Source organism: Mesoplodon densirostris, chromosome 1 (genome assembly GCF_025265405.1).
Source record: "Mesoplodon densirostris isolate mMesDen1 chromosome 1, mMesDen1 primary haplotype, whole genome shotgun sequence".
NCBI classification, from domain to species: Eukaryota; Metazoa; Chordata; class Mammalia; order Artiodactyla; family Ziphiidae; genus Mesoplodon; species Mesoplodon densirostris.
In genome coordinates, this window is record NC_082661.1 from 159242785 (window position 1) to 159314873 (window position 72089).

The following is a 72089-nucleotide window of genomic DNA, read 5'->3' on the forward strand; positions in this document are numbered from 1 at the left end:
TACTTTTGGTAGTGTATATAATACATGCCACGTGCTTACTTTGTCCCAGCTTACCCTTCACCCTGTGTCCTCAGGTCCATTATATAAAATAAAATAATTAAAATTAAAAAAAATATTATTAAAAATATAAATATAAAAAAGTAATAATAAAGGAAAGAAAGAGAGAGAAAAGAGCTATCAAACAAAAAACAAATCCACCAATGATAACAGGCACTAAAAACTATACTAAAAAAAACCAAAAACAGTTAGACAGAACTCTAGGAGAACTGGTAAAAGCAAAGTTATACAGACAAAATCACACAAAGAAGCATACACATATACACTAACAAAAAGAGAAAAAGGAAAAAAAGTATATATATCTAGATATAAAAAAAGGAAGAGAGCAACCAAATCTATAAAGAAATCTACCAATGATAATAAACTCTAAATACTAAACTAAGATAAACATAAAACCAGAAAAAAAATTAGATGCAGAAAGTAAACCCCAAAGCTACAGTTGCTCCCAAAGTCCACCACCTAAATTTTAGGATGATTCATTGTCTATTCAGGTATTCCACAGATGCAGTGTACATCAAGTTGACTGTGGAGATTTAATTCATTGCTTCTGAGGCTGCTGGTGGAAATTTCCCTTTTTTTTTTCTTTGTTCTCACAGCTCCTGAGGTTCAACTTTGGATTTGGCCCTGCCTCTGCACATAGGTCGCCTGAGGACGTCTGTTCTTCGCTCAGACAGCACGGGGTTAAATTAGCAGCTGATTGGGGGCTATGGCTCACTCAGGCCAGGGGGAGGGAGGGGTATGGAATGTGGGGCAAGCCTGCCATGGCAGAGGCCAGCATGATGTTGCAACAGCCTGAGGTGCACTATGCGTCCTCCCAGGGAAGTTTTCCCTGGATCACGGGACCCTGGTAGTGGCAGGCTGCACAGGCTCCCAGGAGGGGAGGTGTGGATAGTGATCTGTGCTTGCGCACAGTCTTCTTGGTGGCTGCAACAGCAGCTTTAGCATTTCATGCCTGTCTCTGGTGTCCGAGCAGGTAGCCGTGGCTCACGCCCATCTCTGGAGCTCATTTAGGCAGTGCTCTGAATCCCCACTCCTCGTGCACCCGAAACAATGGTCTCTTGCCTCTTAGACGGTTCCAGACTTTTTCCCAGACTCCCTCCCAGCTAGCTGTGGCGCACTAGCCCCCTTCAGGCTGTGTTCACGCAGCCAACCCCAGTCCTCTCCCTGGGATCTGAACTCTGAAGCCTGAGCTTCATCTCCCAGCCCCCACCTGCCCCAGTGGGTGAGCAGACAAGCCTCTCAGGCTGGTGAGTATTGGTTGGCACTGATCCTCTTTGTGGGAATCTCCCCGCTTTGCCCTCCATACCACTGTTGCTGTGCTCTCCTCCATGGCTCCAAAGCTTCCCCCCTCCGCCACCCACAGTCTCCGCCCACGAAGGGGCTTCCTAGTGTGTGGAAACTTTTCCTCCTTCACAGCTCCCTCCCAGAGGTGGAGGTCCTGTCCCTATTCTTTTGTCTCTGTTTTTTTCTTTTTTCTTTTGCCCTATCCAGGTAGATGGGGAGTTTCTTGCCTTTTGCGAAGTCTGAGGTCTTCTTCCAGCATTCAGTAGGTGTTCTGTAGGAGTTGTTCCACATGTAGATGTATTTCTGATGTATTTGTGGGGAGGAAGGTGATCTCCACGTCTTATTCCTCCACGATCTTGTAGGTCTCCCCCAATCTCCACTTTTAGACAACCAAGAATACATTCAGCAGTGAAATGAATTCAGAAATGTGAGTCAGCATCTTTCAAAATCCCAATGTAGTAAGCAAAAAAAAAAAAAAAAAAAGGAAAGAAAAAAATGCCTATAGTTTGAATAACACTATTGAGGTTTATATTTTGTCATTGGAGTTTAATATTTTCCCAGTGATTGTTAATCGAGAACATGTCCTTTTTTAACAGTGCATATAATGGTAAGGTTACTTATGTTTAAAATATGTATGGATTCATCTGTGGAACTAAATTAGAGGCAATCTATAATGTTGAACTACACTTGTCTGTAAACCCTGTTGGTGGATCCTTGCTCTGTTCCAAACATCTGTATAGAATAATCAAGAATAAAGTGGTTTTCTTGTATTTATCTTCTATTACCAGTTTAGATTATGTATTCTGTGACTAGAAATAGGAAAGTAATTTAGTAAAACGATACTTGCTTTAATATATATAAAAGATGTACTATGTCATACCAGAGGGAAATGTGATAAAGTCAAATAAAATTATTTTACGGTAAACCATACAATATGGAAGCAGAGAGCAGATAATGTGAAGAGGTCAATTAAAATCATCTTATGATAAGCCATACAATAGGAAAAGTTAAGGCTGTTATGCATGCTCCCATTTGGGGGATTTTTTTTTTTAATATATGCTTTTCTTCTGTTTCATTTCTTAATCCTTTATAATTTCTGTACATGATCAAACTCTAACAATTCTAAAGTTTATACATGTTTCCTTCTATCCACTGTAACTGTTCCCTTTCCTGCTTAGAAATATAATTAATACTTCCAGACACACCTCAAATATCACTTCTGTGGAGCATTCCTAAAATCTTCCTAATCTTCTTTCCATCTGTTGTAGCACTTTCATTATTCTCTTCCTTTTTATCCTTTATTCTTTTAGTAGAATCACTATACATTCAATTATTTGAAGATAAGGGCTATTCCTTAAAAATTTTTAGATCCCTACATAAAACATTGTATACATGAATTATTCAATTAATTTATGAATTAAATTGAATGAGATTTTATATAATTAATTGTTAACTCAGTTAATTGCATATAGGGATGAGGAAAAAATAAAGTGAATTCAAAGATGAATTTAAGAGAATAAGCAGTATTAAGATGTCATATCTATGAAATTATTTGGGGATGGAAAGAGATATAATTCAAGTGGGAAAATGTGGGTCATTAAGAAAGAGAAAAGGCATACATTCATATTATAACTTGATTTTTTATCTTGGTTCTTCCAATGTCAGTGCAAATGAAGTACCAGAGGGAAGCACTGAGATAGCTTCTCTGATTTAGATGAAATATCTCTTATAATCATAGCATTTTACAGATGTAAGACACTTCAATAATTATTTGGCCCTGTCAGAAACAAGTATATTTGATGTAATTTTCTCCAAGGAGAGGGACAACATTTTCCCCATTATTTTTTCCAATAATTAATGAAAGCATTCATTTCCACATGTTTTGTTGAAGCTACAGGAACTAACCATTCCCATTTTCCTCCTCCTCCTCATCTGTTCAACAATAAACTCACTGAAGTCATGACAATATTATTCTTCATCATTTTACTAACATTTTATACACAATATTCATCTTGATTTATATAAACTTAACTCATAAATTATGCTTATGACCCATCTTATACCAGAGATAATTATTCAGATTAACTAACGTTAATATATGACTTTTATTTTTGCCATGTGGACACTGCATATCATTTCAGTTCCAAATGATGTGTAATGTGGAATGTGATACCAGTGAATTGATTTTAAAGTATGACAGTACTCACAATTAGCAATTAATATATCTAAAGAATTACACCTTTGCTTTTCATTTGACTGAAATATTTTCTTCTTTTTATGGAAAAACTTAGTGGAAGTTTTACTGTAAATAATTTTTAAAATATTGTAGCCAAACTACACCTATGCTTTTCAAGTTAATGTGTACATGATTCATGTCCAACGTTTTCTTTTTTTTTTTTTTTTTTTTTGCAGTACGTGGGCCTCTCACTGTTGTGGCATCTCCCGTTGCGGAGCACAGGCTCCAGACGTGCAGGCTCAGCGGCCATGGCTGGCTCACAGGCCCAGCTGCCCCGGACTGGGGCACGAACTCGTGTCCCCTGCATCGGCAGTCGGACTCAACTACTGCGTCACGAGGGAAGCCCCATGTCCAACTTTTAATACTTCAGTAACATCACTCTTATATAAGAAGCCATAAGAAGTTTTTTGCCTGAGCTTTTCCAAGTAACACAACTTTGTACTCAGACTTGTAGTGATGGTAGAAGTGAAGTGGTGGGGGGAAACGATATGTGTTGACCTTTTTGCAGAAGCATCATATTTTGAAATTAATGGGTGTTTAATGGAAAATGACAAAGTTAATTATAATGTACAAATGAGTAGAAGCTTCTATTTGAAATGTAATCACCTGAGGTGATTTTCTTTTTATCTGCTTTCTGACTCCAAAGAACCAAGAAGGAATTCTTTTTCTATTTCGGTTAATTCTATTATCTTGAAAAAAAAAAAGTACACCTATTCTAAATTTTAGATCTGTCACCTACAAATTAAAGACATAATTATATACAGATAACAGGTTTCTATATGCAATGAAAATACTTATAAACTAGTAACTATGTTTAAGATATGTGGTAAAAAGTAAAATAAATAAAATTGTGTGTGAATACATGACGGCCTGAGTTTCTTTAGCTAGGGGTTTCAATATATTTCCTTCCTTGATATTTTGCCAAATATAGAAAACTATTATTAGTTAGATTGCATCATTTAAAATCCTTGATTACTCTCTTTTCTATGTAGACTTGACAGGTGAATGCAGCATGTGCCAGGCTCTGAAGTAACTGTTAGATGTATACTGATCCTTGCTCTCTTCAGGTATACAGTTAAAGTAGTGAAAAAAGGCACGGAATGATTGAAAAAAAAAACAAGTAGACATATACTTATAATTCGTAGCAAGTATCACAAGAAATACACAAGTTTATAAGAGACAATATGAGGTATATATATTTGAAATGGTTGGGGAAGGTCTTTTATAGAAAGCAACAAGATGGCACCTGTATTAAAGGAGATATCTAGGGGAGGGTAAAAGAGAAAGACTTGGTAAGGTGGTGTGTGAGTGTGCAGACTGCTTGCTTTCATGACAGAAATGGCAGCACGTGCAAAAGTCCTGAGGGAGTAAAGAAATTAATATATTGAAAAGACATAAAAAAAAGGCTTTAGTAGCTGAATCAAAACAATGGCATTAGATAAAGCTAGAGAAGTAAGCAGAGGATAATCACCCATGGCTTTTGAAAATACATGAAGAATACTGAAAGCTTTCAGTGAATTATAAACAAGGAATATTTTCAAAATTCCATCTGGTTGTTCTGTGTAGAACTGCTTGAAGAAATAGGAGTAGAAAAAATAGCTGGCGGTGGAATTGTGAAGAAATGACTGTAGTAGAGATTCTTTTTAGGTAGTACAAACAAATTAAGTTACTGATGAATAAATGTTGAGAGTGAATGAGCAGGAAAAGGCAAGAATGATTCTTGTATTTTGACTTTGGTAGAACTGACATTTATTGGTATGAGAAAGCTGAGAATGAAATAAATTTTGAGAGAAAATTGTTAAATTTGGGGAATTATAAATTAATATGCATGTCCAATTTCAAAGAGAAATAGTAAATAAGAAGTTGATATTAATTATGGAATTCAAGAAATAGTTCTATAATATCTATATAAATTTGGGAATGATCAGCATATAGCTGGCAGAAAACCAAGGAATGGATATGATCATCTAGAGAAAGAATATGGATGAAAGAGAAGAAGACTTACATTCAAGTTCTAAAGAGTTCCAGTATTTAGACGCCTGACAAAAGGAATGTTCAGCAGAAGTGCCTGTGAAGGAGTAGACATGCATGTCCTAGGAAATCAGAAGATAGTAGCGTTGCAGAAAGCAAGAGAAATATGCATTTCATGAAGGAGGCGATGCTTAACAGTAACAGCTCTAGAAATTTTACTTAGGAGAGCTTTAAAAAAAAAAAAGAGTTGGAGTCATGTGATTGGAGGTAGATAGAGGACCAGTGTTACTTAGATTATATATGTTCATTTACTGTGGCTTGAGGGGGAGGTGATGGAGGAAAAGAGAGGGGCTAAAATTTCCCCAAGATCTCCCTTGATATGTCAGGCTTTCTTAAATTGTGCAATGAGAATGACACAGTACATTGTCTAGAATCTAGGCCAGTTTCAGTGTAATGTTGGAGACATTAGCCAGAGTAGGGTAAGTTGAAAATGACATGGAGGTGAGAGGTAAAGAAAACAAGTATCAGTAATTTTTTACAGAAGTTTATTTCTATGGCCACCTATGAGGTCAATGGAAAGCTTTTTGTGTCTGTTTTTATAACATTCAGTTTTAAGTCATTTCTGTTTGGGTGAACCCTGTCATCTAGTTATAATTTATAAGCCATATCTACCTATATTTTATTTTATGCTTACAATAATTCCATAAACCATTACATTTTACCAAAGAGGCAAATAAGATTCAGAGAAATGAGATTATTTATCCAAAGTTTTGTAAAGCAAAACAAAAAGTAAGCAACTTGATTTTTGGTGTATGAGGTTTATTTGTAATTTATATCAGCCAAGATTTGTTTTCAGCTCACCACTACTATTATGAAGTAAAAGTCGCAGACTGTTTTAGACTTGCACTTGGCCAGACTAGTTTGGCCTGATTTGCTACTTTGATTCAGAATAATGAACACTAATAAACAAATGTAATTTTCCATAATTTTTATCAAAGAAAAATTGAAATTGGGATGCAAATGTATTCTGAATTCATAATTCTCTATTTCCTGTGTCTGTACTTTTCTAATGTGAGTTTGGTGGTTATGCTATATAATTAAACACACTGATTTTTACAATGAAAAATACATAGAATTACTGCATATTTCACACTATCCAGATATGAATTAGACTGAGGATGGTTAGTGAGAAAAAATTAATATAATTGATATCATGGCTATTGATATTGAAGGTCTGAACCATGGTAAGATCCTTAATTTTAATTCATAATTAAAGTTATATGAACATACATGTAGACAGTGAAGTTAGATAATGTTATTCTGAATTGTTTAGGAATGTAATGTACTGCTTAATAAACATGTCTTATATGTAATGCATAAAAATAACTCATAATTAAATAGAATGGCAAAAATATAGTAATTCATCATTATCTTGAGCAATGATCCATTTTGTAAAATTCAGGTTATAAGAATTCATGAATAGTATCAAACTAACACATCTTGGTTTTAGATGCATGACCTCTAGTGATTTTGAGGCTGTTTGTTTCTCTGATCCCTCTTCCTCAGAGTAAAGTTGTTTGTATTGTCTTTATACCTCTATAAATGTCTCCCAAACCTGTGTCTTCAGCTCCATACTTTCTTCTGAGTTCTAGGCTTTTTTTTTCTATGTGCATATGTTTCTTTTGAATATTCTGCTACCATTTTTAAACACAGCATTTAAAAGATATCAATATTTGACCACAGGACTTTTTCCCTGCCTTATTTCTTGTATATGCCAAAGAAACTACATTTCACGTGGTCAAGAGACTTAAAACCTTAGAGATGTATATATCTCTTCAGTGTTTTATTTCTCTACCAAGTTCTATTACTTTCCCTTTATAAAATTTCACATATTTGGCCATTTTGCTATATTTCCAAAATGCTACATTGATTGCAGTCATTTTTCATAACCATTGCATCTTCTGCTACCTGGTTTCATGCATACAAAACTCCCCTCTGCAAAATATTGTATGTTAGAATACTCTTCATAAATATGACTCTCCCTTCTCTTAAATAACATCTCATTCTCTTTAGAATAACATTCGAACTCTTTACTCTGACATGCAAGGCCATAAATGACCTGGCCAAAAGGAGATCCTTATACCATGCCATCACTCACTTATACAAATGTGTAACTCCAACTAAAATTGTAAATCATTTTTACCCCAAAGATGTTCCATCCGTTCTTCTCTCACTGTCATGTCTTTTATTAGGTGCCCTGCCTCTCCCTCTGCTTATTTAATCCTAGCCCTCATTTCAATGGCTGGCTTAGGGTCATAGGAAAGTCTCCTACCTTTGAATGTTTATGTTTGTTTCGCTATTATTTGCCACAATGACAACATACTTCACCCCCTCTAACTCCCTTCCCCACTGATAATATTTTGATATACTGTTATTTATATTAAGTATACTCTCAAAACCACAAGGAAACAAATAATAACATCACCTTACTGAGGACATTTACCTGTCCTAGGCTGTCTAACATATAACCCCATTTATGAATTTCCAGAATTTCCCAATATGTGTGTCTTGTTGGGAGAAGAGCCCACCTCCCACTAGAGGAGATGAAATGTTTATTCTAGCCTTTCAGAATGCCAAGGTACTGACACAATATCTAGACTTGGCCATCAATTTGTTAAGTCAAAAATATGGATTGGAAGCCAGGGACTTAAAGAAGCAGCATCAAAGGCAGTTAATCCAGTTTCAAAAGGCAGCAGTATAAACTATCAAATTGAGTGCCAGTATGGTGCTGGTAGGTGCAGGATATCAGCATTCAGTGGCAGCTGCAGTTGTGTTCCTTACTTAACTATTAAGTGGCCTGATACTGTCTCTGGTTCTGGCTTTCTAGAGTTTCTTATGCCTTCTAGCCCTGTGCATACTTTCCTGAAACTTACTGACAATTCCTTCAAGTACTCATTATCCTTTCAATAAATTCTCTCTCTGCTAATATTATTCAGAGTTATTTTTCAGTTCTGCAAATAATATAACAAATGCACTTGGCTATAGTAAGGTAAAATCTTTTTTAAATACCAGGGTTATTGGTTGAATTTTGTCTGCATCTCCCAACCATATGTTGAAGTCTTAACCACCAGCACTTCAGAGTGTGAACTTATTTAGAAATAAGGTCACTGCAGATACAGTTAAGATGAGGTCATACTGGAGTAGGTTGGACCTCTAATACAGTAGGACAGGTGTCCCTACAAAAAAGGGAAAATTGGAGACAGATACACACAAAGAGAATAGCATGTGAAGATTAAACAAAGATTGGGGTGATGCTTCCACATGTCAAGGAATGCCAAAGGTCACCAGCAAACTACCAGAAGCTAGAGGATAGGCACAGAATAGAATAGATACTTCTATAGAATAGAATAGATACTTCTTCATGGTCCTCAGAAAGATTAGCCCAACCGCCACCTTGATTTCATACTTCTAGCCTTCAGATGTGTGAGACAATAAATTTCTTTTGTTTAAGCCATTCAATTTGTGATACTTTGTTAATGGCAACCCTAGTTAACTAATACAACCAGTATATCATACATTCTCTTTCTTAAATGAAGGAAATTATCTAGTCAGTATAATCTGAGGTACCACACCATAATCATCATAGAATAGGATAATGCTTTTAAACTTTTTATGTACTAGACATGAAATAGGTAAAACTCCCACTTGGTAAGGGCTGGACATTTTGTCACATGGGGACATTTGTTACTCCAGGTGGTAAAGTTTAATAGAAGCTTAGAAATGGCATCTGTAAATTGAGACAAGAAATTACCCTGGAGGAAAGTTCTTTTGAGTGGGAAAGGCACACTTTCTCAGCTTCTAAGGGGTACATTGCATCTACATTGCTCTGCCCTCAACCATGTAAGTTATCATGATCTGAATAGTGGGAGGAAAGAGAAATGGAAGAAGAAGAGCAGATGGTAGATGTATTTTCAAATTGAGAGCATGGATCATTTAGGAAGAAAAAAATTTTAAAGGGAAGAGATGGGGCACGTGTGAAGTAGAATTTTGCTGAGGAAAAACTAGATGTAAAGCAAAAGCCAAAGCAGGGCAAGTTTATATTGAGTAGACAATTCAGGTGATGTCCTAGTTAATGAAAATGTGTTCCCTAGAGTGAGATGATTTGAGACCTATGAAGCTATTCTTGGTTCCAGCTCATTAGCATCTTGCCATACTAAGTGATTTCATTGCTTTAAACAAACCTATCATTTTGGGCTGGTCTACCTCAATGGAAACCTAGAACTTATTTAGCCAAATAAGCATCAACAAAAGGTAATTTTCACTCTGTGTGATTTTTTAGCTGTATTTTATAGCTGTATATTTGAATATTTTACAACTGTATATTTGAATCAAGAGTTAATGCTGGTCTTTGTATTAATCTTCAGTGTTTTAGGGAGGCAAACTCATGTGGCTCTAAGATGAACCTTTACATTAGAGCAAGAAGATCCAGATTTATCTGGCCTACAAGAGAAGTGGAAGCTTCCAGGGAGCTTGGGACATGATTTTCTATGTCAAAATATTAAATATTTTAAAATATTCAAAGTTTTCCACCCGCACTGAGGTCACTCTCAGATAGCCGTTCACGAACTATATTTAAGAAAACTTTGTACCAGTTTTGTGTGAGAACAAATAAAAACAGAAGTGACAGGAAAATAGAAGCATGATTGCTGAACAGTGAGTTTTTGATGCAGAAAACTTACATTTCCACTTGCAACTTTAAAAATAGAAATTGCAGGTATCAACAGTTTTTATGTGAGCCTTGTATGGTAAAGAGGTAAATCATGTCTATATGACAGCTATTTAAGAAGAGGCACCCAAAAACGTGGAATTTTAGTTTGAATAAAATATCTTGTAATTTATAGTTCACAATGTACTTTCATATGTAATCCTTCCTTTGATCCTGAGAGTAGTCCCATAACTCACACAAAGCAAAGATCTTTACCTGCTTTTTATAAAAAGAGAGAGACTCAGAAAGTAAACAGGTTGAGTAAAGCACTGTTGGTGTCAAAGGAAAGCAAAGGGTAGTATCTGAGCTCTTCTGCAGTTCGCTCTATGTGACACGAAAAGTTCAGTTTGAAAGGTCTGCCGCCCAGGACGTTTGAATGGGGTATCTTTCTTTCAAAATAAGTATATTTATTTTATGATTGTAAAATGAAACCAAAGAAATATGTGGTTGCAGTAAGTTCTATATGGTGCTCAGCACAATTACACAAGTAATTAAGCACACTTTATTGTTTTCAGGGGTCCAAAATGTGCTATAAAACTACGTATATCACTTCCACTAATGTTGGAAAAACTCAGGAAAATATACCAGAACGTGTGGATAATAGATGTTATTATGGTGGAATAATGAAGTAAAGATTGAAGAAGGGACATAGAGGTGAAGCTTGGGTTTATTTGTTTGCACAATTCAATGCACTATACTAAAAAGTATGCTCTGCAGGTTTTAATTTTTATTTATACTTGTTCATACATGAGAAATAATAAATGTTGGATGTGTCATATTTGAGAAACCAAGTTTATTTAGTAGAGAAAAATTCAATAGAGAAGAGCTCTAATTCATAACACCCTAAATGAATTTAAGTAGATCTTAGGAAGCTGGCTTTTTAAGAGATTTTATGGAATACATGATTTGTACACTTCATTTTATAAATGAGGAACCTGAAACTCAGGAATCTTTATGTTAAAAAATTACAGAACAAAGATTTAGTACAATATTCCTAGCTTTCTGCAGTTTCAACTCATCTTACTCATGGTATTTAATTATTTCTGAAAAAAGTATTTTAAGAGAGTAATATTGTTGCTTTGGTGTTTAAAAATATTTTCTTATTCACGTTTATTTTGAAAATTGACTATTTTGAGGAAAGATATAGAAAAACAAAACAAAACATATTTTTGGCTAATATTTCTAATGACCAGAACTGAAAGAAAATATAAGCATATCAATGGCTGAGTTGAGAACAATGGGAATATTCTAAAGTTTAATAAAGATTCATAATTTAAATGAGATTTCTTAACACTCAAGATTGAAAACATATGTATGACATAAAATTAAATTTATAAAAGTCCTTGAGGTTATTCAGTAAAGAAGTAAATCTATTAAATACAGTAATTAGTATTCTAAGCCCCTGAATATGCTAATAAAACATGCAAATTTAAAATGCAAACAGCATATATTCTCTTGTAGAAAAGTGTTTATAAGTTAAAAAAATACTTGAATAAAATTAATTAGAATAAGTGGGTTTGGCTCCAAAATGATTAGTTTCTTATTGTTTATAATATATGAAATAGGAAAATAATATAAATTAAAATGATTTTCTATTTTAAGAAATATGAAAAGAAATATATTCAGGTAGGGAGAAGTGCTTCAACATGAGCAAGGAAAAAAAAAAAGAATAATCTTGAGGATTAAACTTTAAAAAGATATTTTTTGGGGTCCAAACAAATAAAGACTCAAACTGCTACCTCTCTGTATCAGATAAAATAAATGAAAAATTTTTTAATCTTAAAGATTAGTAATTAAAAAAGACCTTCTTATGGCAAGATTGACTCTATAGTCCCAAGAAAGTATTTTGCTAAACTTCAAGCAAAATCAGTCTAGCTTCATGGTGATTCTGTGACAAGAAGCTTCTCCCTTATTTAAAACTTTAAAAAAATTCTTTATTTACAAAAATAATGCTATGTCATATTTTATAGTCATATAAAATTTCATGTTTTTAAAGTGAATTTTATTTAACCCTTGGAATATTTCATTTTCTTTATATTGTGTTCTCTAGTCTAGTGTTGACTGTTCTTAGATAATTCTGCCTGTGTTGCTTGAAGGTCTTGTAAGGAAACACTTATGGTCAAGTTAAAAAATCAACAGAGCTTACGTGGAGTCATTTCTGGCTAAATTTTTTTTTTTCTATTCACCTTTTATTCTGTCCTCCAGGAATGATCACAGGTGATAATCTTGCAAACATTTAAAACCATCCTTATAAGACAGGAACTGTTACGATTGATCAACAGCAAGTGGAGAAGAGCCATTTATAGGTAATAAATGCAATAGGAAGGAATTTTGCAATTTGCTAATGTCTTTCATACACATTATCACATTCAATTTTTGCAATATCCCTTGAGGTAAGCATTGTGATTCCTGCTTTATCAGGAAAGAAATTCAAGTCTCAAAAATTGTATGACTTGCCCAAGGTCACGTCAAATGTTAAGAAACAGCACTAGGAAATGACTTCAGGTTTTCTGGTTCTTAGTTTATGTTTCTAGAAACGAAGCAGTCGTGAAAACCTACTTTAATATTGTCAATAATTGATTTGGGTCCCCATGTGGCTTCTCTATTTTAGTTTTCACTTTTCTCTTGTCAAATAAAAAACAACTCTGGACTTAGGTAAGGAGAGACTTTATTTGAAAGCATTATTGCAAAAGGGAGGAAAGGGACTACTGCAATAGGGGAGATGGAAGGAAAAGGGGACTATTACAATAGGAAGAACCTAAAATCATCTCAGAGGTTAGGCCTACAGGACTTTATTTTTAAGAAGAAGTAACCAAGGCAAGACATACTGGGTATGGGGGAGTAGGATAAGCAAGGGTGGCAGGATTGAACAATACATGAATGCTTTACCCTGAGGTCAGTCTATTCTCCAAAGGGGATTTTAAGAAGAGGTTTTATGCTAGCTCAGGTTAAAGCTGGGTCAAAGTTCAGGGGTCCTGGGAAGGAGAGAATCATAACCAAAGTTTGGTTTACAAGCATTTTGGTTACAGTTGCTCAGTAGGGACAAACAATTCAGCTAATTATTCATGAAGCAAAGAATGGTAATTTGGAATGTCTGTCTCTGGCTTTGTCATAGGAGCATCTGTGAGTCTAATCTATGTTATATAGGGAAGGATGGTTTTTTGAAGGAAGTCAAAAGTTACAAACTTCCAGTCATAAAATAAATAGGTCATGGGAATGTAATGTACAGCATGGTAATTATAGTTAATAATACTGTATTGTGTATCTGAAAGTTGCTAAGAAAGTAGATATTAAAAGTCCTCATCACAGGAAAAAAAATTTAACTATGTGTGTTGATGGATGTTAAATAGATTTATTGAGGTGATTGTTTTACAATATATATAAATATCAAATCATTATGGTGTACATATGAAACTAATATAAAGTTATATGAGTTATACCTCAATACAAAATAGTTCTTAAAATAAAAAAAATCACTCTTCTCATTTAATAAACATTTTTCCAGAGAAGAAAATACATGGAAGCCCTGAGATCCATGACAGTCTTCTCATGACCTCTGGCCTCTATGAGAAATTCCTTTTATTTCCTGTATCACATGAAGTGGTATATCCACTCCTAAGGTCTTTTAATGCACATCAGGGTGGGGTTAGCATTTATAAAACACATTGAATCCAAGAAAGTTGAACAAATTTCAAACAGACATGAAGTTATTAAATCAAAGTATTTCAGGTTAATCTGAACTTCATTTTCTCTTTAAATTTCTAACCACATACATTACATTGTTTCTGTAGGTTTTTATTTTTCCTTTGGCAAAGGAAATTGCTCTCTATCTATGGATATTTAATATACACAATATGTTTGTTAAACCACTCAACATTTGTAAAATGTTATGCAAATATAAAATATCTTTACTAGAACTATTAAAATCGTCTAAGGAGCATTAACTTGATATGGCCCATGAGATCAAATACTTTGTCAGTCTGCACTATTTCAAGTTATATTCACATATTGGTCACATGTTATTAGAGCTGCTGCATGTCAGAATAAGGAAAATGTTGAATCTTCAAAACATGTTTCACTTCATTCCAAACCATTCCTGCACTATAATATAGGCAATAGCTCTTTGCCTTTTTTCACAAACATAGTTGTATTATTTTATTCATCACACAGTCTTGATGTTTATTTATTTACATATCTATCAATTTTCAATAAGCTCTTTGAGGAAGATATGAGGACAATAAGTCAAGAAGTAATACTTAGCTCTTAAAATTTAATTTATAAAGATCATATTAAATGGATTTTTATTATCCATTATCACTGCAGTGATTGGTACATACATAGTAAGTGTTAGATTATCTTGGCTTAGTGTCTGTTTCTTTATATGTCCCAAGCCATAAATAAGGATGATGATAAAAAAAAAATAATAATAATGAAAAAAGAAAAGTTGCACTGCACATTGTATAACTTGTCTCGTTTAATTATTACTAAATTTCTTTTAGGTAAGTACTGTTATTTATATCCCATTTACAGATTAGGGAACAGTCATAGAACAAGCAAAGTCACAAGGATAGCCATATAACTCGATAATTTGTGCGATTAGAATATACATCTAAGCTATATTACCAAATGAGAGCACTAACTTAGGCCAGATAAGGTAGAAGCAAAGTTACATTTTAATATTTCCCTAAAATTCTCATTACTTGGTCCTGATTCTCCTGGGAGGACAAAATTATATGCATAAGATTTAATTTTATTTTATCAGTTATTTTACTTTTAGCTTTATTTCTCATTTCCAATTTACTGTTTTTATGTTCAGTAGGTATTTTGTAATATAAATAAGGATAACAAAATAACTAATATTTATGCAATTACATACTGTGTGCCAGGTACTGTTCTAAGCGTTTATACCTACTGAAACCAAGCAGGACACTGTGAGGCTTTCCCAGGAGCAGAACCCTTGTGTCCCCTGCCTCTTGTTCATAGAAAAGCTTTAGCCTCCTAGGTCTTCCTCACATTCCAAAGAGCAAATTTAATCAGAGAAGTGAAAAAATGCAGAAACAAAGGAAAACAGTCAAGCAAGACAAAAATAATTGTTTAGCCACTTTGTTTTAACAAAGTAAAGAACTTTTAGTTCCTCCTCAAGGACTATAGATGATATCCTGAGCCATATCCTTGAGTTATTTTATGGATACTGAAACCTCCACCAGATGGGAGAAGTTAACTGCATGCTGACCACAGTCACATAGACCCCAGACCAGTTGGATCCAAAAGGTTGACGATGTTGACTCCCAAGTGACCACTGGTTACCTCACCACAAACCAATCAGAAGGATGTCCATGACCTGTTCACACACCCTGCGACACTCTCTCTCACCTTGTCTTTAAAAGCCCTTCTCATACACAGCACTAGAAATCAAGTATACTTCAATTAAAAAACAAACTCCAAAAACTGTTCCCTGAAAGCCATAAGGCAGTTTGGGTGTTTTGAGAGTTCTCCTTGCTTGGCCGCATGCTGGATGCCCTGCATGAAATGCTGTACTTTCCTTCACTACAACTCTGGATCAGGAGATTCATTCCACTATGAACTGGTGAGCAGACCCAAGTTTGGTTCAATAACAATACTAACTCATAATTCTTTCAACTCAAGCCACTTAACCCTTAATTCATGCACTTAAACATGACACAATACAGCCTCTCTTAATAAATAGTATGCAACTTTTTTGTTTTGTTTTGCAATAAGGGAAATTATAAATAAAATCAGCTACTACAAAACATTTTTTAATAAAATGGTAGACGTATACTGCCAATCTTAGTACACTTAGTACCCATCTATTTACATATCTTACATCAGTAAATAGGAAAATGGAAACACTAAAATTTATGATTTAATGCTGAAACTCATGAAAGACAGTATAAAATGTAATATTTCTTATTTTATTCAGCAAATATTTATTAAATAATTTCTATTAGTCAGGCACTGCCCTAGTTACTATGGATACCAAATAGACATAAAAGTACTTGCCTTCTTTTTTTTTTTTTTGCTGTACGCGGGCCTCTCACTGCTGTGGCCTCTCCCGTTGCGGAGCACAGGCTCCGGACACACAGGCTCCGTGGCCATGGCTCGCGGGCCCAGCCACTCTGCGGCATGTGGGATCTTCCGGGATCGGGGCACGAACCCGTGTCCCCTGCATCGGCAGGCGGACTCTCAACCACTGCGCCACCAGGGAAGCCCGTACTTGCCTTCTTAAGTGGAGAGGAGCAGAAGACAGAAAATTTAAAAAATCCTGTATTTCTAGCTTGTGATTTCATAGAATAATATAATGGTCCCTGATTGAGAAATTTCTGTTTAATGAGTAGAATTTTGTAGCTTGTGTGATTATATTATTCTTTATATGACTTCTTCATAAAGGCCCAAATTTTCTGGAAGTTTTACAGACCTGGAAAACAATAATCTATTGAATAATCTACACAAAGAATCAAATGATTCTGGGGAAAAGAAGGAAACAGTTCTGACTTATAGTTTGAGAGACTGAATGAGCATAGAATTAACACTGGAAAAACTTAACATATGCAAGGTTTAAGCAATAAAAAAATCACATGTAAATGGCAAAATGCTGAGGAGAGAGTAAAAATCAGAATACAGTAGAGCTTATGAGGAAAAATCTAGAATGTAAAGCTGTTTTATAGTAAAATTGAATGATATAAAATTACAGAAGGGGTGGGACCTTCAAGATGGCGGAGGAGTAAGATGTGGAGCTCAGCTTCCTCCCCACAATACATCAGAAATACATCTACATGTGGAACAACTCCTACAGAACACCTACTGAATGCTGGCAGAAGACCTCAGACTTCCCAAAGGCAAGAAACTTGCCACGTACCTAGGTAGGGCAAAAGAAAAAAGAAAAAAACAGAAACAAAAGAATAGAGACAGGACATGCACCTATGGAAGGGAGCTGTGAAGGAGGAAAAGTTTCCATACACGAGAAAGCCCCTTCACTGGTGGAGATAGGGGTGGGCGGGGGGGAAGCATCAGAGCCACGGAGGAGAACTCAGCAACAGGGATGCAGAGGACAAAGTGGAGAGATTCCCACACAGAGGATCGGTGCCGACCAGCACTCACCAGCCCTAGAGGCTTGTCTGTTCACCCACCGGGGCAGTGCAGGTTGGGAGCTGAGGATCAGGTTTCGGAGGTCAGATCCCAGGGAAAGGACTGGGGTTGGCTGCGTGAACACAGCCTGAAGGGGGTTAGTGAACCACAGCTAGCCAGGAGGGAGTCTGAGAAAAATTCTGGAACTGCCTAAGAGGCAAGAGACCATTGTTTTGGGGTGCACGAGGAGAGGGGATTCACAGTACTGCCTAAATGAGCTACAGAGATGGGTGTGAGCCGCGGCTATCAGCTCGGACAACAGAGATGGGCATGAAATGCTAAGGCTGCCACTGCAGCCACCAAGAAGCCTGTGGACAAGCACAGGTCACTATACACACCTCTCCTCCCAGGATACTGTGCAGCCCGCCACTGCCAGTGGCAGTGAAGACATTATAGTTGAAAACTTCCCTAATATGGGAAAGGAAATGATGAATCAAGTCCAGGAAGCACAGAGAGTCCCATACAGGATAAATCCAAGGAGAAACACACCAAGACACATAGTAATCAAACTATCAAAAATTAAATACAAAGACAAAATATTAAAAGCAGCAAGGGAAAAGCAACAAATAACATACAAGGGAATCCCCATAAGGTTAACAGCTGATCTTTCAGCAGAAACTCTACAAGAAAGAAGGGAGTGGCAGGACATATTTAAAGTGATGAAAGGGAAAAATCTACAACGAAGATTACTCTACCCAGCAAGGATCTCATTCAGATTTGATGGAGAAATTAAAATCTTTACAGACAAGCAAAAGCTAAGAGAGTCCAGCATCACCAAACCAGCTTTACCACAAATGCTAAAGGAACTTCTCTAGTCAGGAAATACAAGACAAGGAAAGGATCTACAATAACAAACCCAAAACAATTAAGAAAATGGGAATAGGAACATACATATTGATAACTACCTTAAATGTAAATGGATTAAATGACCCAAACAAAAGACACAGACAGGCTGACTGGATACAAAAACAAGACCCATATATATGCTGTCTACAAGAGCATAGGGACACAACAGACCTAGGGGCACAACCAGACATAGGGACACAAACAGACTGAAAGTGAGGTGAAGGAAAAAGATACTCCATGCAAATGAAAATCAAAAGAAAGCTGAGTAGCAATTCTCATATCAGAAAAAAATAGACTTTAAAATAAAGACTATTAAAAGAGACAAAGAAGGACACTACATAATGATCAAGAGATCAATCCAAGAAGAAGATATAACAATTGTAAATATTTATAAACACAGCATAGGAGCACCTCAATACATAAGGCAAATATTAACAGCCATAAAAGGGAAAATGGACAGTAACACAATCATAGTAGGGGACTTTAACACCCCACTTTCACTAATGGACAGATGATCCAAAATGAATATAAATAAGGAAACACAAGCTTTAAATGACATAATAAACAAGATGGACTTAATTGATATTTATAGGACATTCCATCCAAAAACAACAGAACATACTTTCCTCTCAAGTGCTCATGGAATATTCTCCAGGATAGATCATATCTTGGGGCACAAACCAAGCCTTGGTAAATTTAAGTATATTGAGATCGTATCAAGTATAATTTCCAACCACAACACAATGAGACTAGATATCAATTACAGGAAGAAATCTGTAAAAAAAATACTAACACATGGAGGCTAAATGATACACTACTAAATAACCAAGAGATCACTGAAGAAATCAAAGAGGAAATCAAAAAATCCCTAGAAGAAATTAACAATGAAAACAAGATGACTCAAAACCTATGGGAGGCAGCAAAAGCAGTTCTAACAGGGAAGTTTATAGCAATACATTCCTACTTCAAGAAACAAGAAACATCTCAAATAAATAACCTAACCTTACACCTAAAGCAATTAGAAAAATAATTAAAAAAACCCAAAGTTAGTAGAAGGAAAGAAATCATAAAGATCAAATCAGAAATAAATGAAAAAGAAATGAAGGAAACAATAGCAAACATCAATAAAACTAAAAGTTGGTTCTCTGAGATGATAAAGAAAATTGATAAACCCTTAGCCACACTCATCAAGAAAAAAAGGGAGAAGACTCAAATCAACAGAATTAGAAATGAAAAAGGAGAACTAACACTGATGCTGCAGAAATACAAAGGGTCATGAGAGATTACTACAAGCAACTATATGCCAATAAAATGGACAATCTGGAAGAAATGGACAAATTCTTAGAAAAGCACAACCTTCTGAGACTGAACCAGGCTGAAAGAGAAAATATAACAGACCAATCACAAGCACTAAAATTGAAACTGTGATGAAAAATCTTCCAACAAACAAAAGCCCAGGACCAGATGGCTTCACAGGCAAATTCTATCAAACATTTAGAGAAGAGCTAACACCTACCATTCTGAAACTCTTCCAAAATATAGCAGAGGGAGGAACATTCCCAAACTCATTCTATGAGGCCACCATCACCATGATACCAAAACCAGACAAAGATGTCACAAAAAAAGAGAACTACAGGCCAGTATCACTGATGAACATAGATGCAAAAATGCTAAACAAAATACTAGCCAACAGAATCCAACAGCACATTAAAAGGATCATACACCATGACCAAGTGGGGTTTATCCCAGGCATGCAAGGATTCTTTAATATATGCAAATCAATCAATATGACACTCTATGTTAACAAACTGAAGGATAAAAATCATATTATAATCACAATAGATGCAGAAAAAGCTTTTGACAAAATTCAACACCCATCTATAATAAAATAAAAAAAAAACCTCCAGAAAGTAGGCACAGAGGGAACTTACCTCAATACAATAAAGGCCATATATGACAAACCCACAGCCAACATTGTTCTCAATGGTGAAAAACTGAAACCATTTACTCTAAGATCAGGAACAAGACAAGGTTGCCCACTCTCTGCACTACTATTCAATATGCTTTCAGAAGTTTTAGCCACAGCAGTCAGAGAAGAAAAAGAAATAAAAGGAATCCAAATTGGAAAAGAAAAAGTAAAACTGTCACTGTTTGAAAATGACATGATACTGTACATAAAGAATCCTAAGGATGATACCAGAAAACTACTAGAGCTAATCAATGTATTTGTTAAAGTAGCTGGACACAAAATTAATGCACAGAAATCTATTTCATTTCTACACCCTAATGATGAAAAATCTGAAAGAGAAGTTAAGGAAACACTCCCATTTACCATTGCAAAAAAGGAATAAAATACCTAGGAATAAACCTATCTAAGGAGACAAAAGACCTCTATGCAGAAAACTATAACACACTGGTGAAAGAAATTAAAGATAATACAAACAGATGGAGAGATATACCATGTTGTTGGATTGGAAGAATCAACATTCTGAAAATGACTCTACTACCCTAAGGAATCTATAGATTCAACACAAACCTTATCAAACTACCAGTGCCATTTTTTCACAGAAGTAGAACAAAAAATTTCACAATTTGTATGGAAACACAAAAGACCCCATATAGCCAAAGCCATCTTGAGAAAGAAAAACGGAGCTGGAGGAATCAGGCTCCTGGACTTCAGACCATACTACAAAGGTACAGTAATCAAGACAGTATGGTACTGGCAGAAAAACAGAAATTTACATCAATGGAACAGGAGAGAAAGCCCAGAGATAAACCCATGCACATATGGTCACCTTATCTTTGATAAAGGAGGCAAGAATATACAGTGGAGAAAAGACAGCCTCTTCAATAATGGTGCTGGGAAAACTGGACAGCTACATGTTAAAGAATGAAATTACAGCACTCCCTAACACCATACACAAAAATAAACTCAAAATAGATTGAAGACCAAATGTAAGGCCAGACACTATAAAACTCTAGAGGAAAATGTAGGCAGAACACTCTGTGGCATAAATCACAGCAAGACCCTTTTTGACCCACCTCTTACAGAAATGGAAATAAAAACAAAAATAAACAAATGGGACCTAATGAAACTTAAAAGCTTTTGCACAGCAAAGGAAAACATAAACAAGATGAAAAGACAGCCCTCAGAATGGGAGAAAATATTTGCAAACAATGCAACTGGCAAAGGATCAATCTCCAAAATATACAAGCAGCTCATGCAGCTCAATATCAAAAATACAAACAACCCTATCCAAAAATGGGCAGAAGACCTAAATAGACATTTCTCCGAAGAAGATATACAGATTGCCAACAAACACATGAAAGGATGCTCAACATCACTAATCATTAGAGAAATGCAAATCAACACTACAATGTGGTATCACCTCAGTCAGAATGGCCATCATCAAAAAATCTATGAACAATAGATGCCGGAGAGGGTGTGGAGAAAAGGGAACCCTCTTGCACTGCTGGTGGGAATGTAAACTGATACAGCCACTATGGAGAACAGTATGGAGGTTCCTTAAAAATCTAAAAGTAGGGGCTTCCCTGGTGGCGCAGTGGTTGAGAGTCTGCCTGCCAATGCAGGACACACAGGTTCGAGCCCTGGTCTGGGAAGATCCCACATGCCACGGAGCAGCTGGCCCCGTGAGCCACAATTACTGAGCCTGCAGGTCTGGAGCCTGTGCTCCAGAACAAGAGAGGCCACGATAGTGAGAGGCCCGCGCACAGCGATGAGGAGTGGCCCCCACTTGCCACAACTAGAGAAAGCCCTCGCACAGAAACGAAGACCCAACACAGCCATAAATAAATAAGTAAAATTTAAAAAAAAAAGAAAAAATCTAAAAGTAGAACTATCATATCACCCAGCAATCCCACTACTGGGCATATACCCTGAGAAAACCATCATTCAAAAAGAGACATGTACCACAATGTTCTTTGCAGCTCTATTTACAATACCCAGGACATGGAAGTAACCTAAGTGTACATCGACAGATGAATGGACAAAGAAGATGTGGCACATATATACAATGGAATATTACTCAGCCATAAAAAGAAACAAAATTGAGTTATTTGTAGTGAGGTGGATGGATCTAGGGTCTGTCATACAGAGTGAGGTAAGTCAGAAAGGGAAAAACAAACACCATATGCTAACACATATATACAGTATCTAAAAAAAAAAAAAAAAAGTTGTGAAGAACCTAGGGGCAGGACCGGAATAAAGATGCAGACATAGAGAATGGACTTGAGGACACGGGGAGGGGAAAGGGTAAGCTGGGATGAAGTGAGATAGTGGCATGGACATATATACACTACCAAATGTAAAATAGATAGCTAGTGGGACATAGCCACATGGCACAGGGAGATCATCTCTGTGCTTTGTGTCCACCTAGAGGGGTGAGATAAGGAGGGTGGGAGGGAGATGCAAGAGTGTGGGGATATGGGGATATTGCATATGTATAGCTGATTCACTTTGTTATACAGCAGAAACTAACACACTGTTGTAAAGCAATTATACTCCAATAAAGATGATGAAAAAAAACCTAATAAGAATTAGAAAAAAAAAATTACAGAGGAGATAGGCGATTATGTAAGGAAAAGAAAGTGGCAAGAGCTCTGAGGCAGAAATTTAGTTTTTGAAGGATAAGAAGCTCTGCACTTTATTGGAAGTTTAAAAAAAAACTGATTTTTTTACATCTAGAATATAGCATATCTAGATTAAAATATATAAAATATTTAAATGTATTAAATGGGGGATTATTGCCTTACAGCTTTATTGTTTTCTCATTTCTACCTTCAGTAGTGACTTACTGACTCTTCCTCCTCTTGACTTGGCAAAATCTCAAGTAAATCTTTATGCATCCATTATTGATTTGATCACTGTGCTATTCTTGACATTTCCCATAATTTTAGCTCCTATCAGTTCCTTGAATATTTCTCCTCATTATCATGTGTTCTCCCTCAATTTCATCTTTTTAATTCCATTTTCTGGTCAGTTCCTCCTATCATTGTAGATCCCTCTTGTGTTCTTTGATCTCCTTTGAACTCCAGTCCATCAACTCCTCCACATTTTATATTTTCTCACATACATCATGTTGCAGGTCAAATGTAATGGTCAATGGTTACAACATGGACTATAGTATTATTTAGATCATTATTAGCCTTTCTTCCAGTTCTACCTTTACATTATTATAAGCTTTCAGGATTCAATTTAAATCAAGAGGGAAACATAGGGCCAGAGAGATGATTTCCCAGAGAGAAACATAGCAAGGCACTGAACAAAACAGCAAACCACCTGCATTTATGACTGCAAGAGTATTTCCGTTTTCTAGAAAAAAAGATTACAAGAGGATAGAGAGTGCTTATATTGCTTACATGCAGGGCACAATTATTATCTCTAATTGTGGCTTTTACTTGGGCTACTTGCATGTGTTTTTAAAATGATATATACTGTAACAATCCTGAACTTTTATTTAATGAAACAGCATATCCATCAATATTTACCACTGCCTAATTTGTGACATTTTTCATTGCACTAGAGAGATACATTGTTTTCAAATATCCAAAAGCAGCCTTAATATTGTGCAATTTTCAAAAACAAACTTGGAGGTCTGAAGTGAGAATGCTAACAGAAAACTGACTCTCTAGTTACAGGACCCACAAAATATCAAATACAGAGGTGACTCCTTCCTGTGCTCTGCTTACATTCCTAAGTGCTGGATACAAGTGCTCAGTTCTGGGACGAATGGAAGTTCATGCATCTATCTCACATAATTTTTCCTTTGTCTGACAGTGCTGCCAGCCAAGGAACCTATTAATGCCAATCATCATGGCAAACGTTAAACAGTAGAGTCCTGTCCAGTTAGAACTGGCCACAGCCAACCACCTCATTTCACCAATGTACAGAAGTTTTCAGTTTTCAGAGGATAATATGTTTTTACTAACATCTAAAGAAATAGTAATTATATTTTGGGATCAAAATGAAAAGTGAAAATTAATGTACTTATTAGCACTTGAATCCGGACCATAATTCTGCAGAACTAGATTTGTAATTTTTATTGTTTTTGACATTATTGAGGGGTGTTTTTTGTTACATACCTTAGGATTTCTGATGCTACAACGTATCATAAAAATTAATTAGTAATATCACTATCAGTTTAGAGATGAGAAGATTTTCCAGTTATATTCTAAGGGTTCAATCACAGATTTAATTCATCAAAGCTATATGAGTTGAACAAATGAATAAGGAACTCATAAACAAGAATAAACTGATGGACTTGGCACACAAGTCTGGCACCTGGGGTGATACTGTTATACTAATGTGAAAAGAGAGAGAACTTGATGCTGAGATCCATAACATGAAAAGCTGTATGTTTATATGGAAAGTTTGGCCAATAAATGCCTGAGTTCCTTAACAAAGGTGAAGGAGCCCTGTTACCAATACTTGACAATGATCTTGCATTAAGTTTTTGGAATCTCACTAAACTGACCTTTCATAACTTATTAAAATTACAGCACAATCTAAAATAGAACAATACAGAAGTATAGGAGTTCATAAGCTAGAGTTTAAATATTGTTCCCATACTAGCGCACATAGAGGATTTTTTAAAAAAGTGGAATGATATATCTGAACATTTATTAAATAGATTTTCTTTTGTAGACACTATTTTACAAACACCATTGGGTACAATTATTAAAGTAGTATAACCAATAGTTTGTAGATATTTTTTAAAAGACTTTGGGATGAAATACACACACTGAAAAAAAATTTTAAATATGCAAACACCATAGAGAAAAATATTGAAATACATAATCCCGTTGGCATTTGTCCTCGAAAATTTTTCTATGTATCCAGTCTTTATTTTTCAGTGAATAAGGATCTTGGTGACAATGAGACTTATGAAGCAGAATAGAACAGTCAGGAACCCAAGAATATAAATAACATTATGTGGTCATGGGAATGATTAAAATATTTAAAGAACAGTGAAACAAATAATTATACTAAAGGGGAAAAATACTATTGTACAATACACTAAAAAGTAATATGCAAGTATATTATAATACAAACTTAAAAATAAATGCTTTTAAAACTTTATATAAAATATATAATATTTTTATGTGATTGTAGTAAGAGTTCTTCAAACAATATCATGGCTGATATTTTAGAACTTTAAAAAATATTCTTGGTAAATTTAGCAATTCTTTTTTTATTTGAATTTGAATTTAATTTGAATTTCTTAGACTTTGGGTGAAATTAGCTGTACTGTTTGTGTCATGGGTTCTTCATCCTTGAATATTTATTTTAAATAAATTTTAGTTTTATAAAATATATGCAAGGGTTTTTTCTATATTTTATGTGCTATGTTTTTTAGCCTTTTGTCACAAATGTTTTATATTGCCTTTATAGATGACTGACAGTTTGACTAAAAATAGAATTACTTGATCACAACCATATCCCACAATGCTTTTCCATTAATATTGGATATCACCCTTCTTTGTTAATTTTCTTAAACTTGCTTATACCTTCATAATGAGTGTCTTTATTAAATTCTCAATTACACCTTTGTATTTGCCATTTATTTTCTGCCAAAACCTTATTAATCTTCCATACAGAAGAATGAAAGAAGTTAACAGGATCTGCCCTTTCAGAAGTCTTTATATCTCAGAATACTTGAATTGGAGTTTGTGCTCAGTTAGCTTTCTTCCGGAGAACTCTGGTAGTGTAACCTATCATATTGAAACACTGGTTTGAGTACTATTTGTTGTTTATTTCTGGTGCTCATTAATACTTCATGTTTATGGTCTGTTCCCTTCTTTTTCTGGGAATATATGGCTTATTTGAAATTTCCTGCTTGAAAAAATAGGCATTCATTTTATTAATTCACAGATGTATATATGATATAGCAAATCAATGCCCATATACGTCTAGAACAAAACACACAGATATATTTTACGAACAAGCATAAACTTAATAGAAAAATAGAACTCTACCTAATTTATCCATGTATCTATGTATTTATCTATCTATATATGTATGTATATATCTATCTAGATCACAAAATTTTTTAATCAGTTTATTCCTAGCTACTGTTTTGTTGTGACTGTTAATAAGATTGCTTGTCATTATGATTTTAACTGCTTATTACTAGAACTTAATAAAACTACCTTAAAAAATTAACATATACTTTACATTAGCTTCAGTGTATTTCACTTGATTGTCTTGGATTTTCCAAGTATCTTATTCTTACTTTGTTTTATTAGTATTTTATTCTAGTTGCTTTAGCAGTTTATTTTAACCTATCAATAAAACTATGAAGTAATTAATTTTTGAGATTTGTAACCTCACACATGTTCATCATTTTCTAGGTTATATGTGTTTTTAAAACATATTTGTATTTTTAAATGTAATAAATTATTGTAAAATTTGAAAAGCTGCACACTATTACATTAGATATAGTATATTATACAGCAGTATATTTTATATCACATATTTCATACTTTCACTTCATTTTCCTTTTCTTCAATGTCTTTGAAAGTATCTCAACTTTAGTTTCTACACTACTCTTCAATTCTGCTTTCTAGATATTTTTAGATTTGTTAATAAAATTTTATTTTCCTCCAAGTGCTTATTTATATGATGAGTTATCTTTTCTCCAATTATTTTTTCTCAATCTCTTAAATATATTTTTAAATTTATAAATGCTATATTTTTATACATTATATTTTACTATTGATTTGAAAACCTTTCTGAAAAATTTCTCTTAATCTCTATATAAAACATTTTTGTTAGGAGTTTTTACTCTATCTTTTGTAGTAAACTTATTCAATGGTCTACTTTCTCATGAAATAACATCCTCAGAGTTCTGAGGTAGGTAGGTAAATGTTGAGAGGAGGGAGGAGAGGCTTATGAGAATTTCCTGGTTAAAAAAAATAGTCTCCTCTCCCAACTCCACAAAGAGGGTCTTCCATGACCACTTATACTTAGCAATACTTGACTATGTTACTCAAATTGCTCAAAGGCCACTTTTCAACAGCTACCATAACCACATTTCTTACTGAAGCTTTTACTGCTCTGATTTTTCTGGTCCCACTTTACCATGTTATTAGTTATTTTTTTCCATAGCCTTTATTATCTTTTAACAATACATAATTCGTTTTGTTTATTGTCTAGAGTTCCACCTTACCTCCTGCTAGAATGTAGGCTCCATGAGGGCTCAGAACTGTTACACCTGTGGCTGGAACACATTTTATTTCATGTGATTAAAACTCTGAAGCTCACCCCAGTCTTACTAAAAAAACAAATTCTGGAATTCTGAAATTTTATAGCTTCTCCTCTGATTCTTATGCACAAAAAGTTGGAAATTACTGTACTCTAAAATTAGAGATATGGGTGGAGTGCAAGTATGTGTATTTTGAAAAGCTACCCAGGTAACCACATTAAACTCCTGATCTTCTTATGCCTACTGGCCTGGTGGATATTCAGCAAGTGCAGTCCTTTTGTACCCAAGCTGGGATCTACTCTTAAGGTCATGCTCGTTTTCTGAAACTTGAAAGTTTTTGCTTCCTGCTAATACTGTTATTAGTCACATTCAGATATACTAGGTCTAGTCCTGCCTCTATCTTTGCCTGGCTTACTTATCTTGGTCTGTGAGTAAGGTAGTATCCACCAACTTTGGGGACCCCACAAGCTTTCCTGCTCTGTTCTTTACTTATGGCTCTCTATATAAAAGGAAATAGTGCCCCCTGGAGGCAGCAAAGTGTCTTTTATCCATCTATATTTAGGTAAACTGGGCTGCTTTTAAGTGAAGTAAATTATAGATGATACATTTTTTCCCCAAATTGACTCTGTTCTTCTTATTTGTGAAATCTTCCAAGTAATTATATGATACCTTTAAATGTTTAAACTTTCAGCTTTCTTTTTTGTCTTCATGGGAATTTTAGTGAGAAGCTGGGAAAGACTACATGATAGACTACTATCAGATGCCATGTGAAACCAAACATTTCTCTTGATATAATTTGTTTTGATGTCTCACAAGGAAGTAAACTATTTGTTTTTATTACTGATATATTTCAAAACACTTCAGGATCAAGATAGGATACCACTATTGTTAAGAGATATGTAAGAGATATTTATGAGATAGACTAAAGGAAAAGACCAGAAAGTCAGGTGCAGTGCCAACAGAATTGATATCAGAGTAGACTCTGAGGATTGCTTTGTTTCAAAGTCAGTGTCTGTAAATTTGCTAATATTCTTGAGACTAACTGGCAGGGGAATAGTGAAAAACAGATGTACAGGAATTTTGGTGACTTATGTTTCACAATGTTTCTGATGTTTAATTAAGTTATACAACTACAGAGGTCTCATCAACTTAATATGTGAAAAGCTTAAGTATTTAGTCATTAAAACAAGTCAAATCAGTATTACTAAAAGAACTTCTACTATGAGCCAGATACTTGTGCCATGGACTGTAAACACTATGATAAATGAAACTTCAAGTAGATAGAAATCTAATATAAGTGACACACACAAGCAAATGTATGCACGGCAGTGTAGTGGGTACAATAAAGGCATATAAGCTCTTTAGGGGTGATGCAAAGGAAGGAGCTATCGATTCTGATTCAGTGCTTCAGGTAAAGGTTCAAAGAGGTGACTATTTAGGGCCAGGGAGCCTCAGAGAAATAGGTAAAATATCCAAGCACAGAATGCTATCTAGTGCCACAGTTGGAACTTGCACAGAAACAAAAGACTCCCAGAGTGTAAGACTCTCACTCTTACACAGTGAGAACACTATGTAAAACACAGCCCTTCATTGTTGTCTCCAGAATTTTTTTCTTTTCTTCTTAAACTTCAAATCTAATATATTTGAAAGATTATATTGAAATATAGGGAATAACAAATATTGGTTCCTTATTAAGTATATAAAAATGTAATAATCCTGTGGCAAACAATGTGTAAAATATTTAAACTGGTATCTATTCTAGAGCAGTTCTCCAGAGAGAATAATGGACACCCTCATCCAACACAGGCAACAGTAAAACAGCAAGAGAACACAGGCTGTTTGGCATGGTCACAATATATACACTACAAAATAATTTGGTAATAGAATCAAATATAATCAGAAGCCTTAAAACCTTCATTATTAGAATCATTTTCTATTTTTAGAACTTATGCATAGACTATAATGAAAGAAATGTGAATTACTGGATGGAAAAAGGTGTTCATTTGCATCCTTGCAAATAGTATATTTTTAAAATACTCAAAAATAAAAGTGCTGTTAAATAAACTATGCTATGTTCACATAATTGAATATTGTTAATTTATTTTCAATCTGTATGCCATGAGCTCCTGGGGATTAAGATAATAAGATTCAGGTTTTGCCACATGCTTGTGAACAAGAGTTTCTCCTAAATGTTATATTAGAATTTAATATAAAATTTTATCTAAAAAGTTCCAGATAAAAAAAAATCAAAAATATTCTATACCTATGTAACTCTATAAAATTAATAAATGTGCATGTCAATAAAAATGTTATTTCTGAGAGTGCTCATGCTTGATTTCAAAAATAGTTCCAGAATTTATCTAGAAAACTGAAACAAAATGAAGAGAACATTAGCAATAATGTGATTTAAGCAAAATCTTTAAAATACAGAAGGAATCATGTTGAATTCTTATACAGTTTTCCATACAGATTATATCACAGTATAATTTGAGTTTCAAAGCATGATCATATATTTCTACTTCTGCAGACTTTCAAGATCTTAACTCATTTCCCCCACTTCATTCACTCTTGATTTTCAAACAATTTTCCTTTGAAAACCAATCATATCTTCATGCTTGTAAATGTTACCCAATTGATTGCAATTGGCTTTGTAGTTCTCCAATATCATCTCCATTAATTTCACAAAATCCTATATTTACGAAGTATTGCTATGTACTTGCACTGTGCTATAAACTGTTTCCAAAATCCAAAAATCCAAAAATCAGCTAGATTAGGCCAGAAAGATATAGCTTATGTAATCTCATAAATGTAGGACTCAATTCATAGGTAACTAAAAAAATATTTCTACTGATATTTTGAGACCTGATGTGTTTCTGAAATTGCTCTCCATTTCATATTATAATTATTGTTGCCAAGTTATTCTGTCTTCAGGGGCAGAATTTAGATCAAAAGTTGGTACATATAAGTAGACAAATATTAAAAAAAACACTTTTAGGTAGAACTTGCTAAATATAAGACTATGTCCTTTGTAAGAATGGAAGCTGACTACAGAACCACGGAGATAGCAGCTATTGTAAAGGATCGAGCAAGCACCTCACACTTGTCAGGGCTGGTGGCTGGTCTAAATGGTCTTAATTCTATACTCCCAAGAGTTTTCATTGGTTTTAATATGAAGATGAGGAACAGCCTGAAATCAGAGATTTAAATTAACTTGTGGGTTCTGTCCCAATCTGCTTATGCCAGTCTATACAGAAACTCATCAACCTCAATTTATATTATAAGGAAAAATCTTTATTTTTAGTTCTTACTGATATTATTCCAGTAAATGTGGGCAGCAGAAGCTAGTTTTTTATTCTATTTTACCTTGATCATCAACTTTTTGCTTACAAATAGGAAAGAGCTGAATGGGGGAGGAAGTTGTTTTACTGCTCACAAGATTCTCTTGAATTACAGGTTAGAATCCTACAGCAGGAGGGTATTTTATTTTAGCTCCACTTTAATAAATGAGTAAATGTTGTCCCTGACACTATCATTTTGACTCCTGTGAGCAGCTGACTGAGGATTTACTACCAATCCCTAAAGAGATAACCTAGGTGACTAAATTAACACTGTAAATAACTTTTGTTTTTTCTAAACTAGAGGTTTAATTAACCTCTGTCCTTTCTGTTTTCTGATGAATGGCTTGCCTATACTGAAGAGCTAGCATCTTCACTAAGCGGCTGCATCATTTCTTCAGTTTCACTGGCCTTTATTACTCTTAGAGGTTATTTGGAATCATTGAAACACATTTTCAAAATAACTGAAAAAAATGTAACCTACTCAAACAATAAGCATCTTACCAGAATTCAACAAATTGTAATACACTATTTAACAAACTTTTCTATCTTGTTTTCTTCAAATTTAGTCTGACTTGGCATACGAAAAGCTGTAGATGTAACAGAATTCTTAATTACACTGAGTTTTATGTACACCGACATAGTTCATTCTCTAGTACAGGTCAGAATTTCATTCTATTACCATACAATTTGCTATACAACAAAATAATTTAGAAACTGAAGTTGATGTCATCCTAATTTCAAGAATGGTAAATGCATGAAAAAAATTCACTGTAACAAAGGTCTTGTAGCCAAGACTTTGGTGTTTATTATGAGGTTTTTTTTCAATTATTATGACAGTCAATGTCAGTTGTTTGAATTCATGAGTTAAATTACCTTCCAATCTTCCTTTATTTTTTTGAAGGCAACAAGTTTCTCCTTCATTTGCGAACAATGAACTTGAAATTTCTGCTCTCATCTGTAAGTGTAAAAACATTGTTTCGCTGTTAAGAATTATTCTATCCTGGTTAAAAAAAAAAGGTAAACTTTTTTCTTGCTTTTTCTCAAGACAGCATAGTTTTTCAGCTTCCAAAGAGATTTACAATCTGTCTAGTCACGATATAAAGCTTTCCGTTAGATATGGTTGACTCCTTTTTATCCAATGACCCAGAAAAATGGTTATTTTTGATCAGGAGAAGAATCAGACATAGTTGGCAATTAAAAAAATCATCTCTGAAGTCATGTAGGTGATGAGGGAAAGAGACTAGGGCTGGGTTAGTGTTGGCGGGGAGAGGGTGAAGCTCTGATTTTTTGAAAAGGCCTCATACGAGTGTATTCAGCTGGGTCTATACGAACACAAAATCACTTATTAACTCAGAGATTTTGATGTCAATGATTCCTGTAAAATTCCGAGATAAATAAATAAAGCTTGACTATCAGGGCTTAAACCTTAAGTTTAACCTAAGAGATCCTAAGGAAGCCAGGTCAGTATGTGTGTGGGAGACAAGGAGCTGAGGGGACGGTGAAGAGCTGGTATGACACACAAGAGGGACAGTGTCTACTGAACCAAAGTAATACTAAACTTAGTATTTTAAGCTACTATGGTTATGAACTCTATGTAAGATCCAGATATATTTACTGATATGTCTTAATACTCCTAAAGTAAAATATGTACTTTTAAAAACACTGTTTCATGCTATGCTTATCAAAACTCTGTTGAACAGATAGAACATGTACAATCTATGATACATAGAGCTTAAACATCTTACCTAAAAGTCCATCAAAGGGAATCCTGCTTTCTTACTGATTATTTTTCCTGATGTATTTCAGGGATAGGATGACAGTATAGTAATGTCTCCATCATTGTCCTATCTCAAAATAAAAATTCTATTTTTTGATTCTTCCAAGAAAGTCAAGTTCACACAAATGTTTGATTTTTCACTGCACTGTTTTAATATTCTAATCCATGCACTACTTCTGTGTTATAAAAGTTTGTTTTAGTGTGTTTATTATGTGCGAACAGGAAGAATGTGGGTTGTATACTTTGAGCTATGTATATTTGTGATAACAATCTAAGTTATTTACCTATGTATGGATCTGTATTTCCCATGTAAATAATACTGAAATGTGCAGAGAGACTTTTCACTTTCTAGAAGAAGACAAAAAGATGAACAAAATAAGTATCCTACGCAATAGAATAAAGATCCTACGTCTACCTTAAAGAAGTGAAAAGGTACCCCGAAAACCTTGCAGATCTGCCTTTCAACAATAATCAGTTGAGCTCAGAGATGTATCTGGCCATGCACATTTTTTTTCTTTAATATTTACCTTATGTCCTTCAGACAAAGCATGAGTTGATATATTTTTCAGCTCCACATCACTTTTTCTTTATTCTTACTCTAAATAAATCCACAGCCAGCTCTGATATTTGGATTTCCTGAAATTTTGATGATAGCCAATGGGTACATAAAAGATAAATTTTAAGAAACTGTCAAAATAAGACCGGTAATCTAAAGAATCCTCAGGTACTCTGGCAGGATAAATATATAAATGTTGAGACATATTATGTGTATTTTTTGGAGAGCTGAATAAAAATTTAAAGAAACAATAGGTATTAGGAAGCTCAAAATCATTTATAAGACATTATTTGTGATTAATATGCCTCCCTTTACTAAGATATTTTGTCATGAGGACTTAGAGAAAAGGTCAAAATTTTGCAAATTATATTATGATTTTTTTGTATATAGCAAAGGTCATTTGCTCAGAATTTCTAAATGTAGTATATTCCACCACATTCCAAAAGTGATTTAAGATGTGAGATGTTTATTTCAGAGGCAGGCTCTCTCAGTTAATTTACAAAACTATAAAAAAAGAATGGGTTGATAATCTACTTTACTGGATTAATGAAGGTATTAAATAAAGCCATGTGTATATTGTAATGCTGGGAGAAAAGAATTAAGAGTTGGTTCAGTCTGAACTTCGATAATAAGGGGACATTTCAGGAACTTGACTGAGGTCTCAAAATCAGTCCAGAATTTAAGAAAACCTCAAATGAACAATGTACTAATAAATACAAGTTGGGATTATGTAATGGAAATCTTGCATATTCACCACTTACTTGAAACATTTGGCATAAGACAATTAAATGAGAGTGAATTCCATGTTTAATATTTACTTACGTGGCATGTGTTACCTCATTAGTGAATATGTTGGTATGCTGAGGAATCTTGCACATGTCAGTGACAAGTGTGCTGTGCTTGAGTTAACATAAAATCTCCAGTTACAGTATTAAAATTTTAGAAAAATAAAGTTAGCATGCATAAGCTCCACATGGCATGTGCCCCAAGAAATACTTACACAACATCTCTCAGTGTGAATTAATCACTAATAAGCTCTGCTTACCAAAATGCCTAGGCATTCTTTTAACTACTGAACAACAGAAATTAATGTCTTCCTGGGGGATTCTCTAAATGCTATCCCAAGGCTTAGTGTTATATATCAGGTATTCTTCAGTCATGAAGGAAGACAGATAACAAACATGCTTGATTTCTTGAGGACTGCTCATCTTAGGGTAAAGAATGACTGTTAACACCTTTGTAACCACTTACCAGAAGGATTTGAGGCAACCATATTGGTTACTATTGAGGTAATCCTAGAAAGACATTGATTCCAATGCATTTATTCAAACACTCTGGAAATGGGAAGCACAATCAGAGACCAAATAATTTAGTTCTAGACCCCATACAGCCTCTCAAACACTGCCTATCCATTTATGCATTAACACCTTTCCGTACCACATATTGGTATTCAACTATGTATTCAGTAATTATATTGTGAAATCTTACTATTTGCCTGGCATTCTGTTAATGTTCTGGAGATACTGTGGAGACATATTGTCCCCAAACATGAAGTGGTTTGAAATTCAGTGTATGTGATATTTCTTTATGAACTACTATAATATGGCAAATAAATGAGAAGCAAAAACAGAAGCAACAACATGACAGAACTAATGTCTTGGAAACATGGTTTGGAGTTAGCAGGGAAACATCCAACATCTGCTTTTCCATGCATACGCCTAAATGAGAAATCTGTATTACGTCTCTGAATGCCTGTACTTTTTTTTCTCTATGTATTTTTTTTTATTAGTTTCTGCTTTATAACAAAGTGAATCAGTCATACATATACATCTGTTCCCACATCCCTTCCCTCTTGTGTCTCCCTCCCTCCCACCCTCCCTATCCCACCCCTCCAGGAGATCACAAAGCAGAGAGCTGATCTCCCTGTGCTATGCGGCTGCTTCCCACTATCTATCTACCTTATGTTTGGTAGTGTATATATGTCCATGCCTCTCTTTCACTTTGTCACAGCTTACCCTTCCCCTTCCCCATATTATCAAGTCCATTCTCAGTAGGTCTGTGTATTTATTCCTGTTTTACCCCTAGGTTCTTCATGACATTTTTTTCCCTTAAATTCCATATATATGTGTTAGCATACGGTATTTGTCTTTCTCTTTCTGACTTACTTCACTCTGTATGAAGACTCTAGGTCCATCCACCTCATTACAAATATCTCACGTTCGTTTCTTTTTATGGCTGAGTAATATTCCATTGTATATATATGCCACATCTTCTTTATCCATTCATTCGATGATGGACACTTAGGTTGTTTCCATCTCCGAGCTATTGTGAATAGAGCTGCAATGAACATTTTGGTACATGTCTCTTTTTGAATTATGGTTTTCTCAGGGTATATGCCCAGTAGTGGGATTGCTGGGTCATATGGTAGTTCTATTTGTAGTTTTTTAAGGAACCTCCATACTGTTCTCCATAGCGGCTGTACCAATTCACGTTCCCACCAGCAGTGCAAGAGTGTTCCCTTTTCTCCACACCCTCTCCAGCATTTATTATTTGTAGATTTTTTGATGATGGCCATTCTAACTGGTGTGAGGTGATACCTCATTGTAGTTTTGATTTGCATTTCTCTAATGATTAGTGATGTTGAGTATCCTTTCATGTGTTTGCTGGCAATATGTATATCTTCTTTGAAGAACTGTCTATTTAGGTCTTCTGCCCATTTTTGGATTGGGTTTTTTTTTTGTTTGATATTGAGCTGCATGAGCTGCGTATATATTTTGTAGATTAATCCTTTGTCAGCTGCTTCATTTGCAAATATTTTCTTCCATTCTGAGGATTGTCTTTTCATCTTGTTTATGTTTTCCTTTGCTGTGCAAAAGCTTTTAAGTTTCATTAGGTCCCATTTGTTTATTATTATTTTTTATTTCCATTTCTCTAAGAGGTGATTCAAAAAGGATCTTGCTGTGATTTATGTCATAGAGTGTTCTGCCTACGTTTTCCTCTAAGACTTTTATAGTGTCTGGCCTTACATTTAGGTCTTTAATCCATTGAGTTTATTTTTGTGTATGGTATTAGGGAGTGTTCTAATTTCATCATTTTACATGTAGCTGTCACAATATTTAGAATATTAGACAACATATAACTCCCTTGATAGGTGAAACACTCAAATTTAAGTGGCCAATTTTTCATTGACCCCTTTACTCTTTGACCAATCAGAGCAGCCAGATACGTAGTAAAGGAACATGGGGTAGTTTGTTGTTTGTTTCTAGTCATATTTTACTCTTTTGAGGATTTGTGAAGTTACACTCCATGGTATGAAATTACATGCTAACTATAAACCAAGTTTATAGACATGGGGCAAATATGCATATAATTTATCATTAAACTTTTTAACAATCTGCTGGGTAGGCATAATTTTTCATATTATGTATAAAGAAACTGAGATTCAAATATTTTAGGGGCATATAACTTGTAGTCTAGTGCTTTTACAACCTTTTCTGCATTGTTCTATTTTCCTCAGTATTGTCAAAAAACAAAAAACAAAAAAATAAAAACAAAAACACCCCAATACCAAAAAAACCCTTTGCAAAGTCAGTGGTCCTGCATGGGAAGGCAAATAGGACTGATGCAGAATTCTGTATTCCATAATTATAAATGATCTTGAAATAGCTATTTCCCGTTAGCTTACACTGATTTCCTATATACTGTTCCTTTGGTATTCATTTCAATGAATTCAAAATCCACTGAAACATGATTTCAGAGCATACCATGCTGTTTCAGGGATCATGGCAAAAACATATCAGCTGGCTTATCTAATGAACTAATCCACTCTGAAATAGCCTTGACATCCAACCATAGATTATTTTACTGTATTAGGAGAGATTAGCATAAGATTTTATTATAATTACTTACATTATTAACATGTAACTGATTAGCTGTAGAAATTTCAAAAGATTATGTCTACAAAATATATTTTGAAAAGGAATTAGCAAGAGTGCACATGAAAAGACCACAAATGGGAAACTTTACTACTAGGAGAACATTGTCTTACATTGAATAAGAATTATAATTTCTCGCAGAATTTTACAAAAGATAAGTGAAAAGATAAAATATAGGATCATGATAAAAGGAATACTAGTATGATTTCATTAATAAACATGCCCAAAGAATTAAATTCACCATCTCTTTCCTTATTGAAAATTGATTGTAAAGTTGTTTTTTTTATATAGTAAATTATTGGTTAACAAAGATATTTACATTTCTTTCCGAAGCATGAAATTCATGGACTTCAGAGAGAAAAATTAAATTTTGTTGTTTTAAGAGAGCAAGATGTTTATGGCGAATTAGTTATTTTGATAAGAAATACTAATATGCAGTTGATCCTTGAGCAACACAGATTTGAACTGTGTGGGTCCACTTATAGGCAGATATTTTTCAGTTAATACATACTACAGTACTACAGTACTGGTTGAATCTGAGGATGCAAAACTGTGGGTATAGAGGGCCAGCTGTAAAGTTATATGTGAATTTTCAACTGCATGGAGGGTCAGTGTTCCTAACGCATTCAACATGCCCATGACATGCCCTAGATTGAGACAGTATCAATTTTACATACATGCATGTGTATGTATTGTCTCCTTACTAGGCAGTTTACTGGAAAACCAGGAAGAAGTAAAGTCAATCTGCTGGAGAATTTTCTTTAATGCTCAGGATGCTGGATTTTTGTTCTACTCAGAGCTTCAACTGATTGGATGAGGCTCACCCACATTATGGCAGGCACATGCTTTACTCAAATTCTATTGATTTAAATCTTAAGATTTGGGGGATAATTTGAATGATCTAGATTTCTTTGGAGATTAAAAGTTTGCTGCCAGGGGAAATATGAACCATGGCTTTCTCTTTTTCTTAGAGAGATGACACTGGCCAATCTTTTTAAAATTCTGCTCAGTGCCAGACATTTCATGGAGCGCTCCAACAAACAAAATAATTCAAACTTATAATGTTGATATAAAAGCTTCATTTGTTGGGACCATTCTTTCCAAAATAGCTGTTGCATTGTTTAAGTATTTGAAGACCTTACTACAGAGCTTGAGTACATCCTCAATGTCAACTATTTATCATGTCTATTTAATATATATTTTAATGATGTTTTCAAAATGTTAATCTCATCTGAGAACACCCTCACAGAAACATCCAGAATAATGTTTGACCGAAGAGCTGAGCACTGCATAGGCTGGTCAACTTGACACATAAAATTATCCATCACAAATATACCCCTTGTCAACCTGACACCCACATACATCTCCTTAAACCATACTTAATCTACAAATAAGGATAATAACAAGGTTATACTTCTACCTGACATGATATAACTATCTTGCATACAATGAAAATGCTCTAGCTCTTCCCTAGAATAGGAAGCAAAGTCCTTGTAGATGTTGACTCTTCTCCTTGATATCCCATAACTTAAATGTATATTATAATATAAAGTCAATGTATTTTATGTTACATGATAAGATGATAAGATATTTGACATATATATATATATATATACACACACATGAACATATTCATAACAAATTAAGGAGGGAATACTCATGACAATTACATTCCTTGTTTCTGTAACTGATCATGCAGTCAAAGCTGATATTCATAGCTATAATACCTTTTTCCAATAGTCTTTCCATATTCCCTTTGCCTTAAGCAAGCACCTCAGCTAGTCATGTTTCTTTACGTGGTGAGGGGACCCAAATCTTAATTACTGAAGGGTCTGAGCCATTGGTAGTTTAGCCTGGTTTGGGTTGTTGCAGTTTTTCATTGATTTTAATCACAGGGCATGGTAATGCTAAGAGACTCCTTGGATCTTCTGTATTCAGGACATGTTCTTCCTTAGCTCTGTTGTGATGTAGTAGCCCAATATTCCCTTGATAGTCAGAATTTATCATCCCAGCCAGCACAATAACTTCCCTATTTGCCCATTGATTTTTAGGCATGAGGAGCCCAACAGAGGCTAGACGGCAGTCTTAACTTCCAGTTCAGTAAATCATTGTTGTGTCTCCAGGTGGAAGCATCCTTCCTTTTGGAACTAAGACCACTAGACTAGCAGAGTATAATGTTTCAGGGACAGGAAGCAAAAATTTGGCTAGTGGGTCACTAGGGGTAACAGTAAGTGATGCTGCTCTCATTTTCATCCCTTGATTCCTGAACCTATGAATCTCACCTATGGGAGAAACAGCACCATATATCTGACGCTGATGCTCCTGGAGAACCCTGCCACAGTCCTGCAAGGTGTTGCCACCTATCTAGCACTGTAACTGTCTTCAAAAGTCCTTTTGTGACATAAGAAATGTATATTTCATCTTTGTCCCTGTTTCCTTGCAGATGGTACCTAAAACCCTTGTAATCTGTCAAGTTACGTACATTTTTGCATGCTAATGCGATAACTCATTGCATGGGGCGTCTGGGTAACCTTAGGATGGGGATTGGTTGCCAGGGGAAACAACTATATGGATAGAGGGTTGAAATTTTCAGCACTTCTCTCTGACCTCTGGTGATGGAGCGAAGGGGCTGAAGGTGGAACTAATAATAATTTTTATTAATAACAATAATTTAATCATTCATACTCACATAGGAAGGCCTCCATAAAAAGCCCTAACCAAAGGGGTTCAGAGAGCTCCTGGGTTGGTGAATACACCAAGGTGCTGGGAGTACAGCATGCCAAGATAGGCATGGAAGCTCCATCTCCCTTCCCACATGCCTTACTCTACCTACCTCTTTCTTTTGGCTGGTCCTGAGTTGTATCCTTTGTAATAAGTGGGTAATTTATCAGGGACACATAACTAACATAAATATGTAAATTACATGGACTAATTACAATTTCAAATTCATAACGAGAATACAGTATCTTTCTATAAGAAAATGATAGAACTAGATTAAAAAATTGTCATAAGAGATAGGAAACAACTATCAGCTATCCTAGATGTATTGATAGTTAATATAGCACTACTACTGACTACAAATATACACATTTTTGAAAATTCATTTTTTAAACTAATTTATACCATATATTGAGCCATAAAAGCAAATTTTGATGAATTTTTACAGGATTAAATGGTACAGGGCATTTCTGTTTTTTTTTTTTTTTTTTTTTACCAAAATACAATGAAAATTGAAGTCAATAAAAATGAGAAATCTAGAAACCACCCAAATATTTGAAAACTTAGCTACATATTTGTAAATAATTTATAGGTTAAAAAGTAAGTCATAAGGGAAGTTATAAAATAAGTGGAACTGAATAGAAATAAAAGTTCAACATACCAAAATTTGGGGATAAAGTTATGCCTAAATGTAAATTTAAAAGTTTAAATATTAATTTTAGAAAAAAAAAACGCAAGGTGAGGAGAGACTAAAGATCATCAACCTTTGAATAAGTTTTTCAATAAAGGGAGTAGAGAGATTTTATTAAATATCCCACTAAATTTATGAAGAGCTCAACTGAAAATTGTGACACTAAAACTGATATTTGAAGATACCATGAGGCAAATATTATTCAGAATTTGTTGTTAAATTATTAACATTGATTTTCTATCTAGTATGTGTTAAATATTTTATGAACATAACATCATTTGATTCTCACAAAAATAGGTCCTATTCAATTTCTGTGAGACAATTGAGACCTAGAAGTATCAGTTTATTTGTCTAATGTGAGGCTTAGTAAGTGATAGAGCTCATTTTGGAATCCAGGTAGTGAGGATCCAGAATCTTCTCTTTCACATCACTGTGCCTCTAACTACAGTTGTCTTTTGATGTCATTTTACTTTAGAGATTAGAATATACTGACTCTGCCATATAGACAATGTAAAATCAAAGAGTCTGGAAAATTAATTGAATCTGATCAAGAATCTCTTCTAACTGCTGCCAATTCTGGAACCACAACTATAAGATTTGTAATTAATTGCTACTTTGCCACTTATGTTTCTTCATTTCTGACATTGAGAGAACACAGCAACTAATCTGGTTTATGGCAACAGAAGTAAAGAATTCTTATTACTACTGGTCTACTGTCTCTGTAGCTTCCTTTCATTAATCCTAGTTACGTATTCTATATCTATAAAGGCACTCTAACCTCTATTCTATTAACCTGTTTTATATTTGAAGACTTATCTACCCAAATCCAAGACATCTCTCAGAAATATATGTCTATTGCTTTTCCTCTTCTGTTTTGGCTATTTTTAAACTAAATTTTGTTTAACCAATATTTTTATGCTGTGAATACAGACTACTTTATATAAACTAGAACAGTAATGATTCAATGCATCTGTGGGCCTTTAAATGAAGACTTAAGCTTCCCTGTACCATCAGTTCTACACTTCAAGAGAAAAAAATCTCTATTGGAAGTGAATGAAAAGCACAAAACAATGCTATTCTGACAGTGTCAGGAAAAGAAGACCTACCTCCAGAATATTAAGTATATATATTTTTTTCTATTGCAAACTTCCACAATGGGCTATATGCTGGACCTACAGTAAATTTTGATGTGCAAAGAATATGAACTAGAAAGTTATTTGAAATTTCAAAAGAAAATGCACATGAATAACAAGTGCACTTTGAGCAAATGCTGCATAATTATTGGCAGGTGGATATATGTGTTAACTTCTATATAGAAAAAGTCTGCATGACCAGACAAACTTTTTATTTATTAACACTTTATAATTTTAACAGATGTGGCTTTGGGGGTTGGTTTTATAGGCATTGCTTCCTCAGTTGATTTGGGGGAAAAGCAAAATAAATATTCCATAAATACAGAAGCAGTAATTAATATGCTTATTAAATAGGAATTATAATTTTAAGATGAGAAAGATGCTATCTCTGAAAAAGTGATGAAATTCAAGTTTAACACTGAATTAACTAGTATTGAGTACTTTGCTGAAAGATATAAATGATTAATAATTTCATACATTAAAAAAGTAGAGGGGCATAACAGTGAAATGTGTATAGTACTATAAAACTTTGGTCATTAAGCCTACCCCCCAAAAAATTCAAGATACAAGTTATCAATTGCAAAATAAGAGAAAAACATTATCTCTGAGTTATGGCTCAATCTGAAGCTTTTACCACATCATTCATGATGATAATCTTATAGGCAGCAGTGAAAATCATGCTCATGGACAGCTTTTCTATTACAGAAAATGAGATTTTGAGAGGAAAAGGGCTAAATAATTTGAATAGCACTACTTAATTTTCACCAGAGAGGTTGAACCAAATTGAATATGCAGTATTGATTACTTATTCAATGAATAAAACTCATTAGCCTGCACATAAGTAAGTAGATGGCATGACTTTATGCCATCTCTGACTAATAAAAATAAGTTACGTTTGCTTAAATTACTTAGATATATTCATCTGTAGATTACAGGAGAGGCAAACTTGTGTCATGAATGACTTTAAAAGCTGCCTGAGTAAATTATTCATAAAAATTACTAAGTGTTCTTTGGATGAATTAATCTACTTCTAAGTGAGGTTAATATCTCATCCTTATTGAAGCCATACATATAGGAATAATCTTGCTTTTTGAAACTGATATATTATTCTTTCTAGTCTTTTATAAATGAGAGAAACAGATTTTACAAGTAAGTAGCATAAATCTGTAGTGAGCTTAGCCATAGAAACTTCATTTGCTACATATAAATGGTTTTAAGTGATAAATATAATCTGTTTTTGAATTCTTACAATCTGACTTGCCTCTTTCTACTAAGTTTAAAATATTTTCAGGACCTAAAAAGAGCAATATTAAGGTGGTTATTTGTTGATCTCTAATTCTCTGACATTGTGATAACCTGTAAGGGAATGTCTACTTCATCTTGCTGTCTGCATCAATAGAAGACAAGACTCCTTCAGACAAAGCAAATTCACAAAACTAGAAGCAACAATGATTCAATGCCCAAAGCACTTATTCCCATCACAGTTATATATGAAAAGTGTGACACAGACATGTACATTGGCATTATATATGTTGAGAAACAATTGGGAAAGAATAAATATAAGTTAGATATGGAACATTTTATTTCTAATAAAAGCTGGATTGGGTGCATGAAATACATGTGCTGCCACAATAATCTAGTAATGAAATATACACATTCATTCACAGGAAGTACTACACAGCTACAACTCACACTACAGCCATAGGTCCCAGTTATTTGGCTTACTGTAGGAACCCTTGGTTAATAGCCATTGGAACTGCAATATTATAAGCAATTGTGTAGGTGAATTATGGATTTTAATTCCTTATGACATCAATTTAGATATCTGAGTATTGGACTATTAACATATATTGCCAAGTAAACAGTATGTTTTGACTGATATTTCACTGGTTATTTAGTAATTTGAAAGGATTATGTTGGGGGCATTTATATATTACTGCCATAATATTATTATAATATAGCTGTGATATGATTTTACTTCATTATATAACCTTTAAATAGCTATTTTTGACAGTGTATTATGGGGAACAGAATAGTAGTGAAATACTATCCTGGAGAATTCCAAGTTCTTGGGATGGAAAAATTGGTATTATATTCAAAGTCACTTCAGGACCTTTGAGGGCCAAGTCAAACTGTAGCAGCTCAGAAGGATCCACAAAGTGCAGAGGATGCTAGTTTTTGGAGCTGCCTCATAAAGGTAGGAACAGGAGCTGGCCTGTGCTTATAAACTCCTGTTTTCCTCTGCAAGGACAAGACACATCTCTAACAAGCAGAGGTTTGTTGGTTAAGCCCAATATGTTAAGATAGGGGAGGGGATGTGAAAGGAGAGCTGGGGAATGTTAGGGCTAACCTCTACTTCCCTAACTTCGTATTTCCATGTGGAGGTACTACTGTCAGAATAATACTTCCAACCTCTATTCATACCTTCCCAATGATTTTGGCTAAATAAATAAATAAATAAATAAAACTGCAGTAATGTGGAAAGTAAAAAAAAAAAAAAAAACCTAAAGAACTGGATGATTTTGCTAAGGAAATTTCCAGCCAGGATGTTGAAAATATCATCTGATGTCTTCTTATTGCTTATAATAAGATATGAGAGGAGAGAATTACACTAAAGGAAGGAATTTAAACATGAAAGAATCAGGACTTTATGATTTGAAAAATCTTCATCCTCTACAGGTATCAAATGATGTTAAAATTAAGAAACAGTTTTGAGCAAAGATAAATGTAGGGCAATGCGAACAAACCATAGTTCAAAGCATGTGGCAGACCAACCATGTGATTTTTAAAACTTTTGTTAAGTTCTCATAAACTATGAGGAATAAATGTTTGTTTAATGTCACTAAATATTGAAGGTATCTAAGTACAGTTCAGACACTCACACACACCCACACAAGTTCCTCTGAAGTATTCATGGGTGTGCTTCATAGATTCTCTCAATCAACAAAAAGAGCTTCTAAAACCCCTGAGATCAAGATGGTGACACAGAAGGCTTCTGACATTCACTCCTCCTAATAACACACCAAATATACAGCTACACATGGATCAACTCCCTCTAAGAGAAATTCAGAAACTAGCTGAGTGACTCCTTCGTATCCGGTGACTGTGAAAATACCCACATCAAAACAAATAAGAAAGGTTGAGACACATTCTTCCTATAAACCCAATTCCCTGAACAGTGACTTAAAATGAGAAGGGAACACCCAACTCCCAGTTTCTCTTTGAGGAATGAAGGGTTTGGACTACACATACAATGGCCTAACTTTAAGGCTATCACCTGAGGTATGGGTCCCCAAATCACCTAGTCTGATAGCCAATGGTGTTTTGCATTCATGAGTCCCATGTGAGTACAGCAAACAAAAAAGCAGCATTAGGAAGCATTGCAAATAGTGCAGACCACTTGGAAGAGAGAATCAATGAGAATTAGGAGATTGGCATTGACATGTACACACTACAATATATAAAAATAGATAACTAATAAGAACCTACTGTGTAGCACAGGGAACTCTACTCAGTATTCTGTAATGGCCTATATGGGAAAATAATCTAAAAAAAGAGTGGATATATGTATATGTATAACTTATTCACATTGCTGCGCACCTGAAACTAACACAACATTGTAAATCAGCTATACTCCAATAAAATTTTTTTTAAAAAGATAGAAATCTAGATATAATTCAGGTAGAAGAGGAGAGTGAACTAAGATTTTTAAAAAGTGAAGTAATTCTCCAAGAACTATCTACTCCATTAGGAAGGGCAACATAAGGATAATGGTTATCTCAGAAGAAGAGAGGGAGAAGGGAACAGAGAGTTTATTTAAAGAAATAACAGCTGAGAACCTCTCAAACCTGGAGAAGGAGCTGAATGTACAAGTCCGTGAAGCTAAGAGAACACCTAATTATCTCAATGCAAAAAGATGTCTCCAAGATACATAATATTAAAATTGTCAATGACAAAAAGAATTTTAAAAGCAGCCGGGGGGAAAATGGTAACCTACAAGAGAACCCCAATTAGGCTATACACAGATTTCTCAGCAGAATCTCTACAGGCCAGGAGAGATGGAGAGTGTGGAAAGTCATACTAAAAATATTGAAAGATAAAATCTGTCAGCCAAGAACACTCTATCCAGAAAGTTACCTGTCAGATATGAAGGAGAAATAAAGGCTTTTTTAAACAAACAAAGGCTGAAGGGGTTCACTGCCACTAGATCTACCTTGCAAGAAATGTTGAAAGGAGATTTTCTACCTGAAACAAAAAGGCAAAAGTACACAAATCTGTGAGTAAGGTAATAACTAGACAGAACTAATCAGAAAATTGCAACTGTAAATCAGAATAGGCTGTTAAACAATTATAGCATAAAGGTTAAAGTTAAAATAAGTTAAAATAACTATAGCTATTCCAATGTGGTAACAAACTCACAACATAAAAAGGGATAACTTGAAATAACAAAAACATAAAAGGGGAAGAGGAAAAGGATGGATCTCGTATAGACAAGTAAACATTAGAAGCTATCAGAGTATTTTATCTATGAGACATTTTATACAAACCTCATGGTAACCACAAAATAAATCTAGAGCAGAGACACAAAAGTTTTTTTTTTTAAAAAGAGGAAACAGAAAATTTTAGAAAGCCACAAAGCTAAAACAGCAGACAGAAACACAAGAAAAAACAATGGAGTTATAGAGCAACCAGAAAATAAAGGATAAAATGGTTGTACCAAATCCTTATCTGTCAATAATCACCCTGAATGTAAATGGATTGAATTCAACAATCAAAAGACATGCTGTGGGCTTCCCTGGTGGCGCAGTGGTTGAGAGTCCGCTTGCCGATGCAAGGCACATGGGTTCGTGCCCCGGTCCGGGAAGATCCCACATGCCGCGGAGCTGCTGGGCCCGAGAGCCATGGCTGCTGAGCCTGCGCGTCCGGAGCCTGTGCTCCACAACGGGAGAGGCCACAGCAGAGAGAGGCCCGCGTATCACCCCCCCAAAAAAAAAAAAAAAAAAAAAGACATGCTGTGGCTGGATGGATTCGAAACCAAGACCCAACTATTGGCTGCTTCCAGGAGACTCATCTCAGCTCTAAAGATAAACGTCGGCTTGAAGTGAAGAAATGGAATATGATGCTCCAAGCAAATGGCTGCCAAAAGAAAGTGGGTGTAGCCATACTCCTATCTGACAAAATAGGCTTCAGGTCAAAAAAGTTAACAAGAGATAAAAATGGACAATATATAATGATGTGACAACTAACCAAGAAGACATTTTATTAATATACATACTTATAGGAGCAGAATGTGTGTAGATGAAAAAAAAAAGTATGTTGAAACACAGCCATTATAACCACCAATTTAAAATTCTACTAATAAGTCCATGAACTACATCATTATTAGACTAAGCAACTTTAGAGTTTTCAAATGTAGGTACTTAATAAAACTTGATGTAAAACAAAAGGCAATATCACTGTCTTTGATAAAAGAAAATGATTGCTAGCATAAAATATTTCTCCATAATTTCTCTATAGCTTCTTAATATATAGTGCCCATATTATCATAATCTTTATAACACATGACTCTGGGTATTAATCATCATTGTTGCTAATGCCCAACTGCATACTTCTCAATAAAATGTGAAAATGTGTTCTCCTATATATTGAAGTTGCTCAATGTTAACTACTGTGTCCAAATTTGCTTTAAAATCAATAAAATGTCACTGAATATTAAAAAGGTTTCACTTACAAACCACAAAATAAAATTGATCTCCTAGATATTTTGTTCCATAAAGGCTATAATGTTAATTCATTTGCTAGAATTGTATAACACACAACTTACCCATCCTCTCTGGAAGTTAACTTATTCATAATCTAGTTTCACTGATTCTAAGTTTCCTCATCTATAACTAGATTTTATTATATGTTTCTATTTGCATTTTTTTGCAATTTGCATATGCAGTTTACATATGACCTACCCAGTGAGCTCAAGACCAGCTCGCCAACCTCTAGACCAGGAGAGAATATGAGGACATCCTCTACTTTTTGTTGAATTAAGCTTTCAACAAATGATTGCTGAACAAACAGATGAAGTGTATAAATTTACATATATTTGTAAGATCAAAGACTGCTAATATTCATATTTCTGACTGGCCATTTAGAAGCGAATTCTCTGCTATTCACATACTACACACTAATTCTACAGGGGTCAATGGAGTTTATATACTTTTTTAGCACATGGACAATATTTTGCAAATGTAATTGCCCTAATCAGAGCTAGCCTATACTATTCATTTATTCTTGCATGTATTCATTCATTTAACATATATTTACTGAATGCCTACTATTTGGAAGGTACACTTTTAAGCACTGGATACACAACAGTGAACAAAATACTATCTCTGCCGTCATGTGGCTTAAAATCAGGGGCTGATATGAATTATTTTTTTTTTCTTTTTAAAAAAATTTTATTTATTTATTTATTTTTGGTTGTGTTGGGTCTTTGTTGCTGCACATGGGCTTTCTTTAGTTGCGGCAAGCGGGGCTACTCTTTGTTGCGGTTGCTTCTCTTGTTGCGGAGCACAGGCCCTAGAATGCACAGTCTTCAGTAGTTGTGGCACACAGGCTCAGTATTTGTGGCTCGTGGGCTCTAGAGCACAGGCTCAGCAGTTGCGGTACATGGGCTTAGTTGCTCTGCAGCATGCGGGATCTTCCCAGACCAGGGATCAAACCCATGTCCCCTGCATTGGCAGGCGGATTCTTAACCACTGCACCACCAGGGAAGTCCCTGAATTACTTCTTGATAATATATTCAGTTACTCAGTTCTGTAACCCTGTTTTGTGATAGATAATATGCACTTTTGACATTGTGGCCATCTGTATTTAATTAAACCATTTCTTGGAAATCATTTGGGAAAAGTACATTTCTTGTTACAGAGTTGCTTTCTCATTTTAATTTTTTTCTTTACCTTTACTCCACTGCTGAGTAGGCAAACAGATACAACCATTTTTTTTTCTGGCTGTCAATGTTCATATAACCAGGTATTAAAAGGAATCACCTCTGTAGCTCAGCCATCAACCCAGTATAAAAATAGTCCCACCCAATATTTCCTCTCAAGTGACAACATCTGCCTGTATATATATTTTAAAACCTTGGGCTTCCCTGGTGGCACAGTGGTTGAGAGTCTGCCTGCTAATGCAGGGGACATGGGTTTGAGCCCTGGTCTGGGAGGATCCCACATGCCACAGAGCAACTGGGCCCGTGAGCCACAACTGCTGAGCCTGTGCGTCTGGAGCCTGTGCTCTGCAACAGGAGAGGCCGCGATAGTGAGAGGCCCGCACACTGCGATGAAGAGTGGCCCCCGCTTGCCACAACTGGACAAAGCCCTCACACAGAAATGAAGATCCAACACAGAAAAAAATAAATAAATAACCTAATAAACTCCTACCCCCAACATCTAAAAAAAAAAGAAAAAGTGAAGTAGAAAAGATGCAATGAGAACAAGTCACATTAAAGAAACTTCAAAAAAAAAAACACCTTTATACACAGGATATTAAAAAAAATGTACTCAAAGTGAAGTGTACAGAAAACTGTTCTCAAAACCACTTTCTTGGAATTGTTTACAAACAGCTCTGCTATCTAGCAGCCGTTTATCTTTGCACATTATTAGAAGCAAAATAGTCAATTTTTAGAATGGTAATACATGTTAATATTAGCAATTCATTTGAATTCTTAATTTCTGAATTTCATCTATTCTTCTAGTCAATTTTAGTGCACAGATGATTATCTGGTATTCCTCGTCCATGTATTTCTACTCTTTCACTTTTGTGATAGCTTATTTGTAAAAATGTCAATATCTTTTCCATATCCATTGCAATTTGATTTTTTTGTCTCTTCCATCAATAAGTGGAGTCTATTTCCTCACTTTATGAATCTGGGTTGGCTTTGTGACTTGCTTTAACCAACAAAATAGAGTAGCAATGAAGTTGTGCAGGTTCTGAATCTAGGCTTCCATAGGCCTCTCACTCTTCTGCTTTCTGTCTGCATTGCTTATACCCCAGGCCAGCCTCCTAGAAGTTGAGAAACCACACAGAGCAGAGATAAACCATCACACATGAGACCAGCCAAAATCAACCTGCCTCTAGCCATTCAACAGTTGACTGTAGTCACATGAGTGAACACAGCCATACTCAGAACTGCCTAGCTAAGCCTTGACCAGATTACTGAAAAAAAGGATGCTGTGCTAAAGGACTGCTGTCTTAAGACACTACTTTTGGGGATGATTTGTTGTACAGAAATAGTTAATCACTATAACCTTAGAATATTGGTCAACGGTGGGATTTTAGATTCTACTCCTATGCTGATGACACCAAAATGCATATGATGATGTTCAGCTCAAACAACTTTTTCTTGTGCTTCCATGATTTCTATCACTACTATAAGGTAATTAAATCATTTAATCGGCCCAGATCACTATTCTGAGATACATGTCTGCATATCTCCTTGCCCGTCGAGAATCTTGGATCATTTAACTTACAGTTTACTCATATTCAGAAAGTCAAAAAGTAAATTAGGGCTTCCCTGGTGGCGCAGTGGTTGAGAGTCAGCCTGCCGATGCAGGGGACATGGGTTCGTGCCCTGGTCTGGGAAGATCCCACATGCTACGGAGCGGCTAGGCCCGTGAGCCGTGGCCGCTGAAGCTGTGCATCCGGAGCCTGTGCTCTGCAATGGGAGACACCACAGCAGTGAGAGGCCCGCATACCACAAAAAAAAAAAAAAGTAAATTAAACATTTTCCCTAGAAAATTCCTTCTCCTTTATCATCTCCCTGGTGAAAGACACTACGCCAAACACTCAGCCATAGTGATATTAACTTTTACACAATCCCTTACTCTCCATAATAACTTTTAATACCATAATAACTTTTGCATAATAGCACATGACCATTCAGGTGAATGGATTACAGTGGTAGGGAATCCAGAGATCAGAAGGACAGAGGCGCCTTTTATCTATGAGTGGAAGAAACATATTTCCCATCCAGGAAAAAGACAAGAAGGAATATGGGTCTCTGTCGAAGGTCTGATGTTCTTAATAGTGCTGTGTTTTGCAGGGCATATAGTATATATTGCAAAATAATAAATTAAATGTAGCAGTAGGGGTGGCACAACATAGAGAAAGACTGAAAAAGTCCAAAAAAAAAAAAAGGCAGTGATGTTGGTACAACATGGCTTTAAGTTGTGGTCCCTAGTAAAAGATCCTGTAAACATACTGGCATCAAGGGAAACTTAGAAAACAATAACTCTGATTGTCAGTGTGTCACTGAGTTCCAAATTTGAGAGTGAAACCTAAAAATTTTAAGCCCCATCAGATGAGTCGATGTAGTTGTTGATATTTCTATTATCCTAATCAGGATTAGATAAAAAACTAGATTGAGATTATCGGTGGAAAAAAACAGTGGATCAAGTTTCTAGGAAAAATAGAATGGACAAAAACATTCGTAAGTGATTAACACTGTTCCAGCCAAGAGTAACACATTTTTGTTCTGAATGTGCCCAGGATTTTCCATTACATGAAGGTATTCTTGTGTTCTGTCTTATCTCATTTGCTGTCCCTGCCCATTGCAATTGTGAAATTCTTATTAATCTCTAATTCTACTTCCTTCAAAGAGTTAAAGTGTAATGCAATGACTTCCTCATATATTTCCTTTTTATCACATATCATGTTCTCTAATAATTTATGTATTTCTATGAAGCAGCAACTAGAATAAGAACACAGTAACTTTTATATAATAGATGTCCTATAAATATCATAGACAGTAATAATATTGTTGTCAATATTATTAAAGGTGTTTACAGAGTATATCATTTAATTTCTTTATTATATTTTTGCTACCATAAAATAAGCCAGCATATTCTAATGATTATATATAAAATGTCTATGCAAAATATTTTAATGACTTTCTCAGAAATCAACCTGCATATGTCACAAGTAAAATTCCATTTTTCTAAAGCGTGAGGAATTTCCAACCTTAAGAAACAAAAAGATAGTGACAGTGTAACTAGGTTATAATTTTCAACTTTTTAAATAAATAGTATAGGTAGATAAATATTAGGTAATTTTATTGTGTCACTTGAAAATGCTAGCGGCATTTGCTAAAAGATTTATCTGATACTCAAGGAAGCATTTTAATAATAATAAAAAAAGCATTTTCCTTGGACTTCATAGGTCCCATAGCGAATTGTTAAATGTCGATGAAAACTTTATAAACTTTAACTGTATTTTGATATTTTCCCCATGCATTAGAAGCAACAAAAGCTAATATCTCCTCTTTTTTTATTTTTTTTCTTAATAGCACACAGAAACTGTCTATAAGAAAAATCAATAGGTTTTGGGAAAGGGAAAAAATAGTCTGCTATTAAAATGGACTATATATGTATAGTGGACACTTGATAGGCCACCTCTTTTATTTCTCAACTTAGAAGCATGATCATTTGTCACCTATGAAATTTATGTTTTAATATATTAATCCTGGACTTGGTTTTGGAACTCTGGCGTTTTTCCGTCTCAACCATAATGAAATTAATAGCATTAAATAAAATTAAATAGCATAACGCATATCTACAATTTAAAACTGAGTAGAAATTCCACTTTCTTTGAACCTAAAACTCATTAGAAAATAGTCTATTTAAAAAGTATAAAGTGGTAATATGTAAAGAAAAGCCTAAACAAGCTAATCTTTCTTATTTTTGAATACCAGTTCTACCCTCAATTTCATTAAATATAACCTTTTCAATGTTAATTTTTTGCCTCACTCGTGGGAAGTGTTCTTTTCGAGATTAGTTGGAAAATATTTTCTGAAGAAATCAACTTTACTGAAGGAACTATCTTACATGTCCCAATTCAGAAATACCTAAGTAACATGTAATATGTTTCAATTTAAGTAAAATTTTGATAAAGTGCTTACTGACATTTTACTGATATTTTAGCATGACTTACTGATATTTTAGCATAACAATTAGTAAATCAAAAATAAAAATTCAAATTGTTAGCTGTCATGGTTAATTTTTTGCAATGGCACATTTCACATTGAAAATTTGGATTGATATTGTTACTATTAATGAGACATTTAACATAACATCAGTAAATTCTTGTTATATTTGGAGACACAGAAGTCATTCAGATTTGGTTTATGTAGAAAAGTTTAAGAAAAGTACTAGAATAACTTCAATAGTGGGGGGAGGGAATAAAGCTTAATTTGCATTTGGGTAAAGAGGGTCAGCTTAACATATAATTTAGTTTCATATTCAAAAAAATAATAAATTTACCAAACCTAGGAAGGACCTAGGTAGGAATAATTAATGAGATACTGTGTTAAATATCTGGCTTTATTAACTAGCCTACTAAAAATCTTTTCATCCCTCTTTTTCCATATAAGTGAAAGATTCTGACATTTTCTATGGGAATGTTACATTTTCCTTTCTTGACGGGCTTTGATAATATAATAGCTACAATATCTGGGAAATAGGACAGGGTAATAGTGCAAGTTTTTAGTATCTTTATTCTATATATATGTATTTCTTGATTATCTGTACCTTCACTACCAACCACCTACCAGTGTTTATTCCATTTTAGTGAGCTGATTATTCTTTCAACATAAGCAATTTAAAACATCTATTCAAGTGCTTGAGAAGATATCAGGTCCTTTAAGAAAAGGATGTAGAATTTCTGCTTGGCTGGATGAGGAACTGCATCCTGAAGAGGAATGAAACCAATGAACAAAACTACCTGGTGCAAAGTTTAAGGATAACTTGCTAGAAAGACTGTTGTATGGTCTAACAGAAGAAAGCAAGGCCTACAGGGAAATGGTGAAACAATACACAAAGCAATTAAATCAATGGGAATTCTTGGCAGAGATATGAGACCAGTTCCATCATTCTTCCCTTGGAATCTACCACTACTAATACACTATTGGAACATCATATCTATATTGACAGCACACTGTTCACACATAGGAAATTTCAATATATTCAAACTTTTTATTTATATGATTTAGTTTTTCATTATTATTTACATGACTAGAGTAGTGTGTTGGCTAAGCCTGGATATCATTGTTTAACAAATTTATATAATGCCTCACACAAAGTGCCAGGCACATAGCAGGCCCTCAGTTAATATTTGTTGAGTGAATGAATAATCAGTCAATCAATAATCCTGGCATTGTTGTGAACTGAATTACTTATTTCAAATTAGGAGGTGAGAATTAAGATCAGTACTCTATTGGCTTGATCCCCTATGTTATCATTTGCCATTTTTGTATAATTGATCTGGTAATATTGACTTAGTTTCATTTAAAAAAATTCAGCACACCTACATTGAAACAAAGACTATGTTACATATTGAGTGTACAAAGTTAGATAAACAGCCACCTGGTCTTAGAAGATTTTGAAATCTAGAGGTAGAGACTAATATGTAAATCAGGAATTATGCTGGCAGGATTAGTGTCATAACTAGATAAGCAGAAAGTAAAATCAGAACAAGGAAATAGCATCTAATGAACTCTTGAGTTCTTTGACAAAATAAAAATTGGAAAATTTGGCTGAGTTGAATCTTTTAGGGTGAATGAAAGGCAATCAAATGGAGAGGAAAGGACAACGCAGAGAAGTAGCAATCCCCCAGATCAATCTGTAAGAATTTCAGCACAACTGAAATGGGTAGGGCTTGAGAACCTGAAAGACAGAATTACAACACAAATGAAGACAGTGATCCTGAAGTATCTTAGGTACCAGCTTGTCTAATGAGTTTGAACTTTATCCTGAAAGCCTCATGGACAGCAATTGCATTATCTGAAAATGAAATATTATTTTAAGCTCATAAGAATAAATTGCTTAAAAGAGTTATTTCATGAAGCAATTAAGATGCTGAAATAGTACCCATTAACTATCAGTGGAAGTGTGAATAGTGTGACAAGGACTCTAGTTATTATTGAAACTGTATCATTCCATTGAAATCTTACTATCAGGAATGTAAATCCCTGCAGAATACTGAAAGAATGGTGCACCCATGAAATTGAGAAGCAGCAAGATATGGTTATGGAGCTCAGTTTCAGATGATGAAATATTTTGTGATGCTATGAGTCAGTAATTTGTCACTAAGATCAAAAAGGAGGACGTTTAGTTCGTAAGGAATCTCTGATAATTTGGGGGAGTTCAATTCTCTTCTTATATTCATTTTCTTGTTTCTTGCTTCAAAGAATACCTGTTACTTCCTAAGCCTGTTTAAAGCATTAATATGATTAAAACCTGTTCATAATAGAATATGTAGATGGCCTCTGAAGCAATTTACCACATTCAAACTCAATACTCATATTAATCTTCTCAAGATACTTGAACACTTTATAGTGCTAATTATGTCTATTAATGTGTCATTTACTTTGAAATGATATGTATGTTTTCTTCTAAAATAGAAATTCCTAAGTTTGCTTAGCAGAGTTCTATTTCAGTAAGCCTTTATGATCTAATGACTCTGATTTCTCTTGGAAATAATAGGTTTACTTGTACAACGAATAGTAACACATATGTTTAATGCAGATAACTGGCTGCTTATCAAATTGGTTCTAATTAGACATTTTTGCATTATGGGATTAATATAAGCACTGCTGGGGCAGGGCACATAAAGCATGTGAAATTTCCAAGTGAGAATACATTTGTAAAGATGGCATTTTCCACTTCACACTAGCTTTGTACCATTTGCTAAATGAAAATGACTACAGGTGCACAACTGGTTCTTGATAGTACCTGCCTAGTACCTGGATATTTGGGTGGAAATAACAAATATGGTGATATTTGATAAGAAAGTGTTTAAAATCCTGACATTTCCACATAGTACTCCTAAATTAATATATGAAGAGATGAGAAATTTCCCAAGTGATAGGTTCCCGTGCTAAACTAAATTTATTGGTACCAAATGATGTCTTTTCCAGCTTGTTATTGAACACTAACAAGGGAAGCCTAGATGATTCGTCCCTGAGCCTATCATTCTTTTTCTCACTCATCCATTTTTTTTCTTATATGTATTTAATCAGGATTCCTGATTAAATGTTACTAGATGAATACAAGGTTCAGTTTCCCATAATTATTACTTTGTTTTAAAGCAATTCTACCAATTTATATTTGTAAATTTTTTCTTTATATCAGATTAAGATATACTTCCACTTTAGCTGAAGAAGTATTTTCCGGAAATTTATTTTTACATTAAAAAAATTAGATGCTAAACTGCTAAACTCTTCTTTGTGTAGAACTCTATTTGACCTTGTTTTGTTTTGTGGGGTTTTTTTGCATAAAACAGCAAATTCTTTTCCATCATGATTTTACTAAAATTTCCATGCAATTATCATATCTTCCCAACGTAATGTCTAGTAGGTAAGTGATTAATCCTTAGTTACCTATGTACAGTATGTGTCATGCCAATAGGAGCAAACAGCTAAGCAGTTCTGAGCCCAGGTCCGTTGGTGCAGCCTGGAATGCGGAAACCTCCCAGGGGCAGTATCAGCAGCATATGCATAGGTCACCTAATACCTGTCATCCTTGAAGACATTGCACAGCTATCTGGCAGGGCCGGACATCACACTTAAAGATAATTTTAAAAGGAACCCCAACTTTTGACTGAAGGGCTTTGAAGCTGCATGATCAGGGAACCTACTTCTTGGCTCTAGCCCTAATCTGCCAATACAACATCAGTCCCACCTGTGGTACAATACAGGGGCTGGGGTCTAGTATTTGATGTTGCAGCTATTTGATGGGGGTTATTTGCTATCTCTGCTTATGGTTGGGAGATCTTCTGTCCCTCATTCCTTCCCTCATGATAGGGACTTGGCTAGGAAAGGGCTATGGGCCAAACTTTGTAGTCAACCAAAGCTGCTTGTCTCTATGTATCTATGCAGAAGGCCAATGTCTTTTGCAGGAGCCCAGCTAACAAGGGATCAATTTGGAGAAATGTTTCCTTACCACTGAGTAAGACACTGTCTACATAAGTTATAAAATACTACATACTACTTATATTACATACATATGAAGTAAAATTATTTTTAAAAAACAGAAAGAAAATTTTTTTTCTCAATTGTCAATTATCCCATAACCATTTATTGACTAGTCAGAATGAATAGTCTACTCATTTTACACTGCCCCTTCTATCAAACACCAAGTTTCCATACATGTACAGGAGTATTTCTTCACTTTCAATCATTGGTTCATTGGCTTAGCCCTGTATCAATGTTATATAGACTATGGCTGTAAATCATTTAATTATCCATATTAAATGAAAGATAGTTAATGTTTAAGAACTTCTTAAATGATTTAAATGTTATATTTACATGCAACATACAAGCAAACATTATAAAAAGTTAATATTTGCTAAGAAAAAATATGATGGCACAGTCGAGCAGTACAAAACATTTCATGTCATATCTCAAATATATAACGCATTATCTAAAACAACAGTGTTTACTGCTTCCCCTCACTAAATTTTGGATTGTAACTCATTACATACAAAAAAACCTTATAAGTCATTAATAATCTTAAGAAAGTATCTGAAGATGCTTTGGAGTAATTGCCTTTATATGTGAATTATATTGAACAAAACAAATCTGGAAAGTTTAGAGCTACAAATGTCCCAAAACAGAGTATTTTCTTCTTTAGGAGAAAAAGTTCCTTTGTTCTCTTTGATAAAACCTGTGGTTCTAGAAATGGGATAAAACATAGTAAAAGAAAATTATGTTGTAAGGAAGTTGGATGAGAGAGGGAATGTCAGTTGGAAAATCAAGTATGTGACTACCAAACATGTGACAATTTTAACAGGATAGTTATTCCTAACAGTCAACAGTTACATACTGTAATCCCTATTGCACACTCTTGAAATCACTATAAGTAATTTGCTTACTAAGAGTTCAACCAAGTCACTTAAACATGAGATAAATAAACTTGTCAGAGAAGGATGCTAGATAATAGTACAGGGCTTATATCTGCTCCTCTAACATAACCCTCCCTTTCCTGTGCAATATGAGAAATCAGTTTCAACTGGGATTATAAGGAATATTCTAGAGTCTCAATTCAATAGTTCTCATTAACTGTTACAATTTAATGGCCTAGATTACAGAAATAATTACCTAACGGGTGCCCAAGCCTTTCTTTATACTTCTCCAATTTATTTTCCAACTGGTTTCAATAGACATTTCTAATCTAAAAAGTGGACTACATCACCATCTTAATTAAGATTCATCACCAAAAATATAGAGTCCAAACACTTTAATACAGCATACCTTACCATGGTCTTTGCCTACCTGCCTAAAGTTATCTCCACTCACTCCCAACACACACACACACACACACACACACACACACACACACACACACACACCTTGATAAGATTTCAATTATCAAGCAATATGAACCACATGCAGTTCCATTTTCACTGGGAATACTGCTGTGGAAGAGACAAAATACCTGCCCGTATTCATTTACACTTTTAGTGGAAGAGGCTAACAAAATAAGTAAAATATATAGTGATACATACTAAGGAGAAAAATTAAGAGGGAAGAAATAGAAAGTATTATTCTATTTCTGAGGTAAACATGTGGGAGAATGTTACAGGATGACTGCTGTTGCAAACACCTCTTCCTTTATTGTCAACACCAAGTCTTTACCTAAGTTTTATTCTTGTTTCAAAATTTGCCTTGGACAATCCTTCCAACCAGAAGCCATAACTGCTATTTACCAAAGTCTGGTGAAGGTAATGCTTCTTAGAATTTTAACACCATGTTCTATGTACCTCTATCAAAGCTATTCCAGCACGTTGTTGTCTACAAGTTTGATCGTACACATTTGTTGAATTATTCATCCCCTGCACAGGAAGTTATTGACTATTGGTGTAACTCAAGGCTAAAGGGCAATAAAGGATAAACATTAAAAATTAGAATCTTTGGGTTCTAATGTCAGGTTTTCCATGAGCTAGCCATGACTTAAAGAGTTAACTAACCTCACTGTTTCAGATTCCTCATCTCTGAATTGGAAATAATTATAATAATATAATACTTGATATGGGCCAGGCATTGTTTTGGGAGCCTCACATTTATTAATCCATTCATTTTCACATTATTCTTACCTGTAAAACTTGCAGGGTTATGGTAAAAGTACTTATTTAGTTAAATTATGTAAAATGCCTTTAAATTGTTTCTGGCATACAGTTAGTGTTTATCTAATTCTGTATATATCTAAAGAAAAATATTCATGAAATAAATTGTTATGGATTTCCTAAAATTTCTTCACATTCAAAGATCTACTTTTAATTACTTTTCAAAATCATTTATGGCCATGTTCTATTATAAAATGTCATCTTCTGTGAAGTAATGATTGTGGTTCATACCATATTTCTTAAAACAGTGTTCCATATTTATCCTTTGGATTTTCTCTAAGCCTTAGACATTCTTTCTGGTACTTTCTTGATATTAGAAAATAATAAACACTTATATTCCTCCCTCAAGGGACCCTTATGTGGAACATTATGTCAAAATATTAAAATTGTCCAGTAATGTCCTAAGAACTACTTGTATGCACACCCAAGTAATGAAAACTATTTCTCTACTGGCTAATAGTAATTTTAAGGTTCCATAAATTTAAAGCTCACTCATGCTCAGAGATATAAACAAGTGAAATTTTTCAGCCAGAGAAATACAGTAATTATTTCTATACCTCCTTAATTTAGCAGTGTTCTTGGAAAACTGTGAAATTGTAGGATGAGTAAATCACTCATAGAGGGAATGAGATAGATCTTTCTTATACAAGAAAGTAGCATCTGCTAAATTATATAGGTAGAATTTTCCTAGGAAAGTTAAAAAAGCCCCGGGTAGTCATGTGTAAATCTAGAGCACATGCAGAATAACTAAAAGTGTCATACATGGAGTAGTAATGATCCAAGAATTGTTTGTAACCATCATGAAGAAATAAGGAGTTTGTTTCAGCATGTAAAGCACTGCAGTGCTTCCTTTATCAAGAAAATCTTACCATGAAAATGTAATGGAAGCTTAACTAGATTATGCTTTATCAAGTATTTTGATTTACATTGTGGTGTAAGCTTTTTATCTCCTCAAGTACACGTAATAAACACTTTGATACCATCACTTTGGGACTGGTGTAGAGAATATATAGAAAACAAATGAATTACAATTTTGTAAAGTTGGACAGTACCAGAATATGGAATTCCTTAAATGGCAGGCATTGATAAATATTAATGCTCTGAATAGTGTAATCATATGATCAGTTAATTTTAAGGACTTGTAATAGCTAATCTTAAGGAAACACTGGAGTGGCAAAGAAAGGAGATATTCACCTGGGGGTAACTAAAACTATGAAGGGTACTCATTAGCATGCTAAAACTTGAAAATAAAAGGACGAATTTGATAAACAGTACAAGTAGATAACCAAATGGTTTATGAAGCTTTTTTTAAAAAAAATCCATTGGGATACATTGTATGCAAATTTGCTAATAAAGCACATCATTATTTTAAAAAAGCATAATGCATGACTGTACATAAACAAAATAAATATACAACAGGACTTACACATTATCACTTTTTTTTTGCTTGAAAGGCAACTAGTCCATCAACAATTGCAAGCATATCTGGGTCTATAATGTTAACCAGCAATGAAAATATAATATTAACTACACCTGGAAACAAATATCTCTATAAATCTCTGCATCATAGGTTAAATTGTACAAAGCCATAGAGATAGTGTCCATGTGCGTAACTAAACATTTGCTTAGATAAGTACAGATAACATAAGCTTATTAAAATCTAACTCTGTTAAACTTGAAAGTATTTTAAGAGTTACCAAAATATACTAAGGAAAAAAGGACCATAGAAAGTGGTTCTTTCATGGTTGGACCTCATGCTGAAAGGGGTAATAAATAGAATATATTTTCTCAAAGACAATATATTAATATATTTTTAAAAGAAATAAAAATACAAACACTTTTCTTTATAACATAGACTAGATTTACCAAATGAAAGAGAAACAGGTTATTTATTCAACATAAATGAAAGGTCAATGTAACCTTCAGAAATGAAATTACAAAAGTACTTTTGAATTTGACTTAAATACTACAGCAATTGCCAACAGAATGATGATAAATTGTCTCTTAAATCTAAGTGCTACAATTATAAAATTCTCAGAACAGTCTTAGAAATGATAGATTCAATGTTCTGCTACATAGGAGACAAAATAACAGTACTTGGTGGGCAAAGCTTTTCTATAACAAATTTCCTTTTCCCTTTTCAGAAAGGATTGACAATAAGAACAGCGATCCCTGAGGATGGTTTGGAAACATCATAATATCTGAAATATTTTTTGAATTTCAAAGAAGAAATGATGGAAAAGAAAAATGTGTATAGATTATTTAACATAATGACAAGGCTTGCACCCACAATGAAACATCCATCAAAAATTACTTTTATCATATATCCATTGGGGTTTGAAAGTAGAGAACTGCCTATAAAAATGGAAAAAAAATTAGACTGTGAACAAAGATTTGCTACATAGGATAATTTGGCATCCTTAGACTCTAGAAGTTAAGACAACAAAACTGTGATTCAGTCAAGTAATAGGAGTTTTTGTTTCAATAATCAAAAGAAAGTGATATTGGTTATATAATGATGTTTATGTATAGTGTATAGACTTTAAAACATTAAAAAAAAAACTGTGATGCCTGTTAACTATATAGATCATACATATTAAACTTATCCCAACATTCAACACTGCTGTGAAAATGGTAAACTTATATGTATAATAAAAGGCCTGTGAATATAACACTCCTTAGGCTTCAAAACACTGCATTTAGAGAAAAAGAATGTGTTCAACTAAGGTGGGAATCAAAGAGAACTTGATCTAACCATGGCACAATCTGCAGTACTATGGGCAAAGAAGAGGAATTTTTGAGTTCATACATAAGTATTGCCTTCAAAGAGAAATGGAGATTGTCTAATCAAACATTTCATTAAAAATGTCTTTTTCCACCAACAAATAAAAAGATATTATTTTAATCCAGGGAGATTTGGGTCTCTTGTTGCTTCAAAGAAGATTAAAAACAATGCCCTACTACCATCCAGTTCTAACAAATTTATTAATATTTATGCCATTATGAAGAGTCTTAAGAAAAACGTCTAATTGCTGGAAAACTTCAAACTTATTTTTAAAATCGATTTGGCTATTTAGGTTACATCAATATCAAAGGCCAGAAGTGCCTAGATATTTTAGTATACAGGAAATCCTATGACAACTAAATTTTAGGGAACCTTCCAAAAAAGAGAAAAATGTTAAATAGGTATTGTGAGTACAAAGAGTTCCTCATATTCATTTTTCTTTCATATATCCATTTTCTAACATATGTTATAGCACTAAATTACAGAGATAAATGAAAAACTTAGCATTAACAATTTAAGAATTAAAAAGCCCCTCCCAAAATATCAGAAGGTAACAAAATTAATGAAAATCTTGAAAATAATGCTGAGTCACTCTTTAAATGATGGTAATAGATTTTATATATAACATAATTTGCAAAGGCGATGCCACTCATTCATATCTTTACATCCATCCAGATTTTGCCTCAACATTTTTCTGTTGAGCAGTGTATAGCAGTTCAATTTCACACGTATCATTTATGAGTGGGGATATTTGAAGACCATAAGGTAAAAGAACTTGGTAGCACTATCTAGCCCTTTTAAGTGGCAATTTATATACTATAACCAAAAGGCTAAAATCAATTCAATTGAACAAATCTTCATTAAGTCACTCATATCAACAAATTGCTAGATGCAATATTCAAGGAACTCAGAGCCTAATGAAAGCAGACAAACATTTTAAATAATATACGTTAAATACATTTAGAAACAATCTATAAACCATGGTAAGTTCCTAGTGTATCATATAAAATTATTTACCAATGAAGTATAAATTAATTTGTTCCTTGCCTTTTACTCTTAATGACATTGCTTTATGATACTCAAAAGTATAATGAATATTTCTAATGTTGCATTTTTCCCAGTTGATTATATTTTGCTAATCATGTGCATTTTACAGGACTAGGCATGACTCTCCTCCTTTGCTATAATTGCTCTCTTACTTGTTTCTTGTCATTTTTTAGTAGGGCGCTTTTTTTTTTTCTGTTGGTGTTATATCCTTTTATCTTCCTTTCTCAATGCATTGGTTTTTCAAAAGATTTTTTTTACAAATTTTACCATTTTTGTATTTTTCAATAATTTAACATGTGATTTGTATTAACACATAAAATTTTCAAAGATGTATTCAAAGAAGTAAATAAAGTTCCAGGTGCAATCATTATAAACAGTTACTCTCCTCTTATCATCTACTGTCAGCATTGGATAATCAAGAGGTGTGGTTTTCATAATATTTCCTGCATGCCTGTCTGGTTTTCCTTAGTTGAAGCCCTTACATTAAAACCATATTTGCACAACATTGTAAATCAACTATATCCTTCAATAAAAATTAAATTAATTAATTAAAAACATACTTGACTTTATGTGGAATAGAACATACTTAGAAACATGGAAAATATGTTTTTAGATGTTAAGAGAAATTATAGGAGGTTGAAAAGTCAGGTACACACAAATGTCAAAATTTGGGAGAAAATAAGGTATAATGAAATTAGAACAAAAAATCAGAATGATTTGAATTTGTATAGTGTATAAAATAGGATTAGATACATAAATAGCATTTTCTATGTTCTAGGCACCATTTAAGTGTTTCAACTATATTAACTCATTTAATTATTTTAAAAACTCTACAAGGAAAATGCAATTATTATCCCAACTTTAGAGATGGAAGAAATTGAGGCCCAAAACTACAGAGTAGCTTGCTCAAGTTCTCATAAGCAAGCATCAGAATGGTGCCTTGATGCAGACAGCTAGGCTCCAGGATCTTGAGCTCTCCAAAACCAGGCAATATTGCCTTTCAGAAGATACATGTGGGGAAAATGGAGGCTTATCAATGTCAGCTTAAAGAGTAAGAGACTGTAGTTACCTTAGCAAATGTTTCTAAACAGGAATATCCCTCATGATATATATTTTTACAAAAATAACCATTGGATACGATTTTTTATAGATCTTTATTGGCATATAATTGCTTCACAATATTGTGTTAGTTTATGTTGCACAACAAAGTGTATCACCCATAAGCATACACATGTCCAAATATCCCCTCCCTCTTGAGCCTCCCTCCCATCCTCCCTATCCCACCCCTCTAGGTCATTGCAAAGCACCAAGCCGATCTCCCTGTGCTATGCTGCTGCTTCCCACCAGCTAATTATTTTACATTTGGTAGTGTATATATGTCGATGCTACTCTCACTTCATCCCAGCTTCACCCCCCGTCAAGACCTCAAGTCCATTCTCTGTGTCTACCTCTTTATTCCTGCACTACAACTAGGTTCATCAGTACAATTTTTTTTTTAGCTTCCATATATATATGTGTTAGCATACAGTATTTGTTTTTCTCTTTGACTTACTTCACTCTGTATGACAGACTCTAGGTCCACCCACCTCACTACAAATAAATCAATTTCGTTTCTTTTTATGGCTGAGCAATATTCCATTGTATATATGTGCCACATCTTCTTCATCCATTCATCTGTCGATGGACATTTAGGTTGGTTCCATATCCTGGCTATTGTAAATGGAGCTGCAATGAACACTGTGGTACATGTCTTTTTTTGAATTATGGTTTTCTCAAGGTATATGCCCAGAAGTGGGATTGCTGGGTCATATGGTAGCTCTATTTTTAGTTTAAGGAACCTCCATACTGTTCTCCATAGTGGTTGTATCAACTTATATTCCCACCAACAGTGCAGGAGGGTTCACCTACTTTTCACCACACCCTTTCCAGCATTTATTGTTTCTAGATTTTTTGATGATGGCCATTCTGACCAGCAAGAGGTGATACCTCATTGTAGTTTTGATTTGCATTTCTCTAATAACTAGTGATGTTGAGCATCTTTTCAAGTGCCTCTTGGCCATCTGTCTGTCTTCCTTGGTGAAATGTCTATTTAGGTTTTTATAACTGGATTGTTTGTTTTTTTGATATTGAGCTCCATGAGCTATCTGTATATTTTGGAGATTAATCCTTGTCTGTTGTTTTCATCTGCAAATACTTTCTCCCATTCTGAGGGTTATCTTTTTGTCTTCTTTATGGTTTCCTTAGCTGTGCAAAAGCTTTTAAGTTTAAATCCCATTTGTTTATTTTTGTTTTTATTTCCCTTAGTCTAGGAGGTGGGTCAAAAAAGATCTTGCTGTGGTTTATGTCAAATAGTGTTTTCCTATGTTTTCCTCTAAAAGTTTTTTATAGTATCTGGTCTTACATTTAAGTATTTAATCCATTTGGAGTTTACTTTTGTGTATGGTGTTAGGTAGTGTTCTAATTTCATTCTTTTACATGTAGCTGTCCAGTTTTCCCAGCACCACTTATTAAAGAGGCTGTCTTTTCTCCATTGTATGCTCTTGCCTCCTTTGTTGTAGATTAGGTGCCCATATGTGCGTGGGTTTACCTCTGGGCATGCTACTCTGTACCATTGATCTATATTTCTGTTTTTGTGCCAGTACCATACTCTCTTGATTACTGTAGCTTTGTGGTATCATTTGAAGTCAGGAAGCCTGATTCCTCCAACTCCGTTTTTATTTCTCAGGATCGCTTTGGCTATTCAGGGTCTTTTGTGTTTCCATACAAATTGTGCAATTTTTTGTTCTAATTCTGTGAAGATACCATTAGTAGTTTGATAGGGATTGCATTGAAACTGCAGATTGATTTGGGTAGTATACTCATTTCCACAATATTGATTCTTCCATCCAAGAACATGGTATATTTCTCCATCTGTTTATGTAATTTTTGATTTCTTTCATCGGTGTTATATAGTTTTCTGAGTACAAGTCTTTCACCTGCTTAGGCAGGTTTATTCCTAGGTGTTTTATTCTTTTTGTTGCAGTGGTAAATAGGAGTGTTTCCTTAGTTTCTCTGATTTTTTGTTGCTGGTGAATAGGAATGCCAGAAACTTCTGTGCATTAATTTTGTATTCTGCAACCTTACCAAATTCATTGATTAGTTCTAGTAGTTTTCTGGTGGCATCTTTAGGATTTTTTATGTGTAGTATCATGTCATAGGCAAAGAATGACAGGTTTACTTCTTTTTTTCCAATTTGTTTTCTTTTTCTTCTCTGATTGCTGTGGCTAGGACTTCCAAAACTATGTTGAATAAGAGTGGTGAGAGTGGACATCATTGTCTTGTTCCTGATCGTAGTGGAAGGGCTTTCAGTTTTTCACCATTGAGTATGATGCTTGCTGTGGGTTAGCCACACATGGCCTTTATTATGTTGAGGTAGGTTCCCTCTATGCCTATTTTCTGGAGAGTTTTTAGCATAAATTGGTGTTGAATTTTGTCAAAAGCTTTTTCTGCATCTATTGAGATGATCATATGGTTATTATTCCTTAACTTGTTAATGTGGTGTATCACATTGATTGATATGCATATATTGAAGAATCCTTGCATCCCTGGGATAAATCCCACTTGGTCATGGTGTATGATCATTTTAGTGTGCTATGGGATTCTGTTTGTTAGTATTTTGTTCAGGATTTTTGCATCTACGTTCATCAGCGATATTGGTCTATAATTTTGGTTTTTTTGTAATATCTTTTTCTTGTTTTGGTTTCAGGGTGAAGGTGGCTTAGTAGAATGAATTTGGGAGTGTTTCTCCGCCTGCAATTTTTTGGAAGAGTCTGAGTAGGTTTGGTGTTAGCCCTTCCCTAAATGTTTGATAGAATTTGCCCATGAAGCCATTTGGTCCTGGACTTTTGTTTGTTGGAAGATTTTTAAGTTTGGTTTCAATTTCATTACTTGTGATAGGCCTGTTTATATTTTCTCTTTCTTCCTGGTTCAGTCTTAGAAAATTGTACCTATCCAGGAATTCATACATTTCTTCATGGTTGTCCATTTTATTGGCATATAGTTGTTTGTAGTAGTCTCTTATAAACCTTTGTATTTCTGCAGTGTCAGTTGTGATTTCTCCTTTTTTATTTCTAATTTTATTAATTTGTGTCCTCTCTCTGTTTTTCTTGATGAGTCTGCCTAAGGGTTTATCAATTTTGTTTATCTTCTCAAAGAACCAGCTTTTAGTTTTATTGATCTTTGCTATTATCTTCTTCATTTCTATTTCATTTATTTCTGCTCTGATCTTTATGATTTCTTTCCTTCTACTGACTTTGGGTTTTCTTTGTTCTTCTTTCTCTAGTTGTTTTAAGTGTAGGGTTAGATTGTTTCTTTGAGATTTTTCTTGTTTCTTAGAGATGGAATTGCTATAAACTTTCCTCTTAGAACTGCTTTTGCTGCATCCCATAGGTTTTGATTCGTCCTGTTTTCATTGTCATTTGTTTCTATGTATTTTTAATTTCTTCTTTGATTTCTTCAGTGATCTCTAGGTTATTTAGTAGCGCAATGTTTAGCCTCCGTGTATTTGTGTTTTTACAGTTTTTTTCTTGTAATTGATTTCCAACCTCATAGCTTTGTGATCAGAAAACATGCTTGATATGATTTCAATTTTCTGAGTCTTGATTTGTGACCCAAGATGTGATCTATCCTGGAGAATGTTCCATGTTGAGAAGAAAGTGTATTCTGCACTTTTGGATGGAATGTTCTATAAATATCAATTAAATATATCTGGCCTATTGTGTCATTTAAAGCTTGTGTTTCCGTATTTATTTTCTGTTTGGATGATCTGTCCATTGGTGTAAGTGGGGTGTTAAAGTCCCCTACTATTATTGTGTTACTGTTGATTTCTCCTTTCATTGTTACTATCATTTGCCTTATGTATTGAGGTGCTCCTATGCTGGGTGCATAAATATTTATAATTGCTATATCTTCTTCTTGGATTGATCCCTTGATCATTATGTAATGTCCCTCCTTATCTCTTGTAACAGTCTTCATATTTTATAGTCTATTTTATCTGATATAAGTATTGCTACTCCAGCTTTCTTCTGATTTCCATTTGCATGAAATATCTTTTTCCATCCCTTCATTTTCAGTCTGTATGTATCCCTAGGTCTGAAGTGGGTCTCTTGTAGACAGCATAGTTATGGGTCTTCTTTTTGTATCCATTCAGACAATCTGTGTCTTTTGGTTGGGACATTTAATCCATTTACATTCACGGTTATTATCAATATGTATGTTCCTATTATCATTTTCTTAATTGTTTTGGGATTGTTTTGGGGTCTTTTTCTTCTCTTCTGTTTCCCACCTAGAGAAGTTTCTTTAGCATTTGCTGTAAAGCTGGTTTGGTGGTGCTGAATTCTCTTAGCTTTTGCTTGTCTGTAAAGGTTTTAATTTCTCCATCGAATCTGAATGAGATCCTTGCTGGGTAGAATAATCTTGGTTGTAGGTTTTTCTCTTTCATCACTTTAAGTATATCCAGCTACCCCATTCTAGCCTGCAGGCTTTCTGCTGAAAAATCAGCTGATAACTTTGTGGGGATTCCTTTGTATGTTTGTTAGTTTTTGTTTTTCCCTTGCTGCTTTTAATATTTTTTCTTTGAATTTAATTTTTCTTAGTTCGATTAATATGTATCTTGGTGTGTTGTTCCTAGGGTTTATCCTGTATGTGACTCTCTGTGCTTCCTGGACTTGGGTGGCTATTTCCTTTCCCATGTTAGGGAAGTTTTCCACTATAAGCTCTTCAAATATTTTCCCAGTCCCTTTCTTTTTCTCTTCTTCTTGTGGAACCCCTATAATTCGAATGTTGATGCGTTTAGTGTTGTCCCGGAGGTCTCTGAGATTGTCTTCAATTCTTTTCATTCTTTTTTCTTTTCTTTTTTTTTTTTTTTTTTTTTTGCAGTACGTGGGCCTCTCACTGTTGTGGCCTCTCCCGTTGCGGAGCACAGGCTCTGGACGTTCAGGCTCAGTCGCCACGGCTCACGGGCCTAGCCGCTCCACGGCATGGGGGGTCTTCCCAGACTGGGGCACGAACCCATGTCCCCTGCATCGGCAGGCGGACTCTCAACCACTACGCCACCAGGGAAGCCCTCTTTTTTCTTTATTCTGCTCGTCAGAAGTTATTTCCACCATTTTGTATTGCAGCTCACTTATTTGTTCTTCTGCCTCAGTCATTCTGTTATTGATTCCTTCTAGTGTATTTTTCATTTCAGTTATTGTGTTGTTCATCTCTCTGTTTGTTCTTTAGTTCTTCCAAGTCTTTGTTAAACATTTATTGTATTTTCTCAATCCATGCCTCCATTCTATTTCTGAGATTCTGGATCATCTCTACTATCATTACTCTGAATTGTTTTTCAGGTAGATTGCCTTTTCCTCTTCATTTATTTGGTCTTTTAGGTTTTTACCTTGCTCCTTCATCTGTGACATATTTTTTTGCCCTTTTTTTTTTTTATGAGTTGGATTGTGTTCCTGTCTTACTCGTTGTTTGGCCTGAGGCTTCCAACACTGGAGTTTTTAGGCTATTGGGTAGAGCTGGGTCTTGGTGCTGATATGAGGAACTCTATGAGACTTCACTCCAATGAATATTCCCTGCAGTCTGAGGTTCTCTGTTAGTCCAGCGGTTCAGACTCAGAGCTCCCACCACAGAAGCTTTAGCCTGACCCCTGGCTCATGAACCAAGATCCTGCAAGCAGTGCAGGGCAACAGAAAAAAGAATAACAACAAAGTAAAAAATAAAATTCGACTAGGAAACTAACAGATATGTTAGAAAGAATATAAAAATAAAAGTATGGATGAATCAACAAGCAGAAGGTACATCAGTACCACAGTAGTAAAAAAGAGGAGGGAAAAGAAAAAATAGTGGGGGAGGAAAGGCCTTGGCTGTGGCAGGGTCTAAGCAAGGGCAAGGTTTGGGTGGTGGGTGGGCCCTATGCTTAGGACCCACAGGGCTGCAAAAGGCCCTGTGGGCTGTGGGGGGTGGGGCTTAGGCTCAAGGAACAGAAGGGGCCCAGGCGTGCCCCCCACCCCTGGTCTCAGAGGGAAGGGTACCTCACCTGGGAGCCCAGCAGGTGTCCTGGGTTTGAATGTGTGGGGCAAATGCCCTCCTCTCCTCTCCTGCTCCTCCCGGAAGGTCCCTCCCACCTGCCTCTCCTGTTCTCCCCTCAGCCTCCTTCCTATGCCCCCAAGGATCCACGGGACCTGGAGGGACCTTTGGAGTGCGGTAGATCAGCCTGGGAGCTTAGCAGGCTCCCTGAGCCTGAGTGGGTAGGGCAATCACTCTCTGCTCCTCTCCTGCTCCTCCTGGATGGCTCCTCCCACCTGCCTCTCCTGATCTTCCTGGCCTCCTTCCTATGCCCCTAAGGACCCATGCAGCCTGGAGGGGGCTTTGGAGGGCACAGGATTGGTCAGGGAGCTCAGCAGGCTCCCCGGGTCTGTGTGGGCCAGGCAATCACCCTCCACTTCTCTCCCACTCCTCCCAGAGGGCCCCTCCCTGCCTCTTCTGATCTCCTCAGCCTCCCTCTTATTGCCCCCAAGGACCCACACAGCTTGGATGGGGACTTGGAGGGGGGTTACTGGCTTGGGAGCTCAGCAGGCTCTGCAGCCCAAGTGGGCCAGTCGATTGTCCTCCACTCCTCTCTTGCTCTTCCCAGAGAGTCCCTCCCTCCTGCCTCTCCTGATCGCCCCAGCCTCAGGGGCACCTATCCTGTCTGACCTCCAGTTCTCTTCCCCCCTCAGTCCCTCTATGTCATACGGGTTCACTTTGGGGTTCCTTGCATCTCCTTGGGCATCAGAGTCCCCCACCAGCGTCCGGCAGGCACTCTAGTTGTGGGGAGATGCTAACTCCGTGTCTTCCCACATTGCCATCTTCCTCCATCTCCCTCTATTGGATAAGATTTTGATGAGAATATTTAATGCTGGGCTGAGGGGATTCAAGATAGTAATTAAAGTGCTGGTAAAGGCAAAACAAGAAGTTGAAGTCAGTGGCTTCAGTGTAGGGAAATGGAATGCTGGCTGAGCATGGGACAACGTCAGAGGGAAAACTTTTAAAGCACTCTTGTGTGTGTGTGTGTGTGTGCGTGTGTGTGCATGCACGTGCATGTGTGTGTGCCCATACAGACACATGTGCATGTGTATATGTAAACTTTTGAAATAACCTCACTTTTTTCCAAGGAACACAGAGACAAGTGAATGTTTTCCAAAAAGAGGTCATATGCAAAGCAAATTTAGACAGCTGATTAGAAAGTATAATAAGGTAGATAGATAAGGTATAAATTGTACATATATACAGTTTTTAAGTAAGAAAGGAGATATTTTTCTCTTTTAATAACAAGCTATACATGCTGGAGAGGATGAGAATTGAAGGTCACAGAACAGATTTATTTATAGTGCTTTTTAAGAGGAAGAAACAGTTTGGACAAAGTTCTAGGGTAGCGGCAGCTCTGAAAATTGCCTTTAAAGAGGCAAAGTGTTTCTGAAGTAGTTTGTCCTTTTGGCTTTAAACATACTGATTTTTGCAATGAATTGTTATGTCAGCACTTCATCTACCCCAAAGGAAAAGCATGATAAATCTGCATTATGCTTTGAGGAAAGAGCATTACCAAGTTCTTGTATTAGCTTTCAAACCAGCTATTTCTAATAACAGGTCAGATGTACCCACCAGCTATTCTGCCACACATGCATAGATTCACACTTTATGCTGAATGGGCTGTATTTTTTTGAATGCACCTATTAATTTAACTCTTATTACAGCATTTATTTTCAACATTTAACAAATTAAACTAATTTATATTTACTTTGCAGTTTTTCCTGATTAGGATATATAATTAATTTCAAATAGTATCTGAAATGTAAAGTGTTTTATGACATGAAAGAAGTCTTTTTAATCAAGAAATATTATCTGGTATTACCTCTGCATTGACTCTACACCATATTATTATTATTGCAATAGAAATTATTTATATTCTTCTTCACATGAACTGGTCTTTCTTTCATGTTTATTTTGATTTTAAAGAACTAATCAAGGCAAGTCACAGAATTTCTCCCTTAGGATTTTACTGTGTCTGCCTTGAAATAGAAATTGGATTGTCAGCTGAATCTTTCCAAGGGTTTTAAGAACATGTCACAGAGTATGGAACCAAGGGTACTAAAATATTTTATTTAGAATACAACCTTGCTTTTGTTTTTGTTTTGTTTTTTGTCATAACCTGATTCTTCCATTAAAGATATCCATTTCTATTCACATCATATTGGCTTTGACTATGCCAGAACTGAAAACAATAGGAAGCGTAAACACCCTTGGTTGCTTGAAAGGAACTGGGAAACTCAAGAAAAACAAATACTTTCTCAAATTCATCATCTTTCCCTCCTTTGTGTCTCTGATTTGCTTCTGCAACAATTTGAT